Source organism: Rutilus rutilus, assembly GCF_951802725.1.
Source record: "Rutilus rutilus genome assembly, chromosome: 8".
In the NCBI taxonomy this organism is placed as follows: Eukaryota; Metazoa; Chordata; class Actinopteri; order Cypriniformes; family Leuciscidae; genus Rutilus; species Rutilus rutilus.
The window spans coordinates 45795201-45867289 of NC_140222.1; the positions used below are offsets into that span (position 1 = coordinate 45795201).

Below are 72089 nucleotides of genomic sequence, written 5' to 3' on the forward strand. Positions count from 1 at the left end.
TGACTACTGTTAGGAACTGATTAAGTTTGCATACCAACCTTTTCCTTGGAGATCTCCGGCAAGCCCCCTGGTTTACTTTTACTAGAACTAACACCGGGAGAATCGCGATCGGATTGGGGTACTAGTTTGGCCGTCGATTAACAAAATGCTGAAATATAATTTTAAGTAACGTTAAGTTATGTCAGTGAGCCTCCGTCTTGCCTTTAATCACACTGCTTGATCCACGAGCTGGACAATAACTTTATTCTAGAGCTGCTATAAAGTCAAAACACTTTACTTTTAATTTCCTATTATAAATGTAAAGCTGCTTTGGAACAATCTACATTTTTAAAAGCGCAAAGGGTTTTAGCAAAGGGTCAATTACAAGGATTATCTCAACAAAGCTAACTGTAATATAAAGTCCACAAAAATAAAATGTTTTCAACTCAGTTGAGACAGAAGTCCACTGACTGTTTGGGGGACATTGAAAAATGGGCTAAATGCAGTGGCAGGATGATTCTTTTATTCATAACATAAAATATAAATAACATTATAATAACAATAGAAGAAAATGTTTGTAGAAACAAATTCTCATTTTAAATACTAAAAAAAAAAAATTAAACAACTTACTGTTTGTTGCGATAAAGGACTTTGTACAAGATATATGCCAGATAATTAAGGTTTTGGAGGCAACGGCGCTGGTCGCCGAGAAAGATGTGATACATCATGAGATGCGGAAATATGTCTGGAGACATGACATGTTAGACATGATTTTGACCACTTCATTGAGTTTTGTTTTGTAGAAAGACTCTTTTTAAAAGATTTTCGTTTTGTATAAATTGTATCTTAATTTTGATCAATGTTTTATCAACCAATTACCTGTATTTAATAAATAATAAGAAAATATATAGCAGACAATGTAATAAGACGCCGGCATGATCACTTGCATTGCACGTGAACTGAAGGGCGCCAAAACTCAGTTTGTGCCTCACAGATTTCAGAAATATAGGCTATCTATTATAGAAAGCTTGAAATGTCTACTTTTAAACGAAAATATTCAAAACCAAAAGAAATAGGCAACTCTCTGATTATGAAATCCATATTAAAGGTGCATTTCTCTCTGGCGTTCATGGCGAATCCGCATCGTCAACTACATCTTTGCAGCGACACAGAAAACACCAGTGTATTAATAAATAATTAAATGTCTCCTTGCTATTTTAGACACATTCATAATCATTACTTTTACCGGTTATTTGTGGCAAGCTTTATGCATGCGGTCGTGCGCTTGAGTGCGGCTATATTACGTAAACGCTCATTATCCTGTGTAGGCTATATAGCCTAAAAAATTTTTTTTTTAAGTCGGAGGCAGCCCTATTCCACATATTTTCGAACCAGGCTCAGGGCATTCTGGGTAGGGCGAGCGACCCTGCGGAATGAACGAGCGGAGCGGAATATTCAGAAATGCGCTCTCCACTCACATGCTCTGATCGGAACAAACCCGTCTGCTGAATTTGCGCAGAAACATCAAAATAGACATAACCAGCTTTTTAAATTTTTTTAAACTTTGAGCTTATTGACGATTTTTTATAGTTCTTGACCAAATTAGAATATATTAAACTTTTTTTTTTTTTTTAAGAAAAGTTTTGTGTGGGCCTGTTGAAAAGTGGGTGGGCCTACTAACGCACCCATAACGCCGTGCCTGGTGTGTGTATAAGAAAGAAAGAGAAAATGTCAGTATTTCATTGAGACTTGAGCTTAAATAAACTGCTGTAGATCTTGTAGTAGTATTACACATTGTATGTTAAAAACAAGAAAGTGGCTGGTAAAAACATTGAGTGGCTGGTAGATTTTGAAATCCACCAGCCACAGTGGCCTGTGGACAAAAAAGTAAATTTCCATCCCTAATTCAAACGCACATAACTATAGAAACAATTCTTAATGCGCATGTGAACGCCATCAGCGTTTCTCACAGGATCGCGCTTAAAGTCTGTGTAGAGGGAATGGTGTCGTCTTAGCGGCCCCTGATATAATAACAAATGATCGTTGCGACGGAAGCGAATCAATCAAAACTAACTTTAGCTGGAAAATAACTTTATTAAAGAACCGCTATAAAGCCAAAACATTCTCTGTTACCTTAAATTATACGCTTATCTCTGTGAAGCTGCTTTGAAACAATCTACATTGTTAAAAGCGCTATATAAATGAAGATGACTTGACTTGACTATTATTTAAAGTTTTACGGTAATCAGATTACTTTTTGATCTAACAAGTAAAGAAACGCATTACAAGTAACATGCATTACGAAATCAGATTTTTTTTTATGTTACAAGTAAAGTAATGTATTACAAGGGTAACATTCATTACGTAATCAGATTACTTTTTGATCTAACAAGTAATGCATTACAAGTCAAATACATAATGTAATCACATAACTTTTGATGTCAATGAAAATTACATTTTAATAATACAAATACATTTATTTACAGTCAAAAAAGTCACTGCAGATTAAGTATTTTCAAAAACAATATTCACAGTATAAGTGTGAATTGTAGCTGAAATATAGCAATTGATGCATGACGTCCACTATAGTGCACAGATGATTAATCAGATTTTTCTCCCAATATAAAATCAAAACTTGGAAAATGTAACTGTGATAGGACTCATTAGATATTGCAATATTTTTTTTTTACCTACAAGAGTCTCCTAGGATAGAAGGAATTGGGTGGATTTGAAGGTGTTTTTGGTGCAAATCAACTGAGCGCATGTGACCGTGGAATTTGTAGTTGTAGAGGATCCTTTTCCTATTTAGCACCAAAACTCTGGAACAGTCTTCCTACCATTGTCCGGGAAGCAGACACACTCTGCTAGTTCAAAGCTAGACTAAAAACACATCTCTTTGACCTAGCATTCACATAATACATTATAGACTTCTATAATTTAATGTTAGGCTGCATAGATTAGGTCAGCCAGAACCGGGAACACTTCCCATAACTCCTGATGTACTCGTTACATCATGAGAAGAATGGCATCTACGCTAATTTTAGTGTCTGTGTTTATCCCGAGGTTTTCCTGCAGCCTGCCGGATCCAGGCCGTATCCAGATCTGATGAAGGACCTTCGCCTGGACCGATGACAACGCAGTGCTGAAGTGCCAACTAGTCTCTCCCTATGGAGGATCCCTCTACCACTCTACAGATAAAGCGTTGTCTGGAAATTCGTTTCGCGTTCCTACCCCAAAGCAACAAAATAAAATTCTTTATCAAAATTTATAAGGAAAGACAAGTACTTTGTTTAGGCTTGGCTTGTAGGGAATTCCAAACCTGCGTATTTTCAAATGCACATAACTATAGAACCCATTCTAAATGCGCATGTGAACGCCATCAGCGTTTCTCACAGGTTCGTGTTTAAAGTCTGTGTAGAGAGAATGGTGTCGTCTTAGCGGCCCCTAATTTAATAACAAATGATCGTTGCGACGGAAGCAAATCAATTAAAACTAACTTTAGATGGAAAATAACTTAACTCTGCTATAAAGCCAAAACAATCTCTGTTACCTTAAATTATACGCTTATCTCTGTGAAGCTGCTTTGAAACAATCTACGTTGTTTAAAGCGCTATATAAATGAAGATGACTTGACTTGACTTGATAGCCACACATGTGTATCAGTAAATTTGAAGTCACAGAGAAAAATGTTTTAAGAGTTGCAAACTTAAAGATTTTTTTCTCTCCTACAAACACAACACAACAGTTCTTCATTGCAGGTGCACAAATCCAAATAACAAATGAAGACACTCATACACTCACATTTTTGCTACAGTTGCTGCAGTGAATATGGTGCAAAACACATTCACACACCCGCACCAAAAAATGTCACAGACAAATCAGTATGTGAATTCATCCAATGAGAGTTGCACATTTGTAGAATATTTTCTCATAAAAGTTTTTTTCTTGGATATTTTTCTAGCACAGCACATAACTACAACTTCTTGAATCTGCTGCAACGAGTCTCACACACTGTTTTTCACTTTCAAGTGACAAGTTTCACGCACTCTCCCTTTTGCACCATTTGTCTATGTGAAATGTGGAGCAAAGGTGAGTTGTGCATCAATGAACTTGTATTTTTAGGCGTGAATGAGACCCAGCGTGTTCATGTTAAGATGTTGAATACCCTGCTGAAAAAGCATGACGAGTCGGTGGTAGAGGTTCCTCAAGGAGTGGACTGACCTCTGAGTCTGAAATATAGTTTGAAAATCGATTAGTATTTGTACATAGGCTACGAAGTACCACTTGATGATATAAAAATATGTATTGCAAGGAATCTTCTTTCTGAGATTCATCCCATCTATGGTTGGAGAGTCAGTAACAAAAATAAAATATATAACTAAATATTAATAATTAAAAACCTTTGGAGAGAAGACCCAGTACAATTCAACCTCCCGTCCCAGAGTCAACACAGACACCAGTTCAAAATAATATTATTTTAATTTGAAAGATAAGGAATGATACATACCATAAAGATAAAAGAAACAACAATGTTGAAGGGAATTAATGAACATTGGGACTTAAACTTCAGGAGAGAGCTAGGCCAAAGTAACACACAAAATTGAACTAATCCAAGATTATTTATAAACAAGATAATCCAAAAAGGAAATACATTAAACTCTCCTTTCTCCCTGTCTACCATAAGCAGGAAAAATACAAAAAAAAAAAGGCACCCTGCGCCTACATTTCCTTACTTCAAAAGAAACCGAAAATACTTAGACTTACTTAATATAAAACAGGAAAATAATCAATCTACTTCAGTTCGTTCACTTTCTGCTTAAAAGACCTAACTGAATTTTCACATATGTGCCTTTAACAGTAATGCTATATTGGGGATACTGGTGTCTGGTTAATGTTGTTGCCAGTCCAGATATCTAAAAAGTATAATAATCATTTACTAGATAAATATTATGTATTTTGTTGTTTTCTGAAGAGATATATCAAATTACAATCTCCCTTTGCCAATTGGGGATAGTGGTGTCTGTGACACAAAGCTTTAAGGCCAGGCAGGGTGTGCAGATCTAGACAAAAAGTGAAAGAATACACATTTGCATCTTGACTCTAAAATTTTTCTTTTATTTTACTTTTTGTAAAATATTTTTGTGCTGCAGATTAAGTTATATGACATGTTGATTACATTTATATGTAGTAAAATAACCATTTTTTTTTTGTTGTTGTTCATACAGAAAGTTCCACAGCAGGATTTACTTCTTCTGCCCTCACTGCAAGAAGGCGCCCTATCTCTTCCTGGGCATCTGAGGACGCTGTGCATGCGTGAATGCTCTGACGAGGAAATAAAAGCTACTGTTGTCCAAGCCAAGAAAGAAATGTCTGAATTCACCCACAACGGGCGGTTCTGGGAATACCAGAAGATTCAGGACGCTTTGGGAGCTGATCCTCTTGCCAGGTGTGTAGCTTACCTTTATGCCTCACTGCTTTGTCATTTCCTGTTGCAGTACAATACTCAATATTCCATCAAATGTGTGTGTATTCACTGTTTTTCTTTTCTTAGGTTGTTAGAGGAAATGGATAAAATGGGCTTGGTGGTGAGGAACATAAGAGATGGTGAGAGCAACCTACATGTGGAGCCAGATATCGAGCCAGCATCTGAAGAGAGCTCTGGCGAGTACTATCAGAGGTAAAGTTTCAAATCATCATTCACAGAGAGCATATGCAGAGATTGGACATGATTTCTCCTCAACATATACACAATAATTTGACCACCTGGTTTATTTCATTTCAGCACTGGGGGACCGAGGTGGACCACTGAAGTCCGGCTGGAGATGGCCAAAAAGGGCCTCTACAATAAAAACTCAATTAAACACCCTCTTCTTCAGGGTTTTTTTCATTATTTGCGCCTGGACTTGGGCAACAGGAGGAGCAAACAAGAGGTAAGTGAAAAGAAAAGATACCTTTAAATGTCACGCACACACACAGAAAAATTAATTAATTAATTTGAAGAAAAAATAGGTTACACTTTATTTTAAGGTGCCATTGTTACAGTGTAATTATATATTTAAGTGCTGTGTAATATTAAGTAACTACATGTACTTACTATAGGATTAGGGTAGGATTAGGATTTGGTTGAGGTTTATTTGCATTTAATTATGCATCATTTACTGTTATTACTATGGTACTAAGCACATGTAACATATGTAACAAAGACACTGTTAAATAAAGTGTTACCAAAATGTATTTTGGTTCTTATCCATAAACTGTGTGTTGTGGTCACATGTTAACCTGTTTTACATTCAACTCTGCAGATTTTAATGTGTAATGTTATAATTACAGGTGGAATCAGTCTCCAGGTTCATGCACTACATGGACCCCAATGAGTCGAGCCTGACTTTCGTTCGGGAGGTGGAGAAAGTACGAGAGTACTTAAATGTACTGACAGAAACGAAACTCTCAAAGCAGACAGTGCTCAATTACTGGAAAAGTCTCAAGAGGTCAGTACTGTGTAACGTAACAAACACATCATGTATCATCATTTTCTGTTAAAACGGTGACGTGTTAGCGGGCCCTAAGTTAATAACTAATGAAGTGAATCAATAAAAACTAACTTTCGCTGGACAACAACTTTATTCTAGTTGCTATAAATCGAAAACAATCTCTGTTACTTTAATTTCCTATTATCAATGTAAAGCCGCTTTGGTACAATCTACATTGTTAAAAGCGCTATATAAATGAAGATGACGTGACTTGATTTCGTGTGATGTATATCGGTACCTTAACCGTATCCTGTTTATGCACCCCTGCAGACCATGTGTAACCCTAACCCTCAACACGAACAACACGCGGTGTCAGTGATAGTTTGTTATCTGTCCTCTAGAGGCCGCTCTCGCTCTGTATAATGACAGCGCACTCTTCTCAGCCGCTCCAGCAATGGACACAACCCGGAAAAACTATCGGTGTGGATTTTTGCCAAATATTATAGTTCCGCAAAACTGACAAATCGGTCGACCTCTAATTTAGACAACGGACATTTTTCACCAATTTCTTCAACATAAACATGTACGTTGTTTGTCGATTTCAAATGTTCTTACGTCACAGGAAAAGCACGCTGTGATTGGTGGTCGATCTACAGTGGTCCCCAATCAGCTTCTCATCTCTTATACACACATTTTGCACAACAGTTCACACAGTTCAGACAAATGCAAATCTTTCCCTTCCTTTTGTAATCGAGACCCTATATTTAGTGGATTTCTGCTGCTGACCACTCAAGCCAGAAGCCAGTGTTCAGCCAAAATAATGTAGGCTATTTCATCTTTTGTTTCTTATGGCTGACCTGACCAGACTCACACTAAAGTTCAGCCCAATGCTATTTCACACAAGGGTGTTAAAACATGATGCCAGGAGCAAACCAGAAGTGCCTCAACACGTCACATTACAAGAACGTTTTATAAAAAACATTGTCATCTCAGGCCTAAATGATATCCTCACAACATTTTACGCACGTTGATTTGATAATGTTCCTCCTCTGTTATTATGGAACTTTGTGTTAATGTTTTATTGAGAACATTGAATAATCTGTAATCTCAACAACATTCCCAAAACATCCTCAGAATGTTAGTTAAAACATTATATCTTAGTTTACATTTAACCTTATAGGAACATTATTTGAAATGAGAAAACATCTTAAAACATTCTTTGAATGATTCTGATTCATTTGTAGGGAATGTTAGCCAAATTCTGAGAAGGTTCCCTGCTAGCTGGCATGTCCATGGCGAGAGGTTCACCGAGCTGGTGAGCAAGGAAGAAGCCAATCGGTAGTTTAAAAGAAGTGCATTTTTAACTATCCCACTGGCTGCTTTAAAACACCTCTCAAAGTGACATAAAAACCTGTTCTTAAAGTTATTTTTATTTATTTATTTATTAGATCATATTTCTTGTTAAATTGAAGAGATGTTTGTACAATCAAGACAAATCACCTTTAATATGACTGAAAAAAGCAAAACATTCACAGTGGTGCAGTGGAGGGGGAATGCAGATTGAAGAAATTATTAAAAATGTCATATTGGTCGAAAAAAAGGAAGATGCACCGAAGTTATCTGCCATTTCGTTGTTAAAGTTTGATTGGGTATTGAGAACATTATCTGCCTGCAAAAAAGAGAAAAGACCAATATAAGGCAGTTAGCTGATGTTCCATGTGCAGGATACCTTATTATATAGTATTGTGGTTATTTCAGATTTTAAATTTACCTGTACTGATATGGGTTTCCCGTAGCGAACAAATGTGGCTAGGTGCTCACAGTTGTTGTTGAGTACTCCGTATTTTCCGTGGCCATCACGCAAAATCTGTTGAACAGCTGCTTTCATCTTCTCTACAGGTTGTGGTTTTAATCCCGTAATCTTATCCAATTGGATTGCTGACTTTGCCACCTGTCACGAACTGCTCTGAGACTCGAAGGTGAGATCCAAATGCAGCTTTTATTATGGGCGTAATCCAAAGTACAGACAATGGGTCAAAACACAGGTAGGCAGTCCAAACAAACAAACAAACAAAACAGGCAGGGGTCAGAGGCAAGAGAGTAATCCAGGGAACAGGCAAGAAATCCAAAAACCAAGAGACAGGAAACCAGGGAAAATGCTCTGAGATGCAGTGTTACACAAACATGATAGTCTGGTGTGGAGTGCCCTCTGGTGGCTCTCAAGGGCATTCCAGCTGGTGACCATTACACCACCAGGCTGGAGCAGACCTTGCTTCACAGTGGCTCCTGCTTTACTGTGAGGTCCACTTTCACCTAAAGGAAATATTTAACCGTCAAAGCCAAACTGTTTCCCCCATACCTAGCTTGATCCAGTAAAAACCCAACTGGGTAATTGTATGTAAAAATATTAATGTGATATAACTAACAATTAAAATTCATGAGTTTACTGCATTTTGAATTATGGGTGGCACTTCCGGTTTGGGGAACTTTCATTCAAAAAGACTGAAACAAATCATTTAAAATCATACGGTTGCCCTACAAATAAAGCTTATCCGTCAGTTTGACTCAATGAGCTATCAGTTTTCTTTCATGTTTTATTAAAGAATAACATGAGAATAACGTTACACTTGGTATTTTAACGTGACTAGTTATAACAAGAATGTCTATGGCAAGAGCTCTTTCAGTCACTGCTTTCTTTTCCTCATGATTATTTTCTTTTTTCCCTTTGAATTTCACTGTAATAGTATGAAAAAGGACAATATGCTGCACATTTGTGGTCTGTTCTCCCGATTTAATTTACGATATATGCCATTATAATTCACTGGAATGCACGAAGAATCTCTCTTTTTTTTCTCCCCAAATCCTCACGTCTCTTTCCGGGTTTGTTTTCACAGGTAAATACAATTTATTATCTGTCAAAATGACTCAAATCACTTTGAAATAGTATCACGCAATGCTGAAGTAAATATATATATTTTTTTATTAAGGCAACGTATGTTACATAATACAGATTACCACAATGATATTTAACCGTCCGATTTTGCTGTGGAAAGATTTGCGCTTTTGGGGTTATTCGTGGTCTGTCGAAAGTACCTTGTTGATGCTTTTACACTTTTAAATGTCCTTTTAATGTTCAATGGTTGAAGGGTGAGTAGAATAATGTAATTTCATTGTACAAAGTTTAAAAATATATATTATTGCGTCCATAGAGCTAGTCTTTCACTGATTGTTTACAGCTTAACGGAAGTTACACCCATAATTCGTGCAAAGCATCATGGGGCGTAGGAATAATGTGGATAGAGGCTGAAAATAAGATAAATGACCCTTTTTCCCTCATTCCGGGTCTGTCAAATATCGACTATAACTGTGGTAACAGTAGCTGAAACATAGACATTAACAAAAGTGCAGAATGAGTGTATCAGTGTTCTTGTAAAGTTTTTTAAAAGTATTCAAGAAGCACTTTTAGTAAGACAGAAGCTAGTCAGAGATAGGAAACCATGATTTGAAGTTTCTACAGAGAATCACTGTACCTGTAAACTCGACCACCATATCTTGTCCCTTTTCATTCTTCCCAGTGTACACCGCCCAGTGTGTGTACACACCACGAGAGTATGAAATGAGGTCTCCAAATTTCATGGCCAAGAAAAAAAAAAACTTTTGGCAAATATACAGTACTGAACGAAATCCTATCAACTTGTACTTCCATGTAGGATGAACACATAATAGCAGGTTTATTCCAAACTGAAAATAAAGTCTAAGGCCGGCTACACACTGGCTGCGTGGCGTGAGCGTTTTGCGTGGCGTGAACAGTTTCTGTTGCGTGGCGTTTTCTATGTCTTTGCACACCAGAAACATGTCTGACGCGGCGCTGCTGCTTCTAGGTGACGTACAGGGAGGGCTATCTCGGGAGAGTTGTGGAAGGCCTATAGAGGGTTTTCAATCCGGAAGTCGGCCATATTGGAGGCACTGAAACAATGCCACTGAACTGAATGGACTCGCAAATTTGGCTTATTATTGCTGCTGAAAAATGGTTGTGTTTTGGTCTGTACTAATCGATCGCACCGAGAAAAAACATTTGGAGTTCTACAGACTTGAAGAGTGCAAAAAACTGATGAAAGAAGGCGTTTGTGGTTGAGAGAGGCACAGCACATAAATATATAGCCTACTGATACAGCAAAGACAACGTCGGCAGTATTGACGGCAAAAAAAGCTACAGAATATTTTGTATTTTGCAATATTTGAAAATTTATAATTATTATTATATTTTTTTTTAATTACTTTTATATCTGCATTTATGTCAATCATCCTGTCACTGTAAGCTGGCCTGTCAATCATCCTGTCACTGTAAGCTGGCCTGTCAATCATCCTGTCACTGTAAGCTGGCCTGTCAATCATCCTGTCACTGTAAACTGGCCTGTCAATCATCCTGTCACTGTCAACTGGCCTGTCATTCATCCTGTCACTGTAAGCTGGCCTGTCAATCATCCTGTCACTGTAAGCTGGCCTGTCATTCATCCTGTCACTGTAAACTGGCCTGTCAATCATCCTGTCACTGTCAACTGGCCTGTCATTCATCCTGTCACTGTAAGCTGGCCTGTCAATCATCCTGTCACTGTAAGCTGGCCTGTCATTCATCCTGTCACTGTAAACTGGCAATCATCCTGTCACTGTAAACTGGCCTGTCAATCATCCTGTCACTGTCAACTGGCCTGTCATTCATCCTGTCACTGTAAACTGGCCTGTCAATCATCCTGTCACTGTCAACTGGCCTGTCATTCATCCTGTCACTGTAAACTGGCCTGTCATTCATCCTGTCACTGTAAGCTGGCCTGTCAATCATCCTGTCACTGTAAACTGGCCTGTCAATCATCCTGTCACCGTAAACTGACCTGTCATTCATCCTGTCACCGTAAACTGACCTGTCAATCATCCTGTCACCGTAAACTGACCTGTCAATCATCCTGTCACCGTAAACTGACCTGTCAATCATCCTGTCACCGTAAACTGACCTGTCAATCATCCTGTCACCGTAAACTGGCCTGTCAATCATCCTGTCACTGTAAACTGGCAATCATCCTGTCACTGTAAACTGGCCTGTCAATCATCCTGTCACTGTCAACTGACCTGTCATTCATCCTGTCACTGTAAACTGACCTGTCATTCATCCTGTCACTGTAAGCTGGCCTGTCAATCATCCTGTCACTGTCAACTGTCAATCATCCTGTCACTGTAAACTGACCTGTCATTCATCCTGTCACTGTCAACTGTCAATCATCCTGTCACTGTAAACTGGCCTGTCAATCATCCTGTCACTGTCAACTGTCAATCATCCTGTCACTGTAAACTGACCTGTCATTCATCCTGTCACTGTAAACTGACCTGTCATTCATCCTGTCACTGTAAGCTGGCCTGTCAATCATCCTGTCACTGTAAACTGACCTGTCATTCATCCTGTCACTGTAAACTGACCTGTCATTCATCCTGTCATTGTAAGCTGGCCTGTCAATCATCCTGTCACCGTAAACTGACCTGTCATTCATCCTGTCACTGTAAACTGACCTGTCATTCATCCTGTCATTGTAAGCTGGCCTGTCAATCATCCTGTCACTGTAAACTGGCCTGTCAATCATCCTGTCACTGTAAACTGGCCTGTCAATCATCCTGTCACTGTAAGCTGGCCTGTCAATCATCCTGTCACTGTAAGCTGGCCTGTCAATCATCCTGTCACTGTAAACTGGCCTGTCAATCATCCTGTCACTGTAAACTGACCTGTCAATCATCCTGTCACCGTAAACTGACCTGTCAATCATCCTGTCACCGTAAACTGACCTGTCATTCATCCTGTCACCGTAAACTGGCCTGTCAATCATCCTGTCACCGTAAGCTGGCCTGTCAATCATCCTGTCACCGTAAACTGGCCTGTCAATCATCCTGTCACCGTAAACTGACCTGTCAATCATCCTGTCACCGTAAACTGACCTGTCATTCATCCTGTCACCGTAAACTGGCCTGTCAATCATCCTGTCACCGTAAGCTGGCCTGTCAATCATCCTGTCACCGTAAACTGGCCTGTCAATCATCCTGTCACTGTAAACTGACCTGTCAATCATCCTGTCACCGTAAACTGACCTGTCAATCATCCTGTCACCGTAAACTGACCTGTCAATCATCCTGTCACCGTAAACTGGCCTGTCAATCATCCTGTCACCGTAAGCTGGCCTGTCAATCATCCTGTCACCGTAAACTGGCCTGTCAATCATCCTGTCACTGTAAACTGACCTGTCAATCATCCTGTCACCGTAAACTGACCTGTCAATCATCCTGTCACCGTAAACTGACCTGTCATTCATCCTGTCACCGTAAACTGGCCTGTCAATCATCCTGTCACCGTAAGCTGGCCTGTCAATCATCCTGTCACCGTAAACTGGCCTGTCAATCATCCTGTCACTGTAAACTGACCTGTCAATCATCCTGTCACCGTAAACTGACCTGTCAATCATCCTGTCAATCATCCTGTCACCGTAAACTGACCTGTCAATCATCCTGTCACCGTAAACTGGCCTGTCAATCATCCTGTCACCGTAAACTGGCCTGTCATTCATCCTGTCACTGTAAACTGGCCTGTCAATCATCCTGTCACTGTAAACTGACCTGTCAATCATCCTGTCACTGTAAACTGGCCTGTCAATCATCCTGTCACTGTAAACTGGCCTGTCATTCATCCTGTCACTGTAAACTGGCCTGTCAATCATCCTGTCACTGTAAACTGGCCTGTCAATCATCCTGTCACTGTAAACTGGCCTGTCATTCATCCTGTCACTGTAAACTGGCCTGTCATTCATCCTGTCACTGTAAACTGGCCTGTCATTCATCCTGTATGATCTGTATGATCTACCCTGAACATAGATTTGAGGGGGAGGGGAATGCAGAGATGAACGAGGATATAAGTTTGGGCAAGGCGGTGTCCTGTACTCTTTCTTTGAGGTCTTCTCTCCAGGGGTGTGTTTTATTGTTTTATTGCAGGGGGTTTTGAGCTCAGCTTTTGTCTTAGCAGGACAATCAAGTCTTACCCTTTGTACAGTATTAATTTCCAGGTATAACCGCGTAAATGTGCCTTTGGCTCTCATTCATTTTGTCAACTATATTCTAAATAAACTATATATATATATTTATTCTGTCCTCACATTCTTCCTTTAGTTCCCTCTCAGTGACATATCTGAATGAAAGGCTCATTATGCAGCTCATTATGAAATAATGTTAGTTTCATCAGAATTTCATCAGTTAGTTGATTATTAGGCTACTCTTGACAGAGCTGGTTTGGTTTCTGAGAGACGCAACGGATAGGATATGGCTATAGCCTAATAAGCCTATATATAAATAATAAATATTATTAATAATCTATTAATCAATGATCTGTCTAATTATGTTATAAGAATATAATAATTACATGTATATCAAGCTCTGATAATTTATGGAATGTTTATATTAATAGAAACTAATACATTATCCAAATAAAAAACAAAACAAAAAGCCTAATATGCCTATACATACCCCTTTAGCACCACAGTCCACCCTGAACAAGTGAAAATGCTTTTCGGCAAACTGTGCAGAAAACCCCTTTTTTTTCTTTAGAGCTTCTTTTGTTTGACGTGTGGGCTTGAGCTCGACATGGCTATAAAGAGAGCGGGGTTACAGCGCATGATCTCGAGACTCCGCTAAAATGCAATCATGCGGAAATGAGCTTCGCTTCAACTTTATTGTGAAACTTCTTTATATTTGTTATTAGTATTCTCCACACTGCAAAATGTGGGCCTATGCAAAATATGTGACAAATTGCATCCCGTATATAGATTTGATACGGGACACATAATTTCACCTGTAAATACAGGACGATCCTGTATTTTATGGGACGGGTGGCAACCCTGCATCTTTTTCACTGTTAATAATTTACTTGTGTAATATAGCAAATTCTGTTTGTAGGCATATTTAACTAGATTTGCACAAAAACACAAACGGGTTGGACACATCAATGTTTAATTTATTCATTTTTATTTATTACCATCACTGAAACTGAGGACAATCACATGGGTATCAGATTAAGATGCAGGCAAGTGAAATATCTTTGCATGTGAATTGATGCATATAAATGTGAATGGTCTTTTTTAGCATCTTTCGTGTACAAGTTTACATAGATTAATGCATGTTCTGAACACGTAATGGATCTGGATGAAATCCCTGTTAGGGCTGCACATCGCCCAGCTGTATGTCTCCCCAAATTCCCCAAACATCTATCGCCTCCAGTTTAGTGAAGCGATGCTTGTAAGTGTGAGTTTCTTCACCATTGACAAACACCTTGTAATGATCACGATGGCAGAAAATGGTCACCTGAAAAGCACAATGAGAAAGATTTCATGAACTTTAAAAACAGATTTCCCCATCCTCTACTGTACAGTCTTTGTCCAGCATATTTACAGTCTTATCGACACTGTTCATTTGAACAGAAAGTGAAAAACAGGCAATAATAAATGTGCATGTTTACCAGAACCTGTTCCCCTCTTCTAAATGGCGTGGGTCCAGATCGTTCCTCCTTGCCCCATTTCCCATTCTCATAAGTGTTGCGGACAACCACATTCTCATCAAATAAAATCTTGTAGTGAAATGCAATTCCAAGATTGTGATGCAGGTTAATGTCAATTCTGTTGGAGAAATAAAAGCAAAGGGAACTGTAAGAGCCTCCTGTAAGTCCCCCATGTGTTCTGTGTTTATGGTATCATTCATGATATTCACTGCACTGGGAGTGTAGGTGGTGGGCGTGTCCACCGGGGTTTGGGCGGGAGTGATAGTGGTCTGTTTGTTTGCTTCACCTGTTCACCTGAGTTCAGGGGCTTTGACAGAGAGAGGGAGTGAGCCTGGGAGCGAGCACTTTCTGCTGACCGCACTTTCGCACTCACACAGCACTTTTATGACCTGGTGACTGCAGTACCAGTGGTATCTTTACGTGTTGAAGTGTAATAAATGACTGAACTGAGTTCCTGTGCGTCGCAGTGTTTCCAGTCTCTCAGTGTTTAGTCCCTCGCGGCCGCAGAGTTTCTTTTGCCTTGTCTACAGCCGCTAATAGGATTATACTTTTAAAAAACATCTCAGGGATTCAAGGATCAGGTAGATGTGTCATTATGATGTTCCAATAGTGTTAGTTTAAAGCACGGCACATGGTCAAAAATCTGAGTGTGATATTGCAGTATATTCCACGTTAATAATTGCAGGACTTTCACAGTAATTCCACAGCAGGACTTCTCTGGCATCTAACTGCGCTCTATGAAGCACTATGAAGGTACCCAGCATGCAGTGTGGCATGAAAAGATTATGCTGTGGAGTTTCTTAATTCTTGTTGGTTTTATCTGTGCTGCTGAACTTATTTTTGGATCACTTTTAGCAGTTTGTGTTTATTTTGTAATGTTCAGAATCAATCTTTATTATTATTATTATTATTATTAATAATAATAGTGTCACCATTGTTGTGTTTTATATTTCTGTGCATCATTAGGTGATGGAAAAAAAATCTTGTGTTGCAAGATGATGTCATATCTTTCAAAGATAAACTCTCAGCAGCTGCTTTGCTATTGTGAAATATCCATCTACAAACAACTACGAATTTAAAATAATATATTGGTAAATATTTATGCTGAAATAACTCTAATATTACTATTTAACAAAGCTTAACTTAAAACCAGCCAATTAGCTTCTTATATTCTAGCTTATGGAGTGAAAACCATCCACAAATGCACACGACAGATCCACACACACACAGCAGTCCACAAATGCACACGACAGATCCACACACACACAGCAGTCCACAAATGCACACGACAGATCCACACACACACACACACACACACACACACACACACACACACAGCAGTCCACAAATGCACACGACAGATCCACACACACACAGCAGTCCACAAATGCACACGACAGATCCACACACACACAGCAGTCCACAAATGCACACGACAGATCCACACACACACACACACACACACAGCAGTCCACAAATGCACACGACAGATCCACACACACACAGCAGTCCACAAATGCACACGACGAGTGCAGCAGAGTTATTAATGGAAGAATAAACATTGTCAAACCTTTTCGCTTGAGTATCGATGATTCCTTGGATGATGATGGCTTTGCCAGGCTTAAGTCCGCCACGGATGAAGCTCTTATACGGGACCTGATTGTGGGTCAAAGTAATTCAAGATCATTTGTATAATACAGCAAATGTTTACAGCATGCTAACATGTTAATTAGGTCAAATCCATTTTGAACAATCCATTAAAAAATCTTTCTATTTAAGATACTTAAAAAATATGATGTCCAAATCATATCAATCATCCTTTCAATATAATTGGTGACTTACTGGGTTGAAAAACAGCGGTTGCAGAGCCATTTCGACAGATGTTGTTCTCCTGCAAATCCTAAAGTTTGTACTGTATTCAAGGCTGACACCACTTACAGAAGTTATCATCCAGGGCTGGACCGAGATATTTATAGGGTGGCGACTCCACCCTCAAACATACAGTATGTGTAGGTGTTTACTTGGAACTCGATTAGCTAATAACAGTTCTACCATATCCAACACAAGTGGAATTATGCAGTTTTATTTTGAACATTGATTCTTGAACCGAGAGATATATTTTAGGAAATACAGCAGAAAGAAAAGAATGTTGTGGTCATGTAAAATACAGAATAATACTATCAACTCTGGAAAAGAATTCCACAGTTTTTGGCATGAAGCCTGTATTTATACAACACACAGATCATTCACACTTTATAATGGCTGTTTGAAATCTGAAGGTCAAACATCCATGATCTTCTTTGTATCAGATAATATTATATCTGTGTCATGTTCTACAGATAGGGGTGAAAAACATTAAATGATTATGGTTATCATTCTAAAGCCTGGGTTTGAAGTTTCTCGGCTGCTGCAAAATTTACTGTATGTTGCGGTGAATGACACAAATACCAGTCCAATTAATGAGCAAACGATTCTTAAGAGATGATGCTTTTAACATGTTGTTTTAAGAAATGGTTTCAATGCTCATTTTCACAATACCAGCTTTGTTTTCTCACCCTCTCTTCTCTACTAGTTAATGAGAAGCTTTTCCAACAAAATGCACATTTATTAACATATTTTACTCCAAACTCACTTCATAACATCACTGTTCTGATCTGATGTGGCTTCTGATCATAGAATGAGACCGGAAATATATTATTATATAGTATTCTAACTGTAATACATGCTGTTGATTAGCATTGCATTATAAATATACTTTATTCTTATGGAAATACCTGAGATAGATTGAAGAGCACAGATAAAATATATTGTGGACGTTGTGTGTTTATTGTGTTCATGTTTGATTCATGTTAATAATTAATATTCCATGTTAATAATTGCATGACTTTCACAGTAATTCCATGTTTGATCAGTTAAAGCGTTTCTGTCTTATTCATCTACAGCGATAGCCTGATGACCTTGTCCATATTAGTGATTGTCTGGAATGTCATAAGTTACACTACTTCTGTGAGGCATATTTGGAGTTTCTGAGTGAGGGCGCCTGTATGAAAGAAACGTACATTACAGGTCAAAATAAACCTCTTTGTCACAGTTCTAGCTTTGTCATATATATCTTTCGGTAACACTTTACTTGAAGGGGTGTGCATAAGACTGACATGACACCGTCATAATCATGACATGACACATGTCATAAATATGAAGGAGGTCTTATGCATGTTTATGACAACTGTCATTAAGTGTCATTCGCTCAATTATGACATTTTTAATGCAAATATGACATTGTTTGAGATGTCTTTGTTATGACAACTTGACATTACTAAGACAACACAACCTGTCATAAATATGTCATAAACATGACATAGCAGATTAATTATCAAACTGAAGAAACCACTTAGGCTTTAGGGGTTAACATTTCATTAAACTGTCATGTGGTTGGTTTTGACATTGGCTGTCATGAAGCCATTATAACATTTTAATGACAAATTAAATTTGTACCACTGTACTTGAGGTCAAGAAAAACATTCATGACACAGTTATAATGGCCTCATGACAGCCAATGTCAAAACCAACCACCTGACAGCTTAATGAAATGCTAACCCATAAAGCTAAGTGGTTTCTGAAGTTTGATAATTCATCTGCTATGTCATGTTTATGACAATTTATGTTGTCTTGGTAATGTTAAGTTGTCATGACAAAGACACTGACAGGTTATGATGTACTGGTTTATGTCAAGTTGTCATAACAAAGACATCTCAAACAATGTCATATTTGCATTAAAAATGTCATAATTGAGCGAATGACACTTAATGACAGTTGTCATAAACATGCATAAGACCTCCTTCATATTTATGACATCTGCCATGTCATGATTATGAAGGTGTCATGTCAGTCTTATGCACACCCCTTCAAGTAAAGTGTTACCTATCTTTCCATAAAATTATACAATTTTACACCCTTATAATGTTGTGACAGTTTTTCCCCACGGTATTAAAAGTGGCTAACACTTTATAATAACGTTCAGTTGTAAGTCATTTATGTGAGGGATAATGTATAGAGAGGCGGTCGTTATAGCGAATAACAACCCCTTCAGGCTGAACAGGACCCCGAGGGGTTGTTATTCGCTATAACGACCGCCTCTCTATACATTATCCCGCTTATTACATGGCTACCTACAAAATAAATAAATAATTTGACACAAATTATTGATTTAAAAAGGAGTTTATTGATTTAAAAAGGAGTTCATTGATTTAAAAACGATTGTATTGCTTCCGCCAAAGAAAATAGTCTGTTCCACGTCCATAGCAACGGTGTGTTATACTTCGCAGCAGTCTGTTATCAAGAAATAATACACCGCTTTCTACATTGGAATTCAGCCAAGCCATGTAATAAAAGTGGTTAGTTAATGATAAACTAATCATTTACAGAACATTCATAAATGAGTAGCAAGTGATATACTAACATTTTATGTATGTTTTGTAAATTCCATTGCAAGTCATTTACTAGTGATTAGTAAATGATTAACTAATTATTTACGAAACATGACTATATGTTCACAAATGATTAATAAGTGACATGTTCATTATTGTATGTGTGTTTTGTAGATTCAGTTATAAGTCATTTACAATTGATTAGTAAATGATTAACTAATCATTTACAAAACATGATTATTCATTTCATAAATGTTTAATACATATTTTTTATTATTTTTTTATTAATATTATTATATATTATTTTTAGTTTTTTTTTTGTATGTATGCAGCAATTAGAGGGTGCAGAAAGTGTTGTAAATGATTTATATCCCCTAATCTAAAGTGTAAACTATTCATCACTTGTAAATGTGTTAGACAGCTGTCTTCTCTGAAACACATGCAGTCTTTAACCACTGTGCACCTGTTGTGAGCAAAACATACAAAAAAACATCACATCATTTATTAAACATTTATGAAACGCATAGTCATGTTTTGTAAATGATTAGTTAATCATTAACTAATCAATTGTACATGACTTGTAACACAATTTACAAAACATACATAAAATGTTAGTATATCACTTGCTAATCATTTATGAATGTTCTGTAAACGATTAGTTCATCATTAACTAACCACTTATAAATGACTTACAACTGAACATTATTATAAAGTGTTACCAAAAAAAAATAAACAAGAGAATTTAAAAATTTTTGCACCATTCCTTTAATAAACAGTATTTCAAGTTATTTTCCAAAACAAAAAATACAATGTGACAATGTGAAGGTTTTAAAATATTCAAATGTTATTTATTGGAACAATTTCTAGCCGACGAAATCTTTAACTCTGCTACATTTATTTATGCGTGTTTAAGAAACAATTCAAGACAAATGGCATCTCCCTCTTAGACACATAATAGGCAAGATTATATATAATTATTATCAAATATTTTTGTAAAAAGTGAGTTTACTTTTGACAGGTTCGTTTTCATAACAGCCGTTGCACACAGAGATCCTATAGCAGTTGATGTGAATGTGATCAGGTAGGGTCTTTACACCTGGGTGCCATTAAAGACAATACTAACGAACTGACATGTTTTATAGCTCCTTCATAAGATGAAGGTTTTATTTAAATATACAAACTCAGCTTTTGTGCTTTTTGTTCATATTATACAATATTCTATATAATTATTTGAAATATTTTTGTAAGTTGTGAGTTTACACTACAACACGTATAACAGAGGTTATTTGTTTTTATCAGAGCCGTTGCTCAAAGAGATCCTAGCGGTTGATGTGAATGTGATCAGCTAGTCTGGTGCTTGTGTCTCTACGCCGGGGTGTTTTTCAGAGGAACATTTTCTAGCTGACTTAAATCTCCAACTCAGAAACAGCGTGACGGCTTACTTTGGAAACCAGTTCAGGAAAATGGCAACTCCCCCTTAATATTAGGTAACATTATATTTTATACAATATTATAAGTATTTGAAATAGTTTTATAAACTGTGAGTTTTAACTAGAACACATCTAACAGACCCATATGGAAAAGAAACAGAAAAAACTTATAAGAAATTCCTATTGCCTACAATAGTAAATGTTTATGTTTTATATGCATTATATGTCTTATGAGAGTTATATGTCTCATATTATGATTTACTCATGAAAGTGGCCACTTTCGCATTTTTCTCATACAACGTAATTATATGAATTAAGTATGAATCAATCAAACAATATATATGCTGTTTATAAGGATAGTACATCGTAAAGTATTTTTTTCATATATGTTCCATATCATTTTTGCATTTTTAATTACTATGTAAAACATGCCTTAGTTATAAAGACATATAAAATTTATATATTAATATTTACAATTACATACATCTTTCTTGTGCATAAATACATGTCAACTGTCCTCTTTCCCACAGGCTTTCACAAAGCCATAAACACTGCTCAGGTACACTGTAAAAAGTAATAAGTTGACTTTACTTAGAAAAGCTGTGGAAACTGATTGCCTCAATTTTCAAGTGAATTAGTTCATAATTTTTTATTTGATACTACGCTCTATTACTTTGTATATTTAACTTGCATATTTGTAGACATTACCATAAAACTTGAGTAGAGGTAACTCAATTTAAAAAGTTTAGGCAACTTGCAGATTTAAGTAAGGTGAACTTAAACCAGTTAATTTAACATGTCTGCTTGTTCATTTTACTAGAGGAAATATGTGGAAACTGATTGCCTTAAATTTCTCAAGCAAGTTCTACTCAAAATTCTAAGTTGAGAATACAAAGACAGACAACAGATTTGGCACAACACTAGAATGTTTATTTGCTCCATAAAACAATATTAAAGGAGAACTCGGCAACTCTAGCGAACTCTAGTCACTTCTTCGCTGATTTTCCCTTTTGTTGTCGCATGTTTTCCCCACGAGCTCCCCCTACAGCTGTGGTGGGGCGTATATGTCACAACACAGTCGTAAAAAACTCACTTGCGGAGGCCTCCTCCCCCTCTCTACCGCTGCTCATGTGCGATTGTTTTGATCGGAGCAAGCCAACTGAATCGTGTGGAGCTATATCTACCAAGGTGGGTAATCTGGTAATACATCATACATGCGTGTGTGTTTATGTCGAATTGCCGTAAAGCAATTAGTGTTTCGCGCTCGTTCTCGCTTCTCACGAGACTTCCAATTTCTATTTTCCCGGGACTGTAGTCCCCAAGTTGCAAGGTTGGTTTTCCGCCTGGGAACGCTGGGGGGAGCGGGGAAAGTCACCAGTATCACCAGAACAGGTTGTTTAACCACCGAAATGATTTCTAGACAGTTTTATTAAGTTAAAAAAGTTACCAAGTTCTCCTTTAATTTGAGACATTACTTAAGGCATGCCAATCAACATGGCCCACTACAACATTTTAGAAGGAAAAAAGAGCACATACTGCACTCAAGAAAACAAAAAGACAATAAAAATATGTTTTTAACATTATAAAGTGGTCAAAAGAAGAGCTTAAAAAGTCTGTAACAAGTTTAGTACAGGACACATTTCCTACTACAGTTCTCTTTAAAATTTTGGCCAATGGACAAAATCTCTTTCTATATGAAGTCGAATGTGCTCTTCAGTGTTGCAGGATAAGTTTAGAGCATAAATCAGTCCAAAGAGCAAACAAATTGCATGTGGAATATTTTCATGTTCATCCACAACCACTGTACCTTCCAAAATGAATGCTGTTGTTGTGGCATCAAGATGCAGGGAGTAGGGTATGGTTGCAGAGCCCTTTGGAATCACAATGCCTTTTTCAGTGTGGGAAATATCTTCATTGTCATCACAGTCCTAAAAATGGGCATAGCATATAACAAACATGAGGTCAAATCAAGCCACACAACTTATTTTAAAGGGATAGTTCACCCAAAAATAATTATATCATCATTTACTCACCCTCATGTTGTTCCAAACCTGTATGAGTTTCTTTCTTCTGCTGTACGTTCAACAGAAGAAAGAAACTCATACAGGTTTGGAACAACATATGGGTGAGTAAATGACAATTTCTATTTTTGGGTGAATTATCCCTTTAAGAGCACATACTCTAATTAAAGCATGAAACTAATAACACTGTATTATGTCTAAGTAAAATCAAGCAAGTAAAATGTATAAAGCGCTTTTCACATATAAAATCACAAAGTGCATTAAAATCACTAAATGTAAAGGCCCTTTCAAACAGGACACAGCAGTGGATGCAGGGAGGAATGTATGCATCAAACCACTGCATGAAAAGACTGATAAAACTGAAGGCCAGCTATACAAATTAAAAATAACAAAAAAATAGATTGTCTTTCTTACAACTGTTTTTCATTCATTTCTTTATGTAATATAAAATGTATCTTGTGTCTTTTTTCCTCTAATTTCTTAATTCTTTTCTCTATCCCTTACTTTGTTTCTGTGTCTGACTGTTTTATCTTGCCTTCATTACTCTTCTTGCCAGATGTCAAAACTGTTTGAAGAACAGTTTGCCTTTTAAATAAGAATAACATCAGCGAAGAAAATACTTACAAAATGTATCTTGTAAAAATCAGAAGGGTCCTCTCCTTGGAGGAGTGGTAGGCCATGAAGAACGTCTGTTCGTACCGCATTGATGTTGGATTTCTGCAAAGTTATAAAAATGTATATTATAACGTTAATGACACTAACACAACAAAGAGCAAACAAAAACAGCAAAGGTAACAGTTGCTTTGCTATCGAAAGATTATTGTGATATGTCGAGGAGCTTACTTTATTTTCAATCTGCTGCAATATCTTCGTAAGTCTGGAGCCAATGTCTTCACCTTTAGCCCAGAAGGTATCGATGAAACGTGGAGTGAATTGGTCCAGTTCTTGAAAGAATTCAGTTTGACGGTTTTTGCCAAATACAAGACGAAACTCTGCCAGGATCCAAAAAAACAAAAACAAAAAAAGTATGACAAACTGACATTAAGCACTTTTTACTGAAATGTCCGAGTATGAATTAAACATCAAAAGTGGTTTATGATCAACTTGCTTTGAAAATGTTCAAGATTAAATTATATAGGAAAACAATAAAGACAGGAATATTTACCTGACTCTGAGTGAAGAGGGCTGGCCACCTTTCCACTGTGTTCTTCACAACAAAGCTCCTCAAAACTGCAAAGTGGGCAGTAAAATATCAAAGGGATATCACATGAACTAGATTGGCTACCATGTGCCTAATGTTAATGATTTTTTTATTAAAAGGATAGGCTAGTTCAGCCAAAAATGAAAATTCTATCATTGTTTACTCACCCTCAAGTTGTTCCAAACCTGTATGAATTTATTTGTTCTGCTGAACACAAAGGAATATATTTGGAAGAATGTTTGTAATCAACAGATCTCGTCCCCATTGACTTCCATAGTAGGAAAAAAAAATACTATGGTAGTCAATGGGGACCGAGATCTGTTTGGTTACAAACATTCTTCCAAATATCTTTCTTTGTGTTCTGCATAAAGAAACTCATACAGGTTTGGAACAACTTGAGGGTGAGTAACGTTACGTTAAACAATGGTAGAATTTTCATTTTTGGCTGAACTATTCCTTTTGGTGCACCCTTAGTGCATTTAATTATTTTAATGAACACAGACAAACTTTGTAGACATGGAATCGGAGTAGCCTACTTCTAGAGTAGTTTCCATGTTTTAATCTAAAGTGTTTCAACAGCTGAGACCTCTTTTCACAGGAAAACAAGCAGAACTTGCACGTGCAGTGCATCAATTAAGTCCCCAAAATAAGCATACACAAAAGAAAAAGACAAAATAATAAGGTAATAATTATACTTGTTAGTACGCTCTCTTAACTGCATCGTGTTGATCATTTCCATGTGAACGAATGACACGTGAGCATGGAACGTTCTAGAAAGAATGTTCGTAAAGTAATGTTAGGCCGCGCAGGTTTTACGGTTTTTACATAAATAACGTTAACAGTTATTAATGATAAACCCCGAACTTACAACCGAGTAAAATAGCTTACAAACTTTAAGTTACACAAAAAGTGTTCAGTAAAAATATAGATTTTGCAACCTAACGTTAGCTAGTAAGTTAAGCCACTGGTCTCTCAGCTGGTCTCATTATTTCGACATAAAACACTTAAGTTACAGTTAACTTGTGCCTTTTCCTCTTACGTGAGAATCTAATTAAATTCTATTTACGTTTTTATAAGCAATACAATGACATTGAGGTTTATAAATAGCTTACCTAGTTTTGCTGAACTGCATCCCGAACACGAGCGAGCTGAAGTTCTTCTTCGTCGATGTCGTCTTCAAGTTCACTAACAAAACCGTCCCATTGCGCATGCGCGAGACGAAAATACATTTAAGAAATCAAAAGTTTCGCCTTATGCTGAAAGAAATCATGGCAGAAACTTAACCAAAGGCCAGTAAATATATCAAGCTCTGTTAATAAAAAATATAATAGATTGTGACACAGCAGCAGCAAATGGGCTTGCCAATAAGCTTTAATCTTAGTAGTTTCCAAGTTATTTTTAGTGCAAAGGAAAAAAAAAATTCAGAACCTATAAATAAATACACACGCACCTGTGTGTGTGTGTGTGTGTGTGTGTGTGTGTGTGTGTGTGTGTGTGTGTGTAAAATTAACAACCATTTCTAATTATAGGGTATTTACTAAAATGTTTATTCATTTCATTATTATTAGCATTATTATTATTATTGCTAGCAAATTCTGTGCTTAAGAAGTTTGCAATAGTGTGAACATGCCTTTAGTACAATACACTTAACAATCATAAGTACAATGTACTAGATTTGTTTAGTAACCACATAAAAGTTCAGAGTACTAAGTCTAACAAATTTTCCAAAGTAAGTTAAATTAACTACCCAGCTAGCAAAAAGTCGTCTATTAGACGTTGAATAGACGTAAATCTTCAACGTCTAATTACGGTCCACAGAAGGTTGAAAATGAAAATTGAAAAGACGTCAAATTTGTCCGAATTTTCAACGTTGAAAACAGGTCGATCTTCAACGTCTAATTTCGGTCCACTGATGGTTGAAAATGAAAATTGAAAAGACGTCAAATTTGTCCAACTTTTCAACGTTGAAAACAGGTCCACATTAACATGCCATAACATATGAATGAAACAAAGCTTTAAAGGGTTATAATAACTTTAATTAAACAGCACATTTTAAATAGTGCAAACAGTCAAGTAACCAACAGATTTCACATTAGAGTCTGCAATAACATTGGTCCAGTAACCAACACAGATTTCAGAGTGCAATAGGTCGGTCCAGTAACCAACACAGATTTCAGAGTGCATTATCGGTCCAGTAACCAACACAGATTTCAAAGTGCAATACACATAGGTTGTTCCAGTAACCAACACAGATTTCAGAGTGCATATCGGTCCAGTAACCAACACAGATTTCAGAGTGCATATCGGTCCAGTAACCAACACAGATTTCACAAGAGTCAGTGCAATAAACGTTGGTCCAGTAACCAACACAGTTCACTTTCCAAGAGTCAAAACAACTCTAAGAAAGAAAATGTACATTAAATGTCAAACTTTATTGCGACCTCCACCTCCAGCTCTCCCTGGAGCATGTTTAAGTGTCTCAGCCATGGCAGCCCTGATTTCCACTTCTGTGGCAGTTTTACTCCACTTCATTACTGCGGCTGCAAAAGAAAATATATTAGATGGTACATGAATAAACGTCTTACATCATTAAGGCCCCTACTACACATTGTATTTACATTTTATCAATTAACAATTGCATGGATTTGCATACCTTCCCAAAAAAAATACAATTGGTAAGCTAAATTAGATATATACAGTTGCTTCTCAAATTAGAATGTCATGAAAAAGTCAATGTCAGGAATTCAACTTAACAGGTGAAACTAATATATTATATAGACTCATTACATGCAAAGTGAGATATTTCAATCCTTTATAATTTTGATGATTATTGGCTTACAGCTTATGAAACCCCCAATTTCAAAATCTCAGAAAAATGTAATATTACATAAAAAAAAAAAAAAGATTGTTAATACAGAAATGTTGGCCCTCTGAAAAGTATAATCATGCATATGTACTCAGCAGGGGCGATTACAGGATTTAATAAATGGGGGGACCAAGAGAACCAGTGAGGGGGGGCCCATGCGAAATCAGAAAATTAAACTGGAAATAATTTATTTAGAAAATAAGCACGATTTCAAAATTATAACAAAAATAAAACCTTGAAATCTCTCACTTTGCATGTAATGAGTCTATATAATAAATTACTTTCACCTGTTAAAGGTCCAATATGTAGGAATTTTGTAATAAAATATTCCCAAATCACTTGAACAGTGTTATATATTTCCTGCAGTTGTGTGCTTACAATATCCCAAAAGTCCCCAAAGATTTTTAATTTCAGAGAAATTTTTATTTTAAATAATTGTCCGTCCCGGAATTTTTTTTCACATGTCGCCTGTCACTGACGTAATATCCGGTTCTCCCTGGTTTCCGCTGTATGGTAACCAGAGCCCTCTGATTGTAACCAAGGCAACAGACATGGACAACTGTGTAGTTCGAAATGTCTATCTGCACGCTTGTTGTTTTGTTCAAACATTATGGACCATGGCAAGCAGACTTTAAAATAAAAAAAGGAGAACAACATCAGCGCGGTGTTTTCGAGATGTCGAGAGCTCTATGTCCGAGACTAACTTCCAATTGATGTTGCTCTTATGTACTTTATTACACCAGTAAGAAAATGTACGTAAAACTAATCAATGTTATATAGTTTACATGATTAAATGTTAGAATATGATCTGTATTCTGATGTTGAAATTACTGCTATCTCATACAGACAAACTACACATAGAATAACATAACTTACAATACACTAGTTTAGTTTGAGCAAGTGAAACAGCGCTGCAAGTTTCATTCGTCTAATAAACTGACCTGTGAGTAGTAATTCAACACTTCCGTGTATTTCGGTAGAATTGTCAATATTCCTTTATATTCGCAGGACTTGCGTCGCGACGTGTGTCTCTTAGCACTCACGACCTGCTTCATATCACAGTCATGATAAAAACATCCATGTATTCACTCATCCATAAACATCATTAGTAAGGGTGTCATGATTCTCCAAATCCTCGATTCGATTACATTTTCGAATCTAAACTCACGGTTCGACTCGATTCGATTCTCGATAAAAAAAAAAGAAAGCACAAGCTATGCCATTTTTTTACTTTTATGCAATATAATAATATCAGACCTTTGTTCGCAATGTACCACACACTACATTGTCAAATTTAAAACGTTTATTAACAACATAATGTTACAATAACTTATATCTTAAGTCAATTGGAAACTTAAACAATATAACCTATTACAGTCCTGGGGCTCCCAGGACTCCTCAGAGCAGTTACAGGCGAATAGACTGTAACTGCTCAGGGAATTCCAAACCTGCACACATATATTCAAACGCACATAACTATTGAACCCGTTCTTAATTAGCATCTGAACGCCATCAGTGTTTCTCACATGTTCGCGTTTAAAGTCTGTGTAGAGGGAATGGTGTCGTCTTGGCGGCCCCTAATTTAATAACAAATGATCGTTGCGACGGAAGCGAATCAATCAAAACCAACTTTAGCTGGAAAATATCTGAATGCCATCAGCGTTTCTCACAGGATCGCGTTTAAAGTCTGTGTAGAGGGAATGGTGTCGTCTTGGCGGCCCCTAATTTAATAACTAATGATCATTGCGACGGAAGCGAATCAATCAAAACCAACTTTAGCTGGAAAATAACTTGTATTAAAGAACCGCTATAAAGCCAAAACAATCTTACGTTAAATTATGCATTTATCTCTGTAAAGCTGCTTTGAGACAATCTACATTGTTAAAAGCGCTATATAAATGAAGATGACTTGACTTGACTTGACTTGACCCTTTTACAGCCCACGTGATCAAATAGTTGCGTGCGCATTTTGGCAACGGAAGTGGTGTTTTTCCCCACTGGCTCTAACGTGTTAGCACCTCCGAAAGTTTATCAAACCGGTTTCCCAGCATCAAAATGTCTGGTTGTTGCGTTTACGGTTGCACTAATCGATATTCCACCAAGGGGCTTAAGATTTATAGGATTCCGACAGGATCACGACCGTTTCAGAAGAGTGGCTGCAGGCGATTAAACGTGTTGATTGGAGCAAGGACATAATAAAAAATGCTCACGTCTGTTGTTTAATCCGCTCGCGTAGCTTGACACGCTGCTGATTCTCGCCATACTTCCGTTGCCAATATGCGCGCGCATACGTCATCATTGTGTACAAACAGTAAAAGGGTCTATAGCACGGCGTTTTAAATTGGGTTTCCACAGTGTTTGCAACGCAGTACGAGAGAACGTTCTCGTAAGGGAACGCTTGGTTCCTCGCGTAACCTCGGTTCCCTTAGAGATAAGGGAACGAGTACTGCATTGCCTTGCCGTGCTATTTCGCTCATATCAGGTACTTCAGGTTCGCTTCAGTCGATTTAAACCTAAAGTCCTATGGCGAGTTTTCTCTGAATGTTTACTTCAGCCGCTTCCAAATTGGCGCGCTCGAGGTTGGCAGGGCGCCAAGCGCTCCCATTGGACCGCACACCACTGCTAACTCGCCATAGGTTTGTGCAGTTGTCGCAGCACAGCTGAGCCAGCTCGCTCAGACGAGCTATGATGCTCTCGCTATGCAGCTGCAATGCATTTTAAAATAAAGGCTTCAATATTCTCGAAAAAAGGAGTTTTAACTATTACAGGCAAGCCGAGCTGACTTGACATATGGGGCGTGGCAGCATCGACGATTCCATTTTTTGATTCGATGATCGAGATTGAGCATTAATTTCGATCGATTTCAATTTAAAATCGAAATCGTGACACCCTTAATCATTAGATTTATCGGTTACAGTTGACGACAAGCTCCATAATTCTTAGCAAATTTTGCGACATCAAATTTGCACCTTTGTTATTGTAAGAGGTTAGCAAGCCCTAGCGGCAAAGAAATTTACATTTTGGACCTTTAAGTTGAATTGCTAAAATGAATTGACTTTTCCACTATTCTAATTTGAGAAGCACATGTATAAACATGAAAAATGCAGTTACCTTTTACAACAGAGTAAAAAACGGTATCCTGGAAGGCTTTTTTCTCACTGCGACCCCGCCCCTTCATGTTGAAAGCAGCCATTAGGCTGTTGGTGAAAAGCCTGAGAAAACATGCAGAAAATCATATAGTGAGGTCAACACCTACATTCTACAAATATTCCTTTATGCTTTCATTATTCCTAATGAATCATCTCTTTCTGCATTTTTGCTTTTCTATGTGCTAAGAGGAGGGCAAATAGAAGGAAATTAGTAAAAATTTAACTGCATAATTACATTCTATATTCTGATCATGTGACAGTTGTTTAATACCTGTCCATTACTTTATGGACGCAGTCTTTGTTATTCCTCCCTCCCACCTTTGAGAGCTGGGACACCTGTACATGATACATGAAAAGCCACTCAATACATTATGAATAAACCAATGGTGTTGGAAATATACTGATTGTTGCCAGATTGGGCTTAAATCGGAACTAGTCATGTTGACTCATCCATACAATAACACATTCTATAAAGCTGTGTGCATGTTAACAGATGCTGCGATAATTTAGACGTTTTGGACACTTGGAGGTCTAGTCTAGAGGTCTGCATTCCCGCGGCAGATATTTTGCGCCGCGGGATTAAATTTCCGACTAAAAAACGGTAGCGGTCGGTAACTCTGGTGTAATTTGAACGGGAGCGGTCGGTCATTCAATACCACGTTCCCGACGCCGACGTTCTTTCAGAACAGCATATCTTCGCTTTACCTAATCTTAATCTTATCGACCAACAGGGTCTGCCCTGTAGGCTACTCAGGACCGTTATGCACGCGCTGCACGCACGGACCAGTAACGGTTCTTTCTGTCATGCATTGATTGTATTTGCTTAACAGCAAAATGTTACGAATTTTGATAATACGAATAAAAATAATAGCCTACACTTCTTTCTTTTTTTTCGCTGCGATATTTTTTCCCCTACTGTCTGCAGCAAAATGTTAAATTTTGTATATTGACAAGGCGAATAAAATAATAATAAAAAAATGTTTGTGCAGACTACATTTTTATTTTCTCTGTGAAAATGTACATGTGAAATTCTGGGAGATCTATATTAAAGCGGGATGGTCGGGTCGGGAAGAAAATTATTCTAAGCAGACAGCGGGTGAACAAATAGTGTATATATAGCGGGAACGGGTGGGTGCGGGATATAACCCCAGCGGGAGCGGGCGGGAGCGGGACTTAAAAAACAGTCCCGCGCAGACCTCTAGTCTAGTCTTATTGACACAGTTTAGTCCAATTTCTGTAGAAATCATACCCTTTGTTTCCAGAGGTTGCGGTCCTTGAGACGTGCCTCTTCTTCAGCAAAATCTTCTAAGGTTTCTAGTCTAGCAACATGGACAGCAGAATTCAGCGGCTCATAGTGCCTTCCGACTCTTTTTATCTCATCAAGAAGTTCAACTAGCTTTCCAAGCACTGACTTCTGGTATTCTGTGGAAGAAAATATATTAATTCATTTATTTTTGTTACTTTGATTATTAAAGAATCATACAATAAATATTGACCATGGACGTACTAGCTTGAGACATGGGGAATAAGCCTCTCTCGGACTGTGATGGGTTTCGAACTCCACGCTGAGGCGTGCGAGAACGCCTAGATCCTGAAAAAAAAGAAAAGGAAAAAAGGGTGAAGCTCATTAAAATCCTTTTTTAAAGACAGCTGCTCCTGCAATAATGTCAGTAAGTGAGGTAGGAGAATTGACAACTATGAAGAATGCAACTGATCATGGACTCACTAGATGAGGATGCCCGTCCTTTTCTGCTCCCGGAGTGTGATGGGTTTCGAACTCCACGCTGAGGCGTGCGAGAATGCCTAGAACCTGAAAAAAATTATTAAATAAAAAAACAGCATTGAAGCTCATTGAAATTGTTTTTAAAGACAGCTGCTCCTGCAATGATGTCAATAAGTGAGGTAGGAGAATTGACAACTATGAAGATTGCAACTGGTCATGGACTCACTAGATGAGGATGGCCGACCTTTTCTGCTCCCGGAGTGTGATGGGTTTCGAACTCCACGCTGAGGCGTGCGAGAATGCCTAGACCCTGAAAAAAATTATTAAATAAAAAAACAGCATTGAAGCTCATTGAAATTGTTTTTAAAGACAGCTGCTCCTGCAATGATGTCAATAAATAAGGTAGGAGAATTGACAACTATGAAGATTGCAACTGGTCATGGACTCACTGGATGAGGATGCCCGACCTTTTCTGCTCTCGGAGTGTGATGGGTTTCGAACTCCACGCTGAGGCGTGCAAGAACCCATAGATCCTAAAAAAATTATTAAATAAAAAAAACAGCATTGAAGCTCATTAGCCGCGTTTCCACTGTCGGGCCAGTGCGAGCCAGGGCTTTAAACGGGCCGTGCCGGGCTAATAGCACCGGGCCTGCGTTTCCACTGTCGGGCCAGTGCGAGCCAGGGCTTCACTAAGGCCCAATCCCAATTCTATTTTATACCCCTTCGCCTACCCCTAACCCTTACCCCTTGCCCCTTGAAACAGAGGGGCAAGGCGTAGGGGTGAAAATATTCCCCTAAGAAATGGGACACCACTACTACACCATTACATGTCATTATACATCGTCGCTAGCACCTACGTCACAGGAGACGCGCCAATGTTTATCACAAACTTCCAAGATGCCGTCGTCAGCTGTAGTCTTGCGTGAGTTACAGCTATTTTTTGTATTTTTCTTGTGAAGTTTGCAGAAAGAAACGGAGATGACGATATCTTCAACGCCTAATGGTGCGTTCACACCGGACGTGAATAGCGCGTCAGGCGCGAGTGATTTCAATGCGTTTACGCGCGTCTGGAGGTCTTGCGGCACGAATGAGGCGTTTAGTGCGGCGCGGTGGACGCGAATTCGCCTCATTCGCGCGTCCACTTCGCTTCAAACTTTTGCTGAAGCAAACTTTAATGATTTTTTTTGCAACCCGTTTCTTTGAAGAACATGACCGTAAATATGAACACGAGATTTAATGTGACAAAGAAAATGATTATTGGCAGTCATGTTGCCTCTGTAGCCGGTGTATGCAGGTACATTTCTCATACCCCTTCGTTTGAAGTGTGGTCCCGAAAAATCTTCGTTTCAAGGGCCATCTGGGCCTTCCCCTTACCCCTACCCCTCCAACCAAAAGAGAATTGAGACAGCCCTACCCCTTCACGTGCACACGCAAAACGGAGGGGTAGGGCCAAGGGGTAGGGTCAAGGGGTGAATTGGGATTGGCCCTAAAACACACCCGTAACACGCCTCTCTGGAACAACGTCACACTAACCCATCATTTCACCAACAGATGGAAGTTTTATCAGAAAACGAATCAGAAATCACTGGAAACAGCGTTGAAAACAAACATGATAAAAGCAGCCGTTTGCTGGCATTTTTGTTGTTTACTTGAATATTTAAAACCCAAGCATTGATGTTTTACCACAGGTTTACAATAAAAAGTGATAGATTGATCATAATGAATTAATTTATGTCAAAATTGCACATTAGTCACTCTAATGTTAGGTCTATCACACTTACTTCTTCTGTACCGTTTCTGTTTATGGTAGGCTAGTTACAGGACATTACATCACATTTAGAAAGAATGATAATTTCTACAAATATATGCCAACAAAAATACGACCTGATGAGCTTTAGCACTCTCTCAACTTCCATACAGATATTTTCAGTCAGAGAAACAGAGGAAGCTCCCGAAAAAAAAGTTGCTTTATTTTATGATAGTCCGGTATAAAGAGACGAGACGTAGGCTACTGACAGATAAAATAAAAACATGACTGTGATCCTTTATGATTGGTCTGATTTCTTCAAGCGTTCACGATGTTTTTTTACTATGCGTATCTTCAAGCGTTTACTATGTTTACTATGGTAATGATTAGCGCGCATAGTCTTTTGTATCACAAACAGAAGGCATTCAAACATGAACGCGAGTTAAATTATTTTAAAATCTTTAATGCTGACAGAATCATCCAGCGCTGCCGTCTCCCGACTCAGGTGAACTCCGCCTCTGTTGGTAACCACTCCTCTAGCCCGCTTTGGCCCAAGGTATTCGACGGGCCAGAAATCCTGGCCGTTGGCCCAGAGTAAGCCCCGATCAAGCCCCGGAAGTGACAGTGGAAACGCGACTGGCCCTGGCACGCACTAGCACGGCCCGGGCCTGGCCCGACAGTGGAAACGCGGCTATTGAAATCTTTTTTAAAGACAGCTATCCTTTTTAAAGACTCACTGGATGAGGACGCTCGACTTTTTCTGCTCCCGGACTGTGATGGCTTTCGAACTCCACGCTGAGGTGTGCGAGAACGCCTAGACCCTTAACAACAACAAAAAAAAAAAGCGTTGAAGCTCATTGAAATATTTTTTTTGCTCCTGCAATAATGTCAATAAGTGAGGTAGGAGAATTGACAACTTTGAAGAATGCAACTGATCATGGACATGAAAAAACAATGTACTAGCCAATTTAAATAAAAATTTTACTGACTTACTGGCTGACTCTGGACTAAATGCTTCTGATGATTCAGACCTTGTGGGTGAACGGTGAGGCGTTGGACGAGAACATCCAGAAACTGAAAAAGGAACAGGAAGTGTGAAATACTTTGTTTTGAACCCAGACTTAAAAATACTTTATATTCAATTTGCATTGTGAGCAAGTAGAATAAATAAAAACATGAAATTACTTTCTGAATATGCAGGACTCTCTGGTTGTCTAACGGTGGTGTTAGCCAGTTCTGGGGGTGCAGGTAACTCGAGCAGCATAGTTTTTTTTTGTCCTGTGGTTGCTAAAAGAAATTCCAAAACCAGAAGCATCAGCAACTTAAATGACAGAAAAACTCATATTGCCAACCATTCCCTGAAGTTTGATGACTGAATTATACCACTGGACTAGCCCAGCTATTTTACTCACCCTTTTGTGAGAGCTTAATCTTTGGCGGAGGAACCGGAAGCAACACTGTATCCTCTAGGCAAGAACATGCACAATGAAATTAATCACAGTAAGATAACGATGAATACTAATACAGTTTACACAACTTAAACTGTACTCACCCTTTTTCTTGTCTGGCAAGGGCTCATCCTCCTCAGGAGACAAATCTGACCCTGCCAATATTATATTTGTCATTTATGATATGTGATTGTTTACATTATACGCTCATTGTTTAATGCATGTCCTTAAATAGGACCAAATAAATTACCTTGAACATAATCTTCAAATTTCCTTCTTTTCTTCATTCTCTTTTGACAGACTGTGTCCTCCTCTTCGGTTTGAGCTGAGGTGTAATTATATTTTTCACACTCCTGTCGGCTTACTAAAAATCAGGAATGAAAACAAACACTACTAACGATAGTAATACGTATTCAAGTATTATAGTATTTTAACTAAAAAAATAAATAAAAAAATAAAAAAGCCAGAAATAACATTCAAAATATATATTTGTTTCACCTGATGTCACTTTGACTTTAACAAATTCAAAGCTTAACCAGTCCTCTTGTGGTTGTAAAAGGCGCTTATGTGCCACAGACACGTTTTTTAGAGGCCATCGCACCACTTTGGTCTCTGTGTCAATCCAGTTCAATGGCAAAACTCCTTCCATCTGCTTCCCATTCTCCACCCAAACAGCCCGTGCGTATACCATTGCCTGAAACACAATTAGATTATTTAATTTAGAACTACACATTTCCTTTTCTACATGATGCTAACAGTGCACTACTATTTTGAATAATAGTAAATATTACATACGTTATTTGTGTTCATTTCCTGTGCTCCATTCCATGGAGGAGAGGAAAAAGGACATGCCCTTGTTCACAAGGGAGGCAAGCAACCTTCCGGTAAAGGTCTTCGGTTTGCAATAACTTTGTCTTTGTCCGTTTTCTTTGAACATAGACTATATTGAATAGCCTTGACTCACATGGCTTCTTAAAAAAGTCTTTTGTGTCCTTTTGGCTCAGCACATCACATACCAAAGTTCCATCCTGCCTTTTTTCCTTCACAAATGCAAAATTTTCATTGTGAAGCATAAAGCAGTAGTCTTTATCTTTAGTTGATATATAAAAACACGACCTTGTCTCTTGAGGCTTGTTGATGCCTTTCTTAACATTTTCGATCTCAGTCATCCGCTTTGTTACTTGAGCGATTGGATTGTGGCTATTTTTGACCAATCTTTTAATTACTTGCAGATGATTTTCGAATGGGAAACATGAGATGTCATTTAGTGAACAGTTGAAGTGAGAAGCATCTTCATGCAGATGCAACAGGCAGTGCACATTGTAGACTGCAAATGTTTTTCCATAAAGGTCATCACACCCTTTAACAAAGTATTTTAGAAGCTCCTCGGCATATGCAATATATGAACGTCGTGTGTTCTCATCAGAGCTCAGCAGGATTGACAGAGCCACTGTCAATGTCAAAAAGTGAGTATACACTTCACGTGAAACTACATTTCGAAGAACAATTGGTCCAGTATATAAAACAAACTGTCGAAATTCAGTGGCTTTCCATCTATCTAGTTCCCTCAAACCCCTGGGCTGCCTTGCAAACTCACTTGGCATGGATCCATTCAGCTTGTTTAGTTTTTCTGAGATCTCATCTTTTTGTCTTGCAGATAGTCGGCACAATTTTGGACCCCGAGACAAAAAGACTAGAACACGTTTTACTACTCCTAAACAAATCAAATGCATATAGTCTAACACAAAAGAGCTCACGCAAGGTATGCCTGCATCAATAAGTGGGCTTTTTATAGTCTGGTGATCTTCATACAGTACTTGACTGAACTCCTCGTCTGTTCTTGCTCTAAAGGTCTCAGGACTGTTAAAAACCACTCTACCTTCCCACGATCCTTTGGCCAAACACCTTTCACAGCTGGAGTACCCATTGTGGTTTTTTATGCACTTTAAAAATGATCTTGCTGGTGCATCACATATAAAGGCCTTAAGGCTGATAGCATAAAGTTGACCTTCATACTCCATCCCAACAGCTTTGAGATGCTGAAACTCTTCCAAAAGGTCTTTGACAAAATCATCCAAAGGACTTGGCTTTGCTGTTCCACAGAAAAGTGCAACAATGAAAGGATCAAAATTGTGAAACTGTGCCAATATGGGCCAAAATTGAACACTGTTTGATTTAAAAAGTGGTACGCCATCAATGTTTACACACAACTCAATGTTTTGTGAAAAGGATTGGCACTGTGCAATCTTTAGTTTAATGCCTTGTTCTAATCCATAATAAATGTACTGCCCATTACATCTAGAAAGACATTCAACGGTTTTGGGGGTTGAAAGGAGGGTGCGTGCATCCTTTGGCAGCTGGTGCCCATGTTTACGAAGGATGCCTAGTAGCTCATTTAATGACGTTTGAGTGATTGAATTACTTGTTGACCAAGTCCTTAAATCACAGGCAATATCTGGTGTATCACTGTCAGGGTGTAAACTCAGGATTTCAGGCTCAGAGTCCGAGGATTCTACATGCTCTGTGTATCCATAATCAGATTCGTTATCTTCTACAACTTCTTGAAGTCCATCACCATCACTTCTATCACTTGGTAGCGAATGAATATCAAGGCTGTCATCACTATCCAACTGAGCAATGGCATTTACTTCTGCTTTTCTTTTTCTCCAACTTCTTAAGTATGTCATATCTGCAACAGTAATATATGTTGACATTGTAAATTTTTAAAATTGATTTGATTTTTAAACATTATAAACAAAGTTTTATAGTGTTTGCTAATTATAGGAGGTACATTTATGTGCAGACATCATGATGCTTGCTTCAATTTAAATAGTGTAATCCTGGATTCTCTCAAGGACTGCCAACGTTTTGTAAGGATATCTTTCTTGTAATAATATTAAGTAATATTTGTAGCCTAGTTCTTGAGATAAGTTTAATTCTCCATTCTCAAATATTTTGATAGAAATTTCACAAATATATCAATTGTATAAATAATTGGTTAGTCAAATACACAAAATTTCTTTGTGATTTTTTGATATAACTACATTTTAGATAAATGTATATGTTCAACTCAAACAAATGATATTCAGAGATTTTCTTAATTTCATAAAGTTAATTATTACTGAGATATTTTCTAAGCCACTGAATATTTTTTAGAGTGTGTACTGTAGAGAAAATGCAAACACATATCAAGCTGCTCTGTCACACAACCATGGCGACCAGAGTCCTGCACAGGTCCATTTTTGGAGACCCGCCCCCGCAAAGTTCAGCACCAGATCCAACCCGTCACCTGTGATATTTAAATCCGCACCCACCCGTTACCTGACCCATACAAAATCCAATAAAAGTGCTATTTTTATTTATTTATCCAGTTAAAATGTTGTTGTTGTTTGTTGACTCAGTCTGAACATGTTGAACAATGATTATTAAATCAAACAATATCGTTTATGATCAAAGTAGCCTATTTTTTTTTCAAAACGCTATAAATCCATACTTAAAAAAACCCCGCTATAAATCCTTTTGTTTTTACAAAAAATGTAGGCCTATATGTTTGTCTTTTAAAAAATGTCTTTGTCTTTTCCTCAATGCAAAAATAATGTGACCATTCTCTATTACAGATGATGAATTTCTCATTGCAATATTTTATTCATATCCATTACTTTTGAATGCGTCACTACATCAGCACTGAAAACAAGAAAAAGAGACAAGATTTGTTTGAATCATTTTGAGGAATTAAAGTTATATGAACAAACATAACAGTTCACCGAATTCTGATTAGTTGAGAGGATTTATCCATGTAGGCTTAAAAAGAAATCTTGCAGTAGCCTACATTTTAAACAAGGATTTGGAATTAAACGTTGGAGCAAAAATTATATTAAATTACAATGTTTTTTTATGGCGTTTTAGAAAAGAGCTCTTCAAGCACATATTTTTCATCTACTACCCGCCTGCAAGGAGTTCATTATCTGCCCGCAACTTCGCCCGTGAATTTTAGTAATGTCACCACCGATTTATCCACTTTTATAAGGGTAACGTTAACGTAACGTTACCCGACCCGTTGCAGGACTCTGATGGCGACGGATAGCCACCTAAAATGGCGGCACCTTCGCGGAGTGAAACGCGTGACGTCCCATTCTCAATCTTGAACGTCACCATCTAGCTAACAATGGGGTTTTGTGCTTGCTAGTTTGAAGAAAAAAACACAAAACTAAACACTTAGCCGTACAGCTAAATTCTATCAGTTAAGTTAGGCAACCTAGCTGAGGTAAACGTTGTAAGGAAGTTTATAAATAGCCTAAACAAAGCTAAAATCAATGAATCTGGATATCTACCTCGATAACATAACTAAGTTACAAATTAATCACAAACAGTTAAACCTCATGGCTTATTAATATCCGCATTTGGGTCATTTATTAGCAAATGTCCATCGGTGTGGTGGCTGTGGACACTCGTTAAGTTACGTTTACAATAAAAAAGTCAAGTTTGGTTGAAATTATAAACGCTTATAACACTTAGGTAAACGTTTATAACACTTATTTTGCTATCATATCTAATTATTTTGTCATAGCTACTTACTTTACACGGCTTCTTTCTGAGTCGTGAAGAGCTTCTGTAATCTGACGGTTGGCTGGGAAAAACAGTTTCGCGCGCGAGCCTCTCCGCTTCTTCTTCTTCATTCGGTTTTATGGCGGTGCGCAACTATCTCTAATTGTGCATTACCGCCACCTGGTGGGGTGGGGTAATTATAGCAATGTATGAATCCTCATTGTACCTCAATCGCATGTATTTTTTTTATAACTTTGACGGAATATGTAAAACTCTTTACATTTATTTAAGATAATATGAATGGTTTGGTAATTTGTTTTCTCCGTTGTTTTAGCATAACAGCTGTTTAGATTATGAGTTGAAAACATGGTCAGTTGAAAACACGTAGTCAAACAGTCCAGCCTAAACTAGCAGTTGAAATCACGTCGTAAACCAGTCCAAGGCGGACCGACTTATTTTCAACCATATTTCAACGTTGAAAGACGGTAATTGTTTACTGGGTAGTTTTTCTTAAGTAGATTCAGCAATTACTTTTTACAGTGATAGTTAGACCATGTGTGTACATTCAGTGTCCACAGTCCAGCTCAATTGTTTGTCGGCTACTTAAGACATATTACTGTAAATGAACTAAATGTGAAGATAAACTTAGCTAATTTAAAAATATGTATTGCCACTTAAATTTAAAATGTAAATATGCAACTTGTATAATGTCATATACTAATTAAGTGCAAAACTAAATCTTTCTACGGCAAGAAATGAGTGACTGGGTCTTTTTTATTTTTACATGGCAATTTTGAATATTTGCTGCATACACAAGAACTTGAAAATCTAACTGTAAATAAAAAATATTTTTTGACTATTTTATTGGATAGAATTACTCATAAAATCTTAAATAACAACAAATATAACCCATGTAATCATTTTTGGAAAAATTCACTAATTGAGATTGAAGAAAGTGTGATCTAAAAACCTGATACAATGCTAGTGTCATAAAATCTTAGAAATGCCATAAATTATTTTTGGTAATCTCATCATGTTCTTTTCCATGTACTTTAATGTCCCATATATGTGACATCTTACATATGTCTATTGTCTTGTAAGGTTTTTATACAATATACCAAGATTTTGGTTTCACTAATGATTGCCCAACTCATATAACTTTGATGTTACGTGTATCTACTAAGAATATTGTATGTGGATTTACTGTCATATATAGTAATTATAAGTTCCCAAATTATCTTAAATCTCATATTACACAATTTTACTAAGGATTTTGTGTCTTGTATGACTGTTATATATATTACTTACAAATTTCAGATAAAAGATATAAACATTTAGTAAAATTTATCTATATCTTTTCCATATGGGGAGGTTTGTTTTCATAAGAGCCGTTGCACAGAGAGATCCTAGCACTTCATGTAAATGTGATCAGGTCGTCTGGTGCCTGGGTGTCATTAAAGACAGTAAAAATTAAATTTTACAACTCCAAATCCTAACAGAAGTTATCTCATTGTGCTTTACATAGAGATATCTGCATTTGACTGACAAACTGGCTTTTCATCATTTGTGTGTACAAAAAACTGTTAAACCGTTTAAAGCTTTATATATTTATCAGAGAAATTTTTGACATGAGGTTTCGATATCTAATTTTCTCCTTACAAGTCACAAGTCACAGGGCCTTTTATATAATAGTATTTGTATGGTATGCAAATGGCTTTAGGCAGCACTGGTCCGGCTGGCTGTAGCTGAAGGTGTCCTGTACTGTGCCCGTTCCTGAGTGGAGATAAGGCACCACGGCTTCTCTCATGTGTTCCCAGATGCCGCTGTAGGTTTCCCACACAGCTGAGATATACCAGGGTGAAACCCTGCTGCAGTTGTGCCGCTGCTGAGAAATAGTGTGTGAAGGAGAGTCAGTTCTCTTACGAGAGTTCTCTCGTACTGCGTTTTATCAAAACGCTACGGGAAAAGTCTCTTTTCACGATACACTGAAGCAAAAATTATCCTTTAAAGGGGTCATATAATGGTACATGCACTTTTACAAGTTGATTGCACTGAAATGTCTGTTGGCCCGCAATTGTTGAGTGACAGCCGTGTTTCAACACAAGACCGCCCTGAGCGAGCTGTGACAGCCTTCGTCATAGTAGTCCGCCTTTGTTGATATGCTGGAGTAGAATGGCGTCTAAGCGATTGTGGTGTTTCTTGGGTGTAATAACGAACACAGCAGTCATTCTGATGTTCCTAAATCCGATCCGATGAAGACGCAGTGGCTGAGTTTGTTTTCGAAGGGAATTCCCCACGAATCATGATCAATGTCAATGCTTTCATGTTTGCGCGAATCATTTCACCAGGCTGCTTTATAAACGAGGGTCAGTACGTTATAAAGCTGGTTTTACTAAGAAGCTGCTCCTGAAAAAAGGATCTGTACCAACTATTCGTGTTCCTGATGCACCTCCAGAAGAAGTGAGTGAGTGTAACATTTTATTAATCTTTATATTAATCTTTGCAAATCGCTTGCTGCACGCTTCACGATGAATGCGGCTATTTTTACACTCAGGGTACATTACGGCATGTTTTCTATGTACGACGATCTCAATATAATTCATAATCCCATGTTTATAATAAAAAACGCGTTATGGATATGGTGTTATTGTTTTTGAAACGGTGTGAGCACAGAACAGAACATTATCATTTAAAGAACTAGGCACTGAAACGGCGTGATGAAAACAGAGCTGTTTTTGACCAGGTAAAATGAGTGTTTTCTTACAATACTAATGAGAATTTTTAATTAAAGTATATTACAAACTTTTAATTTAGACCCTAAAGAATCATATTAGCTTGTACAAAAATGGCATTATATGACCCCTTTAATTTTCATATATGTAAAACGCGTTGCGGCAGCAGCAGACAGCTGAAGCAAGACGGCTTGTCCGCTCATTGGCTGCTCTGCGGCAACTGCATAAGCCTATCGAGCGCGGGCTGATGCAACATCAGACCAATGAGGGCGCTTCACGGCCTCCTCGCCACTTCCCGCCGAGACGGGCGTGGCTTACCTCTATAAAAGAAGCTTGAGAAGGCTGATTCACTTGATTTTAATCTCTTCAGCGAAGCGCACACATCGCATCGCTGGATCACGGAAGCAGCGTCGTTTGAAGCAAGCACTTCAGCGGGACGAGCCCTCGAAGCCGCTGGCCAACGCCGCCTTCTACAGCCGTACCTGCTGCGCTTTCCGACGCCCATATCCTTTACTGTTGCTCTGTTTTGCGTGTGTGTGTAGTGTTCTCGTAGCACTCACCCCCTAAAAGAGCGGCGTCTTTCTAAAGATGCCTAAATCCTGCGGCTCGTGCAGAGCCCCACTCGCCGAGGGAGACGACCACGTCATCTGTGTTTCCTGCCTCGGTGAGGACCATGCAGCGCTCGCGCTCGCTGACGGCGGCTGCCCTCACTGCGAGCTTCTGCCTATGGTGGCTCTGAGGACCCGCCTGGCATCCTTTTCGAAGCCTGCATTCTCCGCCGCGATGCCACGCCGTAAGAAGCGCCGCTCGCAGCGGGTCCCGGAACCCTCTCCAGCCCGACCAAGCTCGCCGGTTCGCCCGCCAGCTTCACCGGCCTCGCCCGCTTCACTTCCTGATGCTCAGCGCCCGCAGTCTGCCGCTGCTTCATCAGAGGAAGTTGTTTCAGAGGCCGCGTCGGGGGAAAAGGATGCCTGTTCTCTCCTGGCTTCAGGCAGCGAGGATTGGGCTAGCTCTGAGGATCTCGCGCCTCCTGCCCCGAAGCCCTCAAAGAGAGCCAACATTGAGACGGAGCTCATGCGAGTACTCGCTTTGGCCGCGGCAAGCCTCGGCCTCGAGTGGTCTGCACCGGAGCCCCCCTCTCGCACCCGGCTTGATGGTAGCTTCCTCCCTGGTGAGCGCGCTTCTCCGGAATCTAAGCCCGCTCCTTTTCTTCCTGAGTTACATGAAGAAGTTGCGAAGGCCTGGAACGCGCCCTACTCTGCGCGAATGCGCTCATCTGTATCGCCTGCGTTCTCCTCACTGGACAAGGCGAATGACCGAGGCTACCTCTCTATGCCGCCGGTGGAACAGGCTATAGCGACCCATCTGTGCCCGCCCTCTGCTGGACGGCGGACTAAACCGGTGTTGCCTTCAAAAGCCTGCCGCATGACGTCGACGCTGCTCGCGCGAATATTTTCCGCCGCCGGGCAAGCCGCGTCAGCGCTGCACACCATGGCTACATTACAAATATTCCAGGGTGATCTCCTCCGTAAATGGGACGAGGTTGGGCCTGATGCTGTCTGCATTGCGGATTTGAGGAGTGCTTCGGACCTCACGCTCCGAGCCACCAAGGCTGCCGCACAAGCCATGGGACGCTGTATGGCTTCCGCCACTGTCGCTGAGAGGCACTTATGGCTGACGCTCACGGAGATGGCCGATTCCGAGCGCACCGCGTTTCTCGACGCCCCGCTGTCTCCCGCTGGCCTCTTTGGTTCTTCTCTTTCCGAGTTCGTAGAGAGATTTACTGAAGCCCAGAAAGCGTCCCAAGCCTTCAAGCACTTCCTACCGAAGCGCTCTGGTTCCGCGACGAGTCGTGATAAACGGACCCCGCGAGCCTCACGGCCTCAGCCCCCGCCTTCGGCCTCCTCCTCGCAGCAGCCACAACAGCGCAGCTCGAGACCCCGCTCTCGATCGAGCTCCCGGCGCCCCGCGGCCGAGGATTGCGGTGAAACCAGAGGTCCCCAAGAAGTCCTAGCCCGCCTAGGAAAGCGCAGGTGTGTGAGTCCCGTTGCGGCCGGCCTCCCACCCATACGCCTCGCTGTTTCAGCCCCAAGTTTCGCGGCTGTTCCAGCGTTTTCTGCAAAGCGCAAGCCTGTACAAGTGCCCGCTTGCCTGCACTCAAAAGCCGTTTTTACGGCTACCCAGATATATCCCGAAAAGAGTGTGATTTCTGGTGTCCCGGCCACGGCCGATGGTGCTATAAATGTAGTGTCGATGCCCACTCCTCAGTGCACATCCCTACACACAAGCACAGCCCTGCACTCAGGGCTCGCGCAAATAAAATCGACTCAGGTCGATTGCGCTCCCCACATAGTAAAAGTGCCCACTACTCAGTGCCCACGAACACTATGTCTATCAGATCACAGGCTCTCTGTAAAAACTAGACCTGTGAGCGCGCGCGCTGCTTACACAGGCAGCGCGCCCCAAGCAGTAAATGTGCCCGCTTCCAGCCCACATCTACTTACACACATGAGTCCCACGGGACTCGCGCAGCCCTCCCTCACTCAGCCAAACACTGTTGTAAGGTCGAGAGCGAGCGCTCCGCCCGCTGTATTAAGCGCGCCCCCCGCCTCAAATGGCGCAGGCATAACGCCTACGTTTGTGAGCCCCGTAGCACCTCTGTCGCACGGCGAACAGAGCGCGCTCTGTATCCGGCCCTTAGCCAACCATGCAGATGCATGGGCAGCGCTTCCAGGGGTTTCGGACTGGGTCTTAGGCATTATAAAGAAAGGCTTCTCGCTACAGTTTCATCGACGCCCTCCGCGCTTCATGGCGCGCGTCGAAACTTCGGTACCGCTGAATGTAGCACATCTACTTCGCGCCGAAATATCGAAACTGATAAGCAAAGGGGCGATAGAGCTTGTTCCCCGAGCTCAAAGCGAGCAGGGGATATACAGCAGATACTTTCTAGTCCCCAAAAAGGACGGCGGTATCAGACCCATTCTGGATCTCAGACGACTGAACAGAGTGTTAGTGAAACGCCGTTTCAAAATGCTCACAACCAGCAAAATTCTCGCGCATATTCGCCGGGAAGACTGGTTCATGTCGATAGATCTGAAGGACGCGTACTTTCAAATACAGATAGTGTCACATCACAGGCGATTCTTGAGATTCGCCTTCGAGGGTCAGACATACCAGTATACAGTCCTGCCTTTCGGCTTGTCCCTGGCGCCTCGTACATTTACGAAATGCATGGACGCAGCGCTCGCTCCTCTCAGACTCAGAGGCATGCGAGTACTGAACTATTTGGACGACTGGTTGATCCTAGCCCAATCACGATCTCAGCTCATAGAGCACAGAGCCATTTTACTCGATCACCTCGAGAATCTTGGTATCACGGTCAATTGGGCGAAGAGTTCACTGAACCCCAGTCAAACGATTCCGTTTCTGGGTATAGTTCTGGACTCACAGTCTATGACAGCGCGGCTGTCGCCACAGCGTGTGCTGAACATTCAGTGCGCGGCGAAGTCTTTCCGCATCGTCAGTTCTCCGGCTGGGCTTGCTCCGCATGCGCCCGCTGCAGTTCTGGTTGAAAGCGCGGGTACCGCGCAGAGCGTGGATGTCCGGTCATTTACGCCTCAGGGTCGATCAGGACTGTGTCACAGCCCTGGTGCCTTGGATGGCGAACGACTGGTACCAATCAGGTGTAAGCCTGGGGACTTCCTCGAGGGTGAGGATGGTGTCTACGGACGCATCCACCTCGGGATGGGGAGCGCTGCTCGAGGGCAGACCGTTCTTCGGCCTATGGTCGGAACGAGAAAAGCTCCAACAAATAAACTGCCTAGAAATGCTGGCAGTGCACAACGCGCTGACGCGTTTTTGTCCCCACATCAAGGGCCAACACGTCATAGTCCGTTCGGACAACATGGCAGTGGTGTCCTACATAAATCGCCAGGGCGGTCTGAATTCCATATCCCTGTACAGGCTGGCGAAACGCCTCCTACTATGGGCTCAGCACAACTTATGCTCGCTGAGAGCAGTACATGTGCCCGGGCTTCTGAATGTGGGCCCGGACAGACTGTCCAGGAACAACGTTCCTACAGGCGAATGGTCTCTACACCCACAAACAGTCCGGCTGTTGTGGGAGAGATTTGGCAAAGCGGAGGTGGACCTATTCGCGTCCCACGAAAACGCTCACTGCCCCGCATTCTTTTCAAAGACCGACAGCGCGCTGTCCCAAAGGTGGCCGCGCTGCCCGCTATACGCTTTTCCCCCCGTCTCCCTCCTGCCACAGGTGTTGGAACGGGTCAGGAAAACAAAATGCCCAGTGCTGCTTGTAGCACCGTTCTGGAAGAATCAGGCATGGTTCCCAGTTCTGATGCAGTTAGCAGACATCGCTCCATGGCCAGTGCCGTTGAGGAGAGATCTCCTCTCGCAGGCCAGGGGCTCGATCTGGCACCCACACCCGGAACTGTGGTCCCTTCATGTGTGGGCGCTCAACGGATACCTGTTGGTCTCGCAGAGGGAGTCATGAATACCATCACGGAGGCTAGAGCGCCGTCGACCAGGCGGCTCTACGCTTCGAAGTGGTCGGTTTTCTCCGGCTGGTGTACAGCTCTGAGCCTTTCACCCCTCGAATGTGAGGTAGCGGAGGTTCTCTCCTTCCTACAAGAGCTGTTGGATAAGGGCAGATCCCCTTCCACGCTCAAAGTGTATGTGGCGGCTATTTCAGCGTTCTCCGGTTCAACGCTGGGTCAGTCACTGGGGAGGAATGATTTAGTCATCCGCTTCCTCAGGCGAGCTAGGAGACTGAATCCACCCAGACCTCCTTCAGTCCCTATGTGGGACCTTTCTACGGTCCTGGCGGCCATGAAAGGTGCCCCTTTCGAGCCTATCCAATCAATCAGCCTCAAACATTTGTCTTTTAAAACAGTGTTTTTGATGGCTCTCGCTTCAGTGAAGCGCATAGGCGATCTGCACGCACTCTCCGTGAGCCCGACGTGCTTGGAGTTTGGTCCTAATGACTCTAAAGTCATACTCAAACCTAAGCACGGCTATGTGCCGAAATCCCTCAACACGCCTTTTCGGGCTCAGGTCATTTCCCTGGCTGCCCTGCGGCGTCGAGCGAGGAAGGGGACTCGAGTTTTCTTTGCCCTGTAAGGGCTTTAAGAACTTATATGTCCCGCTCTGCTGCCTTCAGACAGACAGAGCAGCTCTTTGTCTCGTTCAGCGGACGTTCCAAAGGAACGGCTGTGAAGACTCAAATTTCATCATTTAATGTTTTTAGTATTATTATTACTTTTTTACCTTTCATTAATATTCGTAATCAGTAGTATTATGTATCTCTTTTATACTCTTTATATACATTCATAATTATTTGTACTCATTGTATTTTGTGAATATGTGGGAGAGACTTTGGGAGACTTTGGACTTGAGTGTGCTGCTGGACTGAAATGTATATGCAGTTTTTCATCAAGCATAGTATAAGGGGAATACATTCCAACGTTAATGGAAACCATATGTTCTTGTGCTAAATGTATGTGTTCCTATGGTGATGTAGTTTTTTCCTTGGTCAGGGATATAAAAACCAAGCCCTGTTTGTCCGAAAATTAGAGAAGAGATGGAAATAATGGAAAGATGACTGAGCAGCTGAATTAGATCTTCGCTAGTCCAATGTCTCTCTCTCCTATGTTTTATATTAATTAAATAAATACGAGATATCTTTTGGCAAAATCACTGGTGTCTGTTTCCATGAAATTAAACAACAGGGGAAAGCAAGATTCTTAAATCAACAATTTGGCGTCACGAAGAGCAGGATAGTATATCCAGAAATAATGTCTCAAGGTAAGACTTTTTCCTTTATATAAAAGTTCTAAGTCTGCCTGATGATTAGAGACAATGACGGTAACTGCTAAAAAGAACTGTGTTGTTTAAGGAGCCTGTGGTTTTGCCAAAGAATATAAAACATAGTATAATAAAAAAATAAAAATAATTCAATTTAATTTGGCTTATTTAGGTTCTCTGAAAAGTAAACCTCTAAAGTTATTTGATATGCTGGGATTGAGAAGGATCTTTTTTAGAAAAAAGACCATCTAGTCAAAAATTTGGGAGAATTAGCTGTAAGACGGTAAAACTATTATTTGCTGGTTGTCACTGATTGGTGGTTGGATAATATGGCGAGACTGTTTAAAACGATGGCAGAGTAATCTCTAAAATATATCCAACACACGGAAGATTCGTACTCGAGGCGAGGAGGTGAAACACAAGCAAAGCTCGATTGACATGAGCGGTTAAGTGTGGCGAGTCTGTTTAAAACGATGGCAGGGAAAAACTCTAAAACATTAACACGCTGGAGTAATAGAGTTAAAATAGTTAGGATCGCGTGCATTCCAACTTTGACCGTAAAGCTGTTCAAATATTTTGAGGATACTGATCAGAGTAAGCTTAAAGAAAGAAAAAAAAAGGAAAAAGAAAACAAGAAATTAATCTGAGAGAAAATCCACAAATATTTTAAAAAATAAATTAAAAAAAAATGTTTTGAGTTAACTGGAAACTAAACAAAAATACTGAAAAACATTGAAGTTAACTTTTCTATAAAATTTTCTTTTGTTCTGTGAAGGGAGAAAGAGTGAGGCAGCCCCTCCCTTCAGAATTTGCTCCATACCTTCACACACACATATACTGTAGTTTGGAGAAGGGAGGGAGAGAGAGAGAAGAAGGGTAGCCTCTGACACACACACACATACATACATGCACATATGCATACACACACATACATAGGCTTGCAGTTCTGAGCGCACACACATAATATACAGAGAGAGCGAGAGAGAAGCAGAGTACCATAGCCCCACCCTTAGAGAAACACACTCACAGACACACACATCCCTGCTGTTCTGAGCAGCACAACGTAACTTTGCAAGATGGCAGAAAGTGACTGTAACAGCAGAACAATTTCGGCTTGGTACCTTGAAAGAAAGAACAAGAAACAAGCTAAGCTTTTGAAAAAAGGACTTGACATAAATGCAAATATGGATGCACAGTTACACTGGTTCGAGTCTCAAAAAGACAAGATAAAATCACAAGCATTTCCAATACTGGCAGCTCATTGGATTGTAAAGCAAGGTGGAATTTGTTGTGATATAAATGGCGGTCCAGTTCCACTTGCTGAAGTAATGAAGCCTCAAATTGAAGCATTTAATAAGTTGAACAAAATCATGTCTATTAAATGTTCAGATGGAGAAAATACAACCAATGATGATTCGTTTGATCCAGATTGGACAAATATAATAACTGAAGCGGAAAGAAAATATTCACAACCACCAGTGAAATCCGCAACCACAGTAACGCCTCCTCCTTATAAACCAATCTATCCAGCTTTGCCCGAACAATATACAAGTTCATCTAAACCTGTGACACAGTCTCAACCTTCGAGATCAAATGGAGGTCCAGTTGACAAGATGTACATTGCATCTGCACAAGCAGCTACAGTAATAACAAGATCTAAATCAGCCCAGCCAAACAGAGACATGTTGCGATGTACACCAGCTCGTAATTATGGATCTGACTGGGATGATGAGACAAGAGATGACGACATGATCACAGTTGACAAGATCGGTCCTGAATTTTCTTCACCTGTTGTTAAAAGGGAAGACTTACAATCTGAAATGATGACAGAAGAGAGACCATTCACACCAGGAGAGCGTCAAGCCATTCTCACAGCCTTGCCTCCTCTGAAGAGACAAGATCCAAACACAGAGTTTTGGCGAGAATTAGACTCTCTGGTTGAAGCACATCAAATGACATTAAAAGACATACACACCATTGTGAAAGCTAAAATCCCAAGAGACAGATGGGAACGCTTGCCAGCTTCGATAACCACAGCCCAATGGATAAATTTGTGGGTTGATGACCAGGGGCGACCCTTGGGTCTTTGGCAAGCATTAGATGTGTTTCGAAAAGAAATCCAAGAAATCTTGGGCAGTGGAAAGATTCCTTTCACATTAGTGACATTGATTAAGCAAAAGGATGATGAATCTCCAGATGAATATGCTCTGCGTAAGTGGAATGCTTACGAGAGATGGGCTCTCTGTGCTAAGAAACAACCTGACAGAGATGATGTACAGTTCACTGACACACTTGTGGATGGACTTAGTACAAAATACCAACAAGCCTTATCACTTGGAGTCAATCCAGGTGAGACATATGATCAGATTTTACAATGGGCTGGGTGCTTAGAGATGGCTATGAGATCAAACAAGGAAGAAGGAAACAAGCCAAATCGAAGAGGAGTGGCAACAGCTCAATACAACATGGACACAAAGAAGAGGATGATTTTCTGCACCAACTGTGGAAAGCGTGGCCACTCAATAAAAGATTGTTGGGCTAAAGGAGGTGGAGCAGAAGCTCATGGTCCATCATTTAAACAAGTCAGTGCGAAAAAAAATGATGAAACCTCTCCAGGGAAGACGTGGACTGAAGCGCAAGTCCGTCAGCTCATAGAGGGAATTATGCATCCGCAATAGGAATCAGCGGCCCCCTGTATTAGTAAGAAAAGAGACAATCGCCTTTTCGTCAATGCATTGATAGGGGGCCACCCATGTGACATTTTGGTTGACACAGGAGCAGCGATTTCGATAACAGATCTGAACCTACCTACAACAGATGAAACTATGGAAGTTGAAGGAGTTGGAGGAGGTATCACTAAATTTCGCAAAAGTATACAAGTTCCTTTGCAAATATATGAAGATGAAGTCTTATGGACATCTTTCTGGGTAGGGCCGAATTCACAAGGAAGCCTTATTGGCATGGACATTCTTCCACTGTTGAACATGATCATATTTACCGACAGTCGTCAAATCGCTACAACAGCTGGAATAATACCACACGAAGATCGCACATGTAATCTAACGTCTGTTGGTACAGCAAAACCAATTATCAGAGATTGGGGAAAAGATGGTGTGTGGGGACTTCTGTGCAGTTTATATCCAGATGTTTGGGCTAAACACAAATTGGATTGCGGTAAAGCCAACATTGACCCTGTTGTTATTGAGGGACCGATACATGCCCCTCATAAACAATACCCTATCCGACCTGAAGCAAGACAAGCTGTGGAAGAGATAGTGGCAGACTTGGAAGCTGAAGGAATCATCAGACAATCTTCATCAACCACTAATAGTCCTGTATGGCCTGTCAAGAAATCGGATAACTCATGGAGATTAACCATCGATTACACAAGACTTAACAGTGTAACACCAAAACCGCATCCTATTGTGGCCAATCCAGCCACCATTCTGAATGATATTCCAGGAAACGCAAGAATTTTCACAGTGTTAGATGTACTGTCGGCTTTCTGGTCTATACCTATTGACGAAAGATCTCAAGAGAAATTGGCCTTCACAGTGGGGGCAAAACAGTTTGTCTGGAACAGACTCCCACAAGGACTTAATCTATCTCCTGTGGTATTCCATAGAACTTTGGATCAGTTCTTAACGGAGCGAAAAGCTGAAATTGAGAGTTCAGGGAGTGTTTGCATCCAATATGTTGATGACTTGTTGATTGCAAGCCCAGATGAAAACAGCCATATATTTGCTCTGAATGTTGTCCTACAAGCCCTTAGGAAAGGAGGATTCAAAGTCAACCCCGACAAAGCACAGTTGGCCAAAACCAAGGTTATCTACTTGGGCCAAGAAATATCTGTCGAGGGAAGGAGAATGACAACAGAGCGTGTAGAGGCATTACGGCAACTCCCAAAACCTCTAACAGTTACAGGAATACGGAAGGTGATGGGACTTTTCAACTACTGTCGCCAGTATATACCTGATTTTGCCAGCATCACTAGTCCTCTCATCGACTTGTACAAGGGAGGAAAGCCTGGAGTGGAGCAGATAACCTGGACACCAGAAGCTGAGGAAGCATTTACATCTATGAAAGAGAAACTGACATCAGCCCCAGCCTTGGGACTTCCCGATGGACGATTGCCATTCCATTTGTGGACCAGGGTGGGAAATGAGACCTACTCAGCAGTACTGTGTCAAAAACCAGGTGATCGATACAGACCAGTTGGATACTTTTCCACAAAGATTCCTGTCACAATGATTGGTCAACCACGATGTATACAAGCTCTCGATGGTGCCACATGGGCAGTGGATGCTGTGGAAAATTTGATAGGAGCACAAACCATCATACTTCACACTCCACACAGTATAGTGACATTGTTGAACAACACAAACATCAAGACCATAACTGACGCAAGAAGAGCAAAATGGGAAGCAACTTTGTTGAACAAGGATTTGAGAGTGGAAATAATCAGAGACACATCCCTTAACCCTGCAACAATGATGCTAGAACCACATGAGGGAACACCACATGAGTGTGAAAAACATGTAGAAGAGGAAAGCCATGGTCCTGTTAATCCAATCCCTCTTGAAAATCCAGATAAAGAGTTATGGGTTGATGGATCCAGTTATTACGTTGATGGAAAACGACATACTGGATGGGCTGTAGTGGAAGCTGATGGAACTGTTGTGAAGAAAGGAGCTCTTCCTGGGCAATTTTCAGCACAAGTAGCTGAGCTCACGGCACTTACGGAAGCTTTTGAACTATCAGAAGGAGATCGAGTCAACATCTACACAGATAGTCGTTATGCTTTTGGTGTGGTCCATGACTATCTTGCTCTGTGGAAAAGACGTGGACTTATCACTAGTAGCGGGAGCGAAATACAACACGCTTCCATAATTCGTCGCTTGATTGCAGCATGTCACTTACCAAGAGAAGCAGCCGTGATCAAAGTAAAATCACATCAATCTGACAAGTCCAAAGAAAGTCAAGGAAACGCGGCAGCAGATGCAGCAGCTAGAGAAGCAGCTTTACTACCTCTTACTCCTGTTACCATGGTACAGGAAAACAGCAAAGATAATCCTGAGCGCCATCTTCTGTCATATCAAACAGAGACAGATGAAGAGAAAGAACAATGGATAAAAGCAGGAGCGAAAGAGGATGATCAAGGCATTTGGAGAATTCCAACCGGACAAGTGGTGATGCCGATTGGAACAAGAAGAGAACTAATGCAGCTGTATCATGGAAAAGTGCATGCTGGAGCAAAAGCAATGAAAGCTCAAATCAGCGAGACGTGGTGGTGGCCACGAATGATGAGAGACATTGATTATTACTGTAGAAGATGCTTAATTTGCATGAAAGCAAATGTGGGAAAATCTGTAAAGGTGCGAATGTCACATGCACCCACACCAACAGGTCCATGGACACACCTCCAAATCGATTTCACAGGACCTTTATCACCCAGTGGAGGGTACCAATACATTCTAGTAATCATGGACAGATTTACTAGGTGGGTGGAAGCATTCCCTACGAGAACTTGCACAGCTGAAGCGGCAGCACGAGTAATGGTGGAAGAAGTTTTTCCTCGCTGGGGTCTTCCATATGAAATTGATTCTGACAATGGAACTCACTTCACTGGAAAACTGATGAAGGAAGCAATGAAATTGATGGGGATCAAACAGAAGTTTCACATTCCGTACCATCCGGAAAGCTCAGGCATGGTAGAACGAATGAACAGATCGTTGAAAACCGCTCTTACCAAAGCCATTCTGCAAACTGGCCAAGGTTGGCATAAGTTATTACCTGCTATTCTGTGGAACTTGAGAGCAACTCCAAGCAGAGTAACAGGACTAACTCCTTTTGAACTGATGACTGGAAGAGCAATGGTCCTACCTCCTGATGCTCCGCCACCTGCGGGAACAGGAGGAGATTCTACTTTGTTCCAAGAGAAGTTACGACGCTATCTAACAATGCTGGACAAAGCTACCAAAGACAATAATAAGAAAGTGCGAGAAGCTCAACAGCAATGGGATGAAAAACATACCACTACTGATATTCCACACATTCCTGAGTTAGGCAGTTTTGTTATGGTCAAACGCATTGCTAGGAAAGGTTTAGAACCTAGATGGGAGGGACCATATGAGATACTCTTAACAACCGATACAAGTGTTTGCCTTAAAGGGAAGGGGGTAGGAACAGATAGATGGTATCATTGGTCACAAGTTAAACCTTGCTTAGTGAATGAACAAAATGATAATGATGGCTTATGGCCTGATATTGAGCACTGTTCATCCATTAGCTTTAAAGATTGGGAATAAAGAAGTGATGTTTAATTATTTCTCTGCTTCCATTTCAGGGATCATTTCCATTGACATTGATTAGAGATGGTTGCAAGTTATTCTCGATACCCAGCAACAATGGTATGCTTATTTTTCATTTTACTTGGCATTTACCAAGGAAGCCAGGCTTTATGGACTCCTCGAGTTCAAGGAATCACTCGGAATGCAACTCTGAAATCAGGCCAACGTTTTACTCTTCCCTTTATTTCCAAATGGGGATTATGGGATTGGGTGCCACGTAATGATAAAGATCTTGATAAATATCGTGAGGGCATCTATGGTGGATGTAACTTTCATCATCAATGTTACAAAAGCAGAATAATTTGGCCGGTGAAAGATGGGGGGTATTCTGGTAGTGCTCAAAGACGAGAAATTTGTTCAAAAGAACAATGTGAAATTGTGGGGTTAGACCTCATAACATCTACTAATGTGGAAATGAACTTCATTTTGAATCGGACCCACATGCTTACAATATGGGATTCACTAGCCCAAGGCTGTATCTATCCCATAGTGTTGCCATGTGAGGGGTTTCTAAGGGATACTACCTCAGGGACAACCAGATTCAAGGGAAATTACATAAGAGTTTGGCATTCGGAAGATGCAAATGAATATTGTGAGACTGAACTAGAAACTGGGGAAATTGGACGGTGTTTTTATCTTTCTGCGGAAAAGACAAACAAAGCTAATACTTGCCCAAATACGACTACGGCACCAGCTCATGGTATCTTGTTAGCAAAAGAAACCAAAACCTTGATAAATGAAGCCCATATGGTGCGACAACGCATTAATTATAACTTGATATCTCTTCTTACTGTTTTTGATCAGTCCTATTGTGGAAATTTCACACAAATACGGAGTTGGTTGGAAAAAGAAATTAAATATTATACCTCTAAAGATCCTCTGAGAAGTCGAAATCGTAAATCTCGAAGTATATGGGGAGATATAGCGGGGGTATTTGGTTCTGTCAATTCAATTAGTAATACTGCTCAAATGAATCAATTAAGCAAATATACTCAGTGGGTGGGAACAATGACTGGGAAAGGACTCACTGAGGCTCTTCAAGGTTCTCTACATATTATAGCAGCGGGTCAGCATCTTAATAACGCAGCGAAGGAATTGGCAGATGCATTAACAAAGTCATCTAATTTTGAGACGCATCGTGCAGCGTGTTTATTTCTGGCTCAAAATTTGAAGGATCAAATGTTAGAGGATATTCAAGTTATTCGAATGGGTCAAATTCCTGAGCGAATAGTGGAATCTGTGTTAGTGGTTTTCGGTAATCAACTTAATTTGACTTCTGCTAAACATGTTCCATTAGTTAAAATTGCCATTAATGAAAATTTGTTGTCAGGTTCTGGAATATTACCTTTGTTCATAGTATGGCCTCAATATGGGAAGCGCAATATTATGACAGTTAGACGATTCCAATCAATGGGGGTTAGACAAGGAAATTCAGTAATTAGATTAGGAAAGAATGGATATTGGGCTGAAGGTGATACACCAATGATTTCTACCACAGACTGTTGTGTTGAGGAACATGAGTGGGTAATTTGCTCATGCTCTACAATGTTCAGTTTATCTCTTAATGGATCTGCAGTTTGGGAAGTAGTTCCTTTAGATCAAGCCACAGGTGCATGGAAGGTGTCAGAAGCACAGTGGTGCATATTACATGATGGAATAAGTGAAAATATGATTTACGGAGGGAAGTTATGTCCAATTCCTCCTGATCCATTTTGCGTTGAGATTCTCTATCCTCTTTATTTGGGTGGAATTCATGTTCCACATGTGCAATTGTTGCAGTTAGAGGCACAGTGGTGGAATAATGATTTGGTGGAGGAGAGGAATTATGAACTCTTTGAAATGGTTAAGAGAGTTAAAGGAAGTGTTAAGGCAGCCCAAGAGGAGGGAATTCAAGCAATGGGTCATGTCATCGTAGCGAATGGAATAGCTAAATTGATGTCTGAGACAAAATTAACTAAAATTCCAGGAAATCTGTCATGGTCAGAATGGATAGTTTTGACTATGGTAGTAGTCTTGGTGATTCTGTTAGCAATAAATATCATCATATGTGTCACTAGGAAGAAAAGTACCAAACCTGTTAAATTGGTTATTACTAACTAAATGGATAGAACCGGGAACGGGAAATTCGGTGTGAAATAGAAGATTTTACACATTCTACATTACATACAAAACACAACCTCAAAAAATCAATGAACACCCGCTTACTGATTTTCTACCCCAAGGGATAGGATCCTTTAACATCAACGTTTATTTTAGTTTGTTGTTTTGGCCAGGAACTTGAGGAGTTAAGTAATTAACGAGTCAAGGCACTGGCAGAAGACTTATTACTTTTTCTTTCCTTAGATGATTGGGGTTTATTTTTAAATACATACACATAGATGTTAAATGACACATAGTATGCGGGGACATAACATGGGTTGGGGTTCTTTGTTCTTTACTTTTTGTTTTGTTTTCATTTCTGTTTCTAGTCTTCTATTCTTTATATCTATTTCTTGGTCTGCTTTTCCTCCTCACTATCACTTCTATAGGTTGGCCACCTGGGAATGATGGTGGAACTGACGGCCGTAGTTCCAGTGGAGGGACTGAAGACTCAAATTTCATCATTTAATGTTTTTAGTATTATTATTACTTTTTTACCTTTCATTAATATTCGTAATCAGTAGTATTATGTATCTCTTTTATACTCTTTATATACATTCATAATTATTTGTACTCATTGTATTTTGTGAATATGTGGGAGAGACTTTGGGAGACTTTGGACTTGAGTGTGCTGCTGGACTGAAATGTATATGCAGTTTTTCATCAAGCATAGTATAAGGGGAATACATTCCAACGTTAATGGAAACCATATGTTCTTCTGCTAAATGTATGTGTTCCTATGGTGATGTAGTTTTTTCCTTGGTCAGGGATATAAAAACCAAGCCCTGTTTGTCCGAAAATTAGAGAAGAGATGGAAATAATGGAAAGATGACTGAGCAGCTGAATTAGATCTTCGCTAGTCCAATGTCTCTCTCTCCTATGTTTTATATTAATTAAATAAATACAAGATATCTTTTGGCAAAATCACTGGTGTCTGTTTCCATGAAATTAAACAACAGGGGAAAGCAAGATTCTTAAATCAACAGGCTGTTTCGAAACAGAGTCTATCCAGATGGATAGTTGACGCCATAGCGCTGGCTTATACTGCCAAGGGCATTCAATGCCCGTTGGGAGTCAGAGCGCACTCTACGAGAGGCGTTGCCTCCTCCTGGGCTTGGTCCAGCGGGATTTCCTTACAGGATATATGTACGGCGGCAGGCTGGGCCTCTCCGTCTACATTTATCAGGTTTTATAACCTAGAAGTTCCCGCCTTACAGGCTAAGCTTTTGTCGGTGTAATCTATTTACAGGCGCAACGCGCTACCGACTAAACTGGGCAGAACTGTGTAAGACCCACGTTTTCCCACATTAGTGCAGGCTCCCTACCCTGGCTATGTGATGTCATATTCGTGTCTGTGGACATGTCTATATAAGGACGGAGGAAACCCCTCCTGTCTTTAGACTCTCCCTGTGAGGTCATGTTAAGTCTGCGGACGCTACAATATAGGGAATTAAGGCTCCCCCCCCCTTATTCCCTGACTCTGTGTGAGTCTATCTGGTGGTTATGCACTGTATGCCTGAAATAGCTTCCGGTGATCAGTGTTTTTATCCCAGCACGCACGGCGTTTTGCAAGGGGTTCCCGTAGCGTTTTGATAAAACGCAGTACGAGAGAACTCTCGTAAGAGAACGTACTCGGTTACTAACGTAACCTCGGTTCTCTCTAGAAGAGGGAACGAGTACTGCGTTCCCTTGCCGTGCGTTTGGTTCACTCTGGTTCGCTTTGGCGATCAAAATCAAGTGAATCAGCCTTCTCGAGCTTCTTTTATAGAGGTAAGCCACGCCCGTCTCGGCGGGAAGTGGTGAGGAGGGCGCGAAGCGCCCTCATTGGTCTGATGTTGCATCAGCCCGCGCTCGATAGGCTTATGCAGTTGCCGCAGAGCAGCCAATGAGCGGACAAGCCGTCTTGCTGCTGCCGCAACGCGTTTTACATATATGAAAATTAAAGGATAATTTTTGCTTCAGTGTATCGTGAAAAGAGACTTTTCCCGTAGCGTTTTGATAAAACGCAGTACTCGTTCCCTCTTCTAGAGAGAACCGAGGTTACGTTAGTAACCGAGTACGTTTTACTGCAGCTGATATTTAATAAGTAATAATTCTTGTAGATTTAAAAATCTTGCTTTCCCCTGTTGTTTGATTTCATGGAAACAGACACCAGTGATTTTGCCAAGATATCTCTTATTTATTTAATATAAGACATAGGAGAAAGTGACCATGAATAAAACGAAGGTCTTGATTCAGCTTCTCAGTCATCTTCCTGATTTTCGGACAGAAGGGCTTGGTTTTTATAGCCAAAATCTCGTCACCTCTCTGCCATAGACAAAGACTATCAGTTATTGTATATGTTGACCAGAAAACTGCATTATCAGGAAAACACATGATGTGAAACACATGACTATAATGTAACTAAAACAGTACATCACCAGAGAAACATGTGGTTCCCATTAACAATGTATCTCCTTATGCTATGGTGAAACACACATACATTTCAGTCTAACTCCAACACACTCAAAGTCTCACAAAGTCTCTCCTCCATGATTCACAAAATACAATTGATTACAAATGATTATAAATGTATATAAAAATTATAACACAGATACATAATACTACCGATTAATAATACTACTGATTATGAATATTAATAAAAAGTAATAATAATACTAAAAACAATATTAGTTAAAAATTTTAGTCTTCAGTCCCTCCACTGGAACTACGGCCGTCAGTTCCACACCATCATTCCCAGGTGGCCAACCTATTGAAATTGACAGTGAGGAGAAATAGCAGACCAAAAGAATAGACATAAAGGACAGAAGAATAGAAACAGAAAAGAAGAGAAACAAAAAAAAATAAAAAAAAATAACAAAGAACCCCAACCCATGTCATGTCCCCAAATACTATGTGTCATTTAACATCTATGTGTATGCATTTAAAAAATGAACCCCAATCATCTAAGAAAAGAAAAACTAATACGTCTTCTGCCAGTGCCTCGACTCGTTAATTACTTAACTCCTCAAGTTCCTGGCCAAAACAACAAACTAAAATAAACGTTGATGTTAAAGGATTCTATCCCTTGGGGTTGAAAATCAGTAAGTGGGTGTTCATTGTTTGTGAGGTTGTGTTTTGTAAGTATTATAGAATGTGTAAAATCTCCTATTTCACTCCAAATTTCCCATTCTCGGTTCTATCCATTTGGTTAATAGTAACCAATTTAACAGGTTTGGTACTTTTCCTTCTAGTAACACATATGATGAGTAGTATTACTAATAAAATCACCAAGACTACTACCATAGTCAAAACTATCCATTCCGACCACGACAGATTTCCTGGAATTTGCGATAATTTAATCTCAGACATTAATTTAGCTATTCCATTCGCTACGATAACATGACCCATTGCTTGAATTCCCTCCTCTTGAGCTGCTTTAACACTCTTTTTAACTATTCTAACCATTTCAAAGAGTTCATAATTCCTTTCTTCTACTAAATCATTATTCCACCATTGCGGCTCTAACTGCAACAATTGCACATGTGGAACATGAATTCCACCCAAGTGAAGAGGATAGAGAATCTCAAGACAAAACGGATCAGGAGGAATTGGACACAACTTCCCTCCGTATATCATATTTTCACTTATCCCATCATGTAATATGCACCACTGTGCTTCTGACACCTGCCATGCACCTGTGGCTTGATCTAAAGGAACTACTTCCCAAACTGCAGATCCATTGAGAGATAAACTAAACATTGTAGAGCATGAGCAAATTACCCACTCATGTTCCTCAACACAACAGTCTGTGGTAGAAATCATTGGTGTATCACCTTCAGCCCAATATCCATTCTTTCCTAATCTAATTACTGAATTTCCTTGTCTAACCCCCATTGATTGGAATCGTCTAACTGTCATAATATTGCGCTTCCCATATTGAGGCCATACTATGAACAAAGGTAATATTCCAGAACCTGACAACAAATTTTCATTAATGGCAATTTTAACTAATGGAACATGTTTAGCAGAAGTCAAATTAAGTTGATTACCGAAAACCACTAACAAAGATTCCGTATTCGTTCAGGAACTTGACCCATTCGAATAACTTGAATATCCTCTACCATTTGATCCTTCAAATTCTGAGCCAAAAATAAACATGCCGCACGATGCATCTCAAAATTAGATGATTTCGTTAATGCATCTGCCAATTCCTTCGCTGCATTATTAAGATGCTCACCCGCTTCTATAATATGTAGAGAACCTTGAAGAGCCTCAGTGAGTCCTTTCCCAGTCATTGTTCCCACCCACTGAGTGTATTTGCTTAGTTGGTTCATTTGAGCAGTATTACTAATTGAATTGACAGAACCAAATAACCCCGCTATGTCTCCCCATATACTTCGAGATTTACGATTTCGACTTCTCAGAGGATCTTTAGAGGTATAATATTTAATTTCTTTTTCCAACCAACTTCGTATTTTTGTGAAATTTCCACAATAAGACTGATCAAAAACAGTAAGAAGAGATATCAAGTTATAATTAATGCGTTGTCGCACCATGTGGGCTTCATTTATCAAAGTTTTAGTTTCTTTTGCTAACAAGATACCATGAGCTGGTGCAACAGTTGTATTTGGGCAAATTTTAGCTCTGTTTGTCTTTTCCGCAGAAAGTTAAAAACACCGTCCAATTTCCCCAGTTTCTAGTTCAGTCTCACAATATTCATTCTCATCTTCTGAATGCCATACTCGTACATAATTTCCATTGAATCTTGTTGTCCCCGAGGAAGTATCCCTTAGAAACCCCTCACATGGCAACACTATAGGATAGATACAGCCTTGAGCTAATGAATCCCATATTGTAAGCATGTGGGTACGATTCAATATGAAATTAATTTCCACATTAGAAGATGTTATGAGGTCTAACCCCACAATTTCACATTGTTCTTTTGAACAAATTTCTCGTCTTTGAGCACTACCAGAATATCCCCCATCTTTCACCGGCCAGATTATTCTGCTTTTGTAACATTGATGATGAAAGTTACATCCACCATAGATGCCCTCACGATATTTAGCAAGGTCTTTATCATTACATGGCACCCAATCCCATAATCCCCATTTGGAAATAAAGGGAAGAGTAAAACGTTGGCCAGATTTCAGAGTTGCATTCCGAGTGATTTCTTGAACTCGAGGAGTCCATAAAGCCTGGCTTCCTTGGTAAATGCCAAGTAAAATTAAAAATAAGCATACCATTGTCGTTGGGTATTGAGAATAACTTGCAACCATCTCTAATCAATGTCAATGGAATTGAACCCTGAAATGGAAGCAGAGAAATAATTAAACATCACTTCTTTGTTCCCAATCTTTAAAGCTAATGGATGAACAGTGCTCAATATCAGGCCATAAGCCATCATTATCATTTTGTTCATTCACTAAGCAAGGTTTAACTTGTGAGCAATGATACCATCTATCTGTTCCTACCCCCTTCCCTTTAAGGCAAACACTTGTATCGGTTGTTAAGAGTATCTCATATGGTCCCTCCCATCTAGGTTCTAAACCTTTCCTAGCAATGCGTTTGACCATAACAAAACTGCCTAACTCAGGAATGTGTGGAATGTCAGTAGTGGTATGTTTTTCATCCCATTGCTGTTGAGCTTCGCGCACTTTCTTATTATTGTTTTTGGTAGCTTTGTCCAGCATTGTGAGATAGCGTCGTAACTTCTCTTGGAACAAAGTAGAATCTCCTCCCGTTCCCGCAGGTGGCGGAGCATCAGGAGGTAGAACCATTGCTCTTCCAGTCATCAGTTCAAAAGGAGTTAGTCCCGTAACTCTGTTTGGAGTTGTTCTCAAGTTCCACAGAATAGCAGGTAATAACTTATGCCAACCTTGGCCAGTTTGCAGAATGGCTTTGGTAAGAGCGGTTTTTAACGATCTGTTCATTCATTCTACCATCCCCGAGCTTTCCGGATGGTACGGAATGTGGAATTTCTGTTTGATCCCCATCAATTTCATTGCTTCCTTCATCAGTTTTCCAGTGAAGTGAGTTCCATTGTCAGAATCAATTTCATATGGAAGACCCCAGCGAGGAAAAACTTCTTCCACCATTACTCGTGCTGCCGCTTCAGCAGTGCAAGTTCTCGTAGGGAATGCTTCCACCCACCTAGTAAATCTGTCCATGATAACTAGAATGTATTGGTACCCTCCACTGGGTGATAAAGGTCCTGTGAAATCAATTTGGAGGTGTGGCCATGGACCTGTTGGTCTGGGTGCATGTGACATTCGCACCTTTACAGATTTTCCCACATTTGCTTTCATGCAAATTAAGCATCTTCTACAGTAATCATCAATGTCTCTCATCATTCGTGGCCACCACCACGTCTCACTGATTTGGGTTTTCATTGCTTTTGCTCCAGCATGCACTTTTCCATGATACAGCTGCATTAGTTCTCTTCTTGTTCCAATAGGCATCACCACTTGTCCTGTTGGAATTCTCCAGATACCTTGATCATCCTCTTTCGCTCCCGCTTTTATCCATTGTTCTTTCTCTTCATCTGTCTCTGTTTGATATGACAGAAGATGGAACTCAGAATTATCTTTGCTGTTTTCCTTTACCATGGTAACAGGAGTAAGAGGTAGTAGAGCTGCTTCTCTAGCTGCTGCATCTGCTGCCGTGTTTCCTTGACTTTCTTTGGACTTGTCAGATTGATGTGATTTTACTTTGATCACGGCTGCTTCTCTGGGTAAGAGACATGCTGCAATTAAGCGACGAATTATGGAAGCATGTTGTATTTCGCTCCCACTACTTGTGATAAGTCCACGTCTTTTCCACAGAGCAAGATAGTCATGGACCACGCCAAAAGCATAACGACTATCTGTGTAGATGTTGACTCGATCACCTTCTGATAGTTCAAAAGCTTCTGTAAGTGCCATGAGCTCAGCTACTTGTGCTGAAAATTGCCCCGGAAGAGCTCCTTTTTTCACAACAGTTCCATCAACTTCCACTACAGCCCATCCAGTATGTCGTTTTCCATCAACATAATAACTGGATCCATCAACCCATAACTCCTTATCTGGATTTTCAAGAGGGATTGGATTAACAGGACCATGGCTTTCCTCTTCTACTTGTTTTTCACACTCATGTGGTGTTCCCTCATGTGGTTCTAGCATCATTGTTGCAGGGTTGAGAGATGTGTCTCTGATTATTTCCACTCTCAAATCCTTGTTCAACAAAGTTGCTTCCCATTTTGCTCTTCTTGCATCAGTTATGGTCTTGATGTTTGTGTTGTTCAACAACGTCACTATACTGTGTGGAGTGTGCAATATGATAGTTTGTGCTCCTATCAAATTTTCCACAGCATCCACTGCCTATTTGGCACCATCGAGAGCTTGTATACATCGTGGTTGACCAATAATTGTGACAGGAATCTTTGTGGAAAAGTATCCAACTGGTCTGTATCGATCACCTGGTTTTTGACACAGTACTGCTGAGTAGGTCTCATTTCCCACCCTGGTCCACAAATGAAATGGTAATCGTCCATCGGGAAGTCCCAAGGCTGGGGCTGATGTCAGTTTCTCTTTCATAGACGTAAATGCTTCCTCAGCTTCTGGTGTCCAGGTTATCTGCTCCACTCCAGGCTTTCCTCCCTTGTACAAGTCGATGAGAGGGCTAGTGATGCTGGCAAAATCAGGTATATACTGGCGACAGTAGTTGAAAAGTCCCATCACCTTCCGTATTCCTGTAACTGTTAGGGAGTTGCCGTAATGCCTCTACACGCTCTGTTGTCATTCTCCTCCCCTCGACAGATATTTCTTGGCCCAAGTAGATAACCTTGGTTTTGGCCAGCTGTGCTTTGTCGGGATTGACTTTGAATCCTCCTTTCTTAAGGGCTTGTAGGACAACATTCAGAGCAAATATATGGCTGTTTTCATCTGGGCTTGCAATCAACAAGTCATCCACGTATTGGAGGCAAACACTTCCTGAGCTCTCAATTTCAGCTTTTCGCTCCGTTAAGAACTGGTCCAAAGTTCTGTGAAATACCACAGGAGAAAGATTAAGACCTTGTGGGAGTCTGTTCCAGACACACTGTTTTGCACCCACTGTGAAGGCCAATTTCTCTTGAGATCTTTCATCAATAGGTATAGACCAGAAAGCCGACAGTACATCTAGTACCGTGAAAATTCTTGCATTTCCTGGAACATCATTCAGAATGGTGGCAGGATTGGCCACAATAGGATGCGGTTTTGGTGTTACACTGTTAAGTCTTGTGTAATCAATGGTTAATCTCCATGAGTTATCCGATTTCTTGACAGGCCAGACAGGACTATTAGTGGTTGATGGAAGCTGAAGGAATCATCAGACAAACTTCAAGTCTGCCACTATTTCTTCCACGGCTTGTCTTGCTTCAGGTCGGATAGGGTATTGTTTATGAGGGGCATGTATCGGTCCCTCAATAACAACGGGATCAATGTTGGCTTTACCGCAATCCAATTTGTGTTTAGCCCAAACATCTGGATATAAACTGAACAGAAGTCCCCACACACCGTCTTTTCCCCAATCTCTGATAATTGGTTTTGCTGTACCAACAGATGTTAAATTACATGTGCGATCTTCATGTGGTATTATCCCAGCTGTTGTAGCGATTTGACGACTGTCAGTAAATATGATCATGTTCAACAATGGAAGAATGTCCATGCCAATAAGGCTTCCTTGTGAATTCGGACCCACCCAGAAAGATGTCCATAAGACTTCATCTTCATGTATTTGCAAAGGAACTTGTATACTTTTGCGAAATTTAGTGATACCTCCTCCAACTCCTTCAACTTCCATAGTTTCATCTGTTGTAGGTAGGTTCAGATCTGTTATCAAAATCGCCGCTCCTGTGTCGACCAAAATGTCACATGGGTGGCCCCCTATTAATGCATTGACGAAAAGGCGATTGTCTCTTTTCTTACTAATACAGGGGGCCGCTGATTCCTATTGCGGATGCACAATTCCCTCTATGAGGTGACGGACTTGTGCTTCAGTCCACATCTTCCCTTGAGAGGTTTCATCAAGTTTTTTCGCACTGACTTGTTTAAATGATGGACCTTGACCTTCTGCTCCACCTCCTTTAGCCCAACAATCTTTTATCGAGTGGCCACGCTTTCCACAGTTGGTGCAGAAAATCATCCTCTTCTTTGTGTCCATATTGTATTGAGCTGTTGCCACTCCTCTTCGATTTGGCTTGTTTCCTTCTTCCTTGTTTGATCTCGTAGCCATCTCTAAGCGGCCAGCCCATTGCATAATTTGGTCAAATGTCTCACCTGGGTTGACTCCAAGTGATAAAGCTTGTTGGTATTTTGTGCTAAGTCCATCCACAAGTGTGTCAGTGAACTGTACATCATCTCTGTCTGGTTGTTTCTTAGCACAGAGAGCCCATCTCTCGTAAGCATTCCACTTACGCAGAGCATATTCATCTGGAGATTCATCATCCTTTTGCTTAATCAATGTCACTAATGTGAAAGGAATTTTACCGCTTCCCAAGATTTCTTGGATTTCTTTTCGAAACACATCTAATGCTTGCCAAAGACCCAGGGGTCGTCCCTGGTCATCAATCCACAAATTTATCCATTGGGCTGTGGTTATCGAAGCTGGCAAGCGTTCCCATCTATCTCTTGGGATTTTAGCTTTCACAATGGTGTGTATGTCTTTTAATGTCATTTGATGTGCTTCAACCAGAGAGTCTAATTCTCTCCAAAACTCTGTGTTTGGATCTTGTCTCTTCAAAGGAGGCAAGGCTGTGAGAATAGCTTGACGTTCTCCTGGTGTGAATGGTCTCTCTTCTGTCATCATTTCAGATTGTAAGTCTTCCTTTTTAACAACAGGTGAAGAAAATTCAGGACCGATCTTGTCGACTGTGATCATGTCGTCATCTCTCGTCTCATCACCCCAGTCAGATCCATAATTACGAGCTGGTGTACATCGCAGCATGTCTCTGTTTGGCTGGGCTGATTTAGATCTTGTTATTATTGGAGCTGCTTGTACAGATGCAATATACATTTTGTCAACTGGACTTCCATTTAATCCTAAAGCTTGAGGCTGTGTCAGAGGTTTAGATGAACTTGTATATTGATCAGGCAAAGCTGGATAAATTGGGTTGTAAGGAGGAGGCGTTACTGTGGCTGCGGATTTCACTGGTGCTTGTGAATATTTCCTTTCAGCTTCAGTTATTATTTTTGTCCAATCTGGATCAAACGAATCATCACTGGTTGTATCTTCTCCATCTGAACATTTAATAGACATGATTTTGTTCAACTTATTAAATGCTTAAATTTGAGGCTTCATTGCTTCAGCAAGTGGAACTGGACCGCCATTTATATCGCAACAAATTCCACCTTGTCTCACAATCCAATGAGCCGCCAAAATTGGGAATGCTTTGGATTTTATCTTGTCTTTTTGAGACACGAACCAGCTTAGCTGGGCATCGATATTTGCATTTATGTCAAGTCCTTTTTTCAAAAGCTTAGCTTGTTTCTTGCTCTTTCTTTCAAGATACCAAGCCGAAATTGTTCTGCTGTTAAAGTCACTTTCTGCCATTTTTGCTAAGTATGTGTTACTTTGTGCAGAACAGCAGGGATGTGTGTGTATGTGTGTGTGTTATCTAAACTGCCCTGCTTCTCTCTCCCTCTCTTTCCAACAGTATACAATATGTGTGTGAAGGTATGCAGCAAATTCCGAAGGGAGGGGCTGCTTCACTCTCCCTCTTCCATCTAAGTGTGTGTGTATGTTTAGAGTGAATTATCAGGATGGGCTACTGCTTCTGCCCCGCTTCTCTCTGTCTCTCTTTTCTAAAAACTATAGGAACTCAGAGAAGAGAAAAGAAAAATAAATAAAAATTAAAAACAAAGTTAACCCTTATATTTTCAATTATTTTTTTATTTTTTTTAAATTTATTTTAGTTTAACTCAGATACATTTTTTCTCTTTCTTTTCCCTAATTTATCTCAGTTTAATTTCTTTGTGTTTTCCTTTTTCTTTAAGCTTACTCGGATCAGTATCCTCAAATATTTGAAGAGCTTTACGATCAAAGTCAGGAATGCATGCGATCCTAGCTAGTTACAATGGCACCTTCATACTTGTATTTCTCCAGTGTGTTAATGTTTTAGAGACTATTTTACCCCTTTGGAACTCGCCACACTTAACCACTCCTGTCAATCAAGTATCGCTGCCTTATCATGCTTGTATTACTCCAGCGTGTTAATGTTTTAGAGCTTATTTTAACCCTTTCTCTGGGGCTCGCCACACTTAACCGCTCCTGTCTAACAAGTATCCTATCAAATTTTCTAGCTTAACCGTCTTACAGCTAATTTCCCCAATTTTTGACTAGATAGTTTTCTTTCTAAAAAAGATCTATCTCTATCCCAGCATATCAAATAATTTTAACCCTCTGAGGTCGGCAAACGCGCCCCCGCGTTTTGCTGGATTTTTTTCACATAGCAGCAACATAAACTTAAAAAAATCCGTCATTTACGGTCATATTAATAAAATAAATACATGATTATAAACTATAGAGGGTCTTCTTTTTTTGTGTACACTCACATTAACATCAAAACCTTGTTTTTATTTTTAAATAAATAAAATAAACAGGGTGCGCTTTCAGCTCACACTGTCTCCGCAAAAATCTTTCTGAAACAAGTCTGGAAAATGAACTGAAACTCAGCTAATACTTATCACACAACCATGAAACATGCGTCTAAAGAAAGCTTTAAATTTCTACTTTTAAATAAAACAATTCACATTCAAAACAAATATTCTCCTGCAATGTAATCTGTAAGAAACTAAAGAGAAGTACAGTTTCTCCCGTCTCACCTAATTATCGGTAATGAGTTCACACCCACTCGCAGAGCGCGCTATTCATAAGATAATGAGCTGAGGTGATCTATGCAAAATAAGGTAAACGCCCCCTGAAATGCCTTAAAACCAGCAAGTTTCATTTATTCACTTTCCTGCGCTGTTGGAAGATGACACGAGTTCAAATTTTGCTCAGAAGAAGAGCAGGACTCTGACGACGAACGTTTGTATTTTGAGCGACGAACGTTGAGCGACTTGATCCAGCCGTGGATAATATTTCGGGTAAGTCTTTTTAAATTTACTTGCATTAGTTGACACATGTTCGCATTTATGAGGAAAAAACAATATTACGTGACAGTTCTCCATTATGGACGCGAGCGCTCTGAAGCAGCACTAAAAGACTTTCAAACTTTCACAGAGACCTCAAAACAGAAAGCACAAATCCATTCTTTAAAACGAATTTCGTTTTGTATTAATTGTATCTTAATTTTAATATTATTTTCATTAACAAATTTCCTGGATTTAATACATAAAAAGTAAATAGGCTAGCAATCACAACATAAGGTGCTTGAACTGGAGATCATCATGAACCAGCCTCGCAGGTCTAAAAAATGTGAAATATATTTACAGAAAGCTGGTTCTAAACAAAACCATCCAAAACAAAAAACTATGTAGCCTAATAAATGTGCATTTCTCTGGTGCGTTCACTAGCCTACTGCGAAGATCGCGAGTCAATAGCCTATCCTCAACTTCATCTTTGCCAGAAGTTAATAAACAATTAAAATGTCTTATTGCAATATTTTACATATTCATAATCATTATTTTTGCTGGATCTTTGAGACAGCTTTTTAGGTTTATGGCGTTTTGGAAAAGAGCTCTTCACGTACAAACACCGTTTCACTAAGGCACAGCGGCCCTTCAGCACATAAGAGACAGAAAAAAAGAGAAAAAGCACGGACTTACTAATTACGAAACTTTGATGTGGTTGAACAGGTGAAACAGTCACAAATTCCTCAGCGCGTCCTCCTCTGATTGCTGTGTTCTGACTGAAAAAGTGCGTGCAGGAGCACATGCGCAAAACGTAGGTTTGTAAAATGTCCTTTTTTTTTAAAATGACATATGATAAAATAAAAATAATTCATATATCATTTTACAAAACGGTTTTGCGCATGTGCTTCTGCGCGCACTATTTCGAATTTATGTAACGTTTTTGACGACACGGGACCATGGGCTGGGCCACTCGGAGGTTGCTTCCGGGAATAGTAGGCTACTGCCCTACAGTATTAAAAGTCGCATATAATTTATAACATATTATTGTTTATAAGGTTATAGTGTGCGTTATTTGTTTTCTCTTTAACTTCTTTCAGATCTTTTCATGTTTGGGGGGTCAGATTGTACAAGTTACTTTTGTTTATCGCTCACAATTGCTTTGTTTATAACAGACTGATTATTTTTTTTATTTTGGTCACATTTGATTTGCTTAGAGCAAATTTAGAACATTATGTTCCTCCACATAGAGGAATTACAATAACTTTCATTTTTATTTTTTCAAATAACCACGCATAAACATTATTCTCTAAAAAACACAAAGATTTACAAGCATGTTGATCAGATATGATGGTAGCCCTGTTTGTGCTTTATAGAGTGAATTTACACCTTTGCCATTAACATGTTTATAAATAACTGAAAAAACAACAAATGTCAGAGCATGTCAGAACACCTCCAGGGCCCAGAAAACCCCTCAGACTCCAGAGGGTTAAAAGGTTTACTTTTCAGAGAAACTTAAATAAGCCAAATTAAATTGAATCATTTATATTTTTTATTTTTATTACTATGTCTTATATTCATTGGCAAAATACTGGTACTTGAAATCACACAGTTCTTTTAAGCAGTTTCAGTCACTGTCTCTAATCATCAGGCAGACTTAGAACTATTTTATAAGAATAAAAACAAAGTCTTACCTGCGATCAATGATTGAGACAATGCCTGGATATGCGAATCCTGTTCTGTGACGCCAAAATTGTAGATTTAAAAATCTTGCTTTCCCCTGTTGTTTGATTTCATGGAAACAGACACCAGTGATTTTGCCAAGATATCTCTTATTTATTTAATATAAGACATAGGAGAAAGTGACCATGAATAAAACGAAGGTCTTGATTCAGCTTCTCAGTCATCTTCCTGATTTTCGGACAGAAGGGCTTGGTTTTTATAGCCAACGTCTCGTCACCTCTCTGCCATAGACAAAGACTATCAGTTATTGTATATGTTGACCAGAAAACTGCATTATCAGGAAAACACATGATGTGAAACACATGACTATAATGTAACTAAAACAGTACATCACCAGAGAAACATGTGGTTCCCATTAACAATGTATCTCCTTATGCTATGGTGAAACACACATACATTTCAGTCTAACTCCAACACACTCAAAGTCTCACAAAGTCTCTCCTCCATGATTCACAAAATACAATTGATTACAAATGATTATAAATGTATATAAAAATTATAACACAGATACATAATACTACCGATTAATAATACTACTGATTATGAATATTAATAAAAAGTAATAATAATACTAAAAACAATATTAGTTAAAAATTTTAGTCTTCATTCTGTTAAAAAGACCAAACAGATGCAGATTCTGTGTTGACCAAACCAGGAGTTCTGTGATCCGCTGCACCCCTACTATATTTTCACAGGTGTTTTATCCTTCTAGTTAATAAGGTCACACACATTCAGGATATTCAGGATATGGACCTAAATACTTTAACCATTTAAATCATAACATTTTTCTTTATTTCCTGCTGTGAGCTTTTGGTGTCTCCATCTGTCATGAATATGACTACTTGAAGTGTAAAGTCTTGACTTCAAACTAAATATCAAAACTCTTTATTTTGGAGTATTATTCAATTTAATTCAGTTAACAGGTTTATTTGAAATTGATTTCTATGCAGGTAATGTTTATATTCTAAGATGTATTCTATAATATTAAATGCAGCTTTGCAGTTTTTCTCGACTGTTCAACATCAAAACATTTTGTAAAATGCAATAAGATCTGTGATTTGTTCATTCTATTTAACCTTTTTTTAACTGACAAAAGTACAAAGAAAAGTTTTCCAATGTTTTCACTGACCAACATGATTGTATTTTGTAAATATGAACACATTTTGATTTTGATGACTGCAACACACCCCAAAAAAGTTGGGACAGAGACAAAATAAAAGTGAAAAGATTATCCAAATTAGATTATCCAACTCTTTTGAAACAGTCCACAATGAGCAGGTGAACTGGTAATAGTTGAGGGTATCGTGTTTGGGTGTAAAAGTGCTTCTCAGTCTTTTTAAGCAAAGATGGGTCATGGCTCATCACTATCATAAGAGAATTGTCAAACAATTAAAAAAATCACATTTCTCAATGCAGGATTGCAAAGAATGCATGTCTTTCATCATCTTCCGTACATAATATTGTCACAAAATGCAGGGAATGCAGAGAAATCTCAGTCTGTGTAGGGCAAGGCAGGAGACCTCTGTTGAATGTGCGTGACCTTCGAGCCCTCAGATGGCATTGCACAAGATACCATCATGCTACTCTGTTAAATACAGCCACATGTGCTCAGGAGGACTTTGGAAAACCGTTTTCACTTAACACAGT

The 72089-nt window shown here is 39.7% G+C and overlaps 4 protein-coding genes across 6 annotated transcripts; all 4 read right to left on the minus strand.

Moving 5' to 3' along the window:
• Positions 1-7935: 7935 nt before the first annotated feature.
• Positions 7936-10085, minus strand: LOC311294796 (lecithin retinol acyltransferase-like; the record flags this gene model as incomplete). Its single annotated transcript, XM_084415824.1, has 4 exons — positions 7936-8118; positions 8221-8342; positions 8583-8762; positions 9980-10085. The coding sequence occupies 4 exons, from the start codon at positions 10083-10085 to the stop codon at positions 7936-7938; spliced, it is 591 nt and encodes a 196-aa protein (XP_084271950.1).
• A 4383-nt stretch (positions 10086-14468) lies between these two features.
• LOC311295561 (galectin-5-like) lies at positions 14469-16978 on the minus strand. Its single transcript, XM_084417034.1, has 4 exons — positions 16870-16978; positions 16598-16683; positions 14989-15145; positions 14469-14834 (listed from the first exon to the last, which is right to left on the minus strand). Exons 1-4 carry the CDS (start codon positions 16975-16977, stop codon positions 14688-14690), a joined length of 498 nt encoding a protein of 165 aa, XP_084273160.1. The 5' UTR covers position 16978; the 3' UTR covers positions 14469-14687.
• A 4467-nt stretch (positions 16979-21445) lies between these two features.
• Positions 21446-25371, minus strand: LOC311296224 (uncharacterized protein). 2 transcript variants are annotated; one of them, XR_014628531.1, is made up of 6 exons: positions 25219-25371; positions 24071-24135; positions 23749-23897; positions 23530-23622; positions 22355-22812; positions 21446-21846 (listed from the first exon to the last, which is right to left on the minus strand). XR_014628531.1 is itself a non-coding variant. In XM_084417901.1 (5 exons), the coding sequence occupies exons 1-5, from the start codon at positions 25314-25316 to the stop codon at positions 22543-22545; spliced, it is 675 nt and encodes a 224-aa protein (XP_084274027.1). In that variant the 5' UTR covers positions 25317-25371; the 3' UTR covers positions 21540-22542. The 2 variants fall into 2 exon arrangements, 1 of the variants encoding a protein (XP_084274027.1); XM_084417901.1 differs by having other exon boundaries at positions 21540-22812.
• A 495-nt stretch (positions 25372-25866) lies between these two features.
• Positions 25867-39710, minus strand: LOC311295441 (uncharacterized protein; the record flags this gene model as incomplete). Of its 2 annotated transcripts, XM_084416816.1 has the most annotated exons (17): positions 25867-26646; positions 30084-30184; positions 30393-30457; positions 31371-31543; positions 31629-31712; positions 31848-31931; positions 32071-32154; positions 32294-32377; positions 34329-34412; positions 34585-34665; positions 34777-34878; positions 35004-35057; positions 35144-35194; positions 35290-35403; positions 35538-35733; positions 35835-37728; positions 39615-39710. In XM_084416816.1, the coding sequence occupies 16 exons, from the start codon at positions 35847-35849 to the stop codon at positions 26531-26533; spliced, it is 1488 nt and encodes a 495-aa protein (XP_084272942.1). In that variant the 3' UTR covers positions 25867-26530. The 2 variants fall into 2 exon arrangements, with proteins under 2 accessions (XP_084272942.1, XP_084272941.1); XM_084416815.1 differs by lacking the exons at positions 35835-37728; positions 39615-39710 and having other exon boundaries at positions 35538-35772.
• Positions 39711-72089: the final 32379 nt, after the last annotated feature.

Excerpts from the sequence above, each read along its gene's own strand:
- LOC311295561 (XM_084417034.1), bottom strand. The coding sequence starts at position 16,977 with ATGATAACTTCTGTAAGTGGTGTCAGCCTTGAATACAGTACAAACTTT. Across the intron at positions 16,684-16,869 it reads AACCGCTGTTTTTCAACCCA|GTCCCGTATAAGAGCTTCAT; the intron begins GTAAGTCACCAA and ends ACCCACAATCAG. Across the intron at positions 15,146-16,597 it reads ATCGATACTCAAGCGAAAAG|AATTGACATTAACCTGCATC; the intron begins GTTTGACAATGT and ends TTTCTCCAACAG.
- LOC311296224 (XM_084417901.1), bottom strand. The coding sequence starts at position 25,316 with ATGCGCAATGGGACGGTTTTGTTAGTGAACTTGAAGACGACATCGACG. Across the intron at positions 23,898-24,070 it reads CCCTCTTCACTCAGAGTCAG|AGTTTCGTCTTGTATTTGGC; the intron begins GTAAATATTCCT and ends GGATCCTGGCAG. Across the intron at positions 23,623-23,748 it reads TGCAGCAGATTGAAAATAAA|AAATCCAACATCAATGCGGT; the intron begins GTAAGCTCCTCG and ends ATAACTTTGCAG.